At 41.1% G+C, this 72089-nt stretch overlaps 1 protein-coding gene and 1 pseudogene across 3 annotated transcripts; one reads left to right on the forward strand and one right to left on the reverse strand.

Annotated features, from left to right (window-relative positions):
* Positions 1 to 26365: 26365 nt before the first annotated feature.
* On the reverse strand, positions 26366 to 31544 carry LOC147454961 (uncharacterized; annotated as a pseudogene).
* Positions 31545 to 31842: 298 nt separating this feature from the next.
* Positions 31843 to 35958, forward strand: LOC147454962 (uncharacterized). Of its 3 annotated transcripts, none has more exons than XM_086516806.1 (2): positions 31843 to 32771; positions 34544 to 35958. In XM_086516806.1, exon 1 carries the CDS (start codon positions 32152 to 32154, stop codon positions 32737 to 32739), a length of 588 nt encoding a protein of 195 aa, XP_086372932.1. In that variant the 5' UTR covers positions 31843 to 32151; the 3' UTR covers positions 32740 to 32771; positions 34544 to 35958. The 3 variants fall into 3 exon arrangements, with proteins under 3 accessions (XP_086372932.1, XP_086372933.1, XP_086372934.1); XM_086516807.1 differs by having other exon boundaries at positions 34682 to 35958; XM_086516808.1 differs by having other exon boundaries at positions 34927 to 35958.
* The last annotated feature ends 36131 nt before the right edge of the window (positions 35959 to 72089 follow it).

Raw genomic sequence — 72089 nt, forward strand, 5'->3', positions numbered from 1 at the left:
AGCAGACCCACAATCACAGTACATCAATCTGCAATACATGCCAATGGTGTCAAGCCGTCGTATGGCCACACCTCCCCTGGAACCTGGCAAGCACAAGAAGTAGCAATGCAGACTGCAATATATATATCTGATGATATATATGTGTACCTGGTCTATAGATGATGCTCTGAAGACGAATAAGTGATGTATGTCGATGTCGATATTGATGTCGACCACCTCCTGCTTGCCAATCTACACAAGACGGATTTCTTTGCGGCTGAAATCTATCTTCTGCTGTAGTGCTCAGAACGAAATTCTGAGGGCATAAACGGCTTCGAAAGGGGGGTAAAACCCCAGGTCGCCTGATGGTAACGCTCCCGGAACGCCGAGTGTGAATTTTCGAACTCCGGATCCAGAATCTGCCGGAAAAGTGTGCGCGCGCGCGATTGCGCAAATCCGCACTGAACCAAGGCTCTGATACCAATTGAAGTCGCGGAGCGGAGCGTGGGTCGACTCTCTCTCACACACACACACACAGTGAGCTTACACAGTACAGTACGCAGAGAACTGTTAGAAGGGTTATCTCCCAATTCCTTTTGTATTCACAAAGTATAAGTTAGTATATACAAAGAGTTAGAGGTAAGTGAGTTAGGCGGGCGGCCGGCCATATCCGCATAAGAGGCCACTTGGGCTTTAATCCCAACATAGAGTATTCTAGCTAGGTCGACCCATCTCTCTCTCTCTCTCTCTCTCTCTCTCTCTCTCTCTCTCTCTCTCTCTCTCATTTTTGGAACCCACGAGCCCACACACACATACAAGAGACATCTCCTTATCCAAGCTTGAGAATTATAGATCCTACACCAACACCTCTTGGCTATGGAATGCAAATCCAAGCAAGAGTCAAGCTTCAAAGCATGCTCATCATCTTCTCAAATCTCCATTACTATGCTAAGCTATGCTCTAAGAGTGATGATATGTGAGGAGAATACTTCTTTCTCGTATGTTACATCTTATTCCTCTTCACTTTCCTCACTCCCTTCACCATTGAAGGTGTTTGAGGTCTTGGGATTGAGGTCGGGGACAAGTTTATGTTTATTGCAAGTAAGTTTAATTGTTGTTTTGGGCATAATATTGGTGCATGAAGCTTTCCATCTTCATGGCATCAACAAGGTCTTAAGGAACACAAAGAATGCATTGTACCAAGTCTCTCTTTATGGGAGGATATATAATACAGAAGCCTTTTGGAAGGGGGACCGGCTCCAAGTAAATCCGATCATCAACTGTTGTCAATTTCTCTAATTCTCTCTCTTTTACAAGTATTGCTCATGCCAAGCTAACTAGGTGTAATGTTTATATTGCTATCTTTAATCAAACACTCCCTCTCTATCTTCATTAGGAATTCTCCTAATGAAATGCTCACTATTGTCATTCTAGTTCCACTACAATCAATGTTATTAGCATGATTCTGTTAAATTTTTTTCAGTATATGAATACACAAGTTCCAGTTCTCTTGCTCAATTCATGTCTTTCTACTTCCATTTTAGTTTCTATCTTTGATTTCTGTGTTGTCTGAAGTTTAAACCTAGTTCTCTATATGATTAACTCCAAGTCTCCACCCTGGAATAGCTATCCAACTTGTTGGGATTAAATCCCAAGTGGCCTCTTATACGGATATGGCCGCCCGCCCGCCCGCCTAACTCGCTTATCACTAACTCTTTGTATATACTCACATAGACTTGTAAGAATAATAAGATTTGGGAGATAACCCTTCAACGAATTCTCTGCGTACTGTGTAAGCTCTCTGTCTGTGTATCTGTGTGTGTGTGTGTGTGTGTGTGTGTGTGTGTGTGTGTGTGTGTGTGTGTGTGTGTGTGTGTGTGTGTGTGTGTGTGTGTGTGTGTGTGTGTGTGTGTGTGTGTGTGTGTGTGTGTGTGTGTGTGTGTGTGAATCGATCTAAGCTCCACTCTGCGACTTCAATTGGTATCAGAGCAAGGTTCAGTGCGTTTTTGCGTAATCGCGTGCGCGCGCACATTTTAGGCAAATTCTGGATCTGGAGCTTGGAAATTCACACTCGAAGTTTCAAGAGTATTTCCATTAGGTGACCTGGGGTTTTACCCCCCTTTCGAAGCTATTTATGCCCTCATAATTTCGTTCTGATCACTACATCAAAAGATAGGTTTCAGCCGCAAAGAAACCCATCTTGTGTAGATTGGCAAGTAGCAGGTGGTCGGCATCAATATCGGGATCAACATACATCACTCATTAGTTTTCAAAGCATCATCTATAGACCAGGTACACATATATATCATCAGATATATATATTGCAGTCTGCATTGCTACTTCTTGTGCTTGCCAGGTTCCAGGGGAGGTGTGGCCTTACGACGGCTTGACACCACTGGCATGTATTGCAAATTGATGTACTGTGATTGTGGGTCTGCTAGTTGTGAGTCACGCTAGCAAACAGACCGCCGCAGCAGTCATAGGATAGTGATTGGTCTATTGTAGGATGTATGCTAGTTTTGGGCAGTTTGCTGAGCCATCTGAGAGGGTCGTTTGTGAGGTTTTTTGAAGCCAAGCACTGGAGGCTGGGTTACCCAATGTGAGATGGATTAGGTTGCTGGAGTTCCCCTCTACACGCATCCTCTTTGGCGACTTTTATCCCATAGGATGTATGACTTTGTGTAGACACTGGATTGCATCTTATGCGTTAGGCCGTTGAGGCATTGTTCAGGGTTCAGTCTTGAGACAGATACAGGTTCTGTGATCGCCCAGATAGGAGACAGTGTATGCTTACAGGATAGCATATTACAGAGATTTTTAGATTTGTCACTGGTCAGCTATTTATGGTTGTTTTTGAGCTATCTTTTGGTTTCCAGAGCTCAGTTTACAAGGGAGACTCTGTCAAAATTTTTCAAAATACTGACAGTTGTTGAGGAGAGGTGTTCAACTTGTTGTTTATAGCTTGTTTGTTGTGTATAGAGGCCAGTTTACAAGGGAAACTCTGCCAGATTTTTCCCAGGAGTAAAAAGTTTGACAGACATGGCATCTTCTCAAAGTCAGACTCTTTACAACATAAAGAAGCTGGATGGCACAAACTTTCCATTCTGGAAGAAGTAGATTTGGCAGGTTTTTAAGCACAAAGGGGAGAGATCAGAAGGTATGGCTGAAGATGAGTGGGAAGAGCTTGACGAGTTAGCTTGTTCCACAATCATGTTGACACTGGTAGAAAATGTTTACTTCAACGTAGCAGCAGAGACTACAGCGTATGGCATATGGCAAAATCTATGTGGTATGTACAAGAAACAAAGTGTTGCTTCTCAGATTTACTGGCTCAAAAAATTGGTGGATTTGAAGATGAAGGAAGGGATAGCCATGTCAAATTATCTCAATGAATTTCACACAATTTTCAACCAGTTAACAACACAAGAGATAGTCTTTCCAGCTTCAGTGAAGGCTATGTTTCTCTTAATCACTTTGCCAGACAGTTGGGATACTTTTCGCACGGCATTAAGTAATTCTATCGCACCAGAGGGTCTTACAAGTGCCAATGTAGAAGGCAGCTTGCTTTCAGAGGAAGTGAACAGGAGGAACATTGACAAAGGCAAAGGCAATAGTGCTTTGGTCATTCGAGGGAGACAACAGTCTAAAGAGAAGAAGGGTAAGAAGGCACAAAACCGAAGTAAGTCTTGTGACTCGAAGTCAAAGGATGACATACAATGCTACCATTGTGGCAAGAAGGGTCACATGAAGAGAGACTATACGAAGTGGAAACAAGAAAAAGGTAAAACAAAGAGTTCTGAGCAAGATGAAAAGAAGATTTTAGTGAAGATTGAAGAGGTGAATGTCACAGGATCTGGTTCAGACATTGATTCTGGTATAGCAGCTGGTGACATCTTCCTCACAAGAAATTTTGATTTTGTTTTCTTGACTGCAGAGGATGGACATGCTATGAGCGATTGGATTATCGACATGTTTCTCCACACAAAGAGTGGTTTACATCATATGTGGCTACTAAAGATTATGCCAGGCTTGGCAATGAGCAGGTTTGTGACATACTTGGAGTGGGAGATGTGCAGTTGAAGTTTCAAAATGGATCTTCTTTATGGCTCAAGAATGTCAGACATGTTCTAGCAATCCGAAAGAGCTTGATCAGTACAGGGAATTTGGATGATGCGGGTTATGTGAGAATTTTTGGGAACAGCACTTGGAAGATCTCCAAAAGTTCAATGACTATAGCACATGGCAGCAAGTGAGGAACTCTGTACACTTTACATGTTTCAGAGGTTAAAAACCATGTAATTAATGTGATTGAGAAGCCAAGTGTGTCACTGTGGCATTGTAGGCTGGGACATATATCAAAAAGAGGAATGGAAATACTTTCTCGTTATGGTTATTTGTCTGGCTTTTCATTTCAAGATTTCGAGTTTTGTGAGCATTGTGCTTATGGTAAGCAAACATAGGAACCACACAGATCAAAGAGGAATCATAGGGACGAATGGTTAGCTCTTGTGCACAGTGATCTATGTGGACCAATGCCTAGTTTGTCGCTAGGGGGGGCAACGTACTTTTGTACCTTTATAGACGACTATTCTTGCAGAGTATGGGTTTACTTCTTGAAGCACAAGGATGAGGTGCTCAAGGTCTTTAAGACATTCTTGCAACTTGTGGAGAATCAGAGTGGTCAGAAGCTGAGATGCTTAAGGACAGACAATGGTGGAGATTACGTTTCCAAGTCTTTCCAAGACTTTTGTGAAGCAAAAGGGATAAAGCGGTAACTTACTGCACCATACAATCCTTCAGAAAATGGAGTTGCAGAACATATGAATAGAACCAGACAAGAGAAGTTCAGAAGCATGTTGTCAAATGTTGAGTTGCCTGATGGATTTTGGGCGGAAGCAGTGGCTACAACAGTCCATTTGATCAATAGGCCTCCTAGTAGGGTTCTGGATAAGAGTGAAGTGGTCGAGATGCTATGGACAGGCAAGGCACCTTCGTATAAGGATCTTAGAGTCTTTGGTTGTGAAGCTTATAGCCATATTCCTAAGGAGTTCAAGAATAAGTTAGAACCAAAGAGCAAGAAGTGTATATTTCTTGGCTACGGAGAATCGGGCAAGATGGGTTACCAGCTTTGGGATCCTGAGTCTAGAAAAGTTATTCGTGGCAATGATGTGCATTTCAATGAAGCCAAGTTTCACGCTAAGCCAGAGAAGACAGAGGAGATCAAAAGAGTTGTCTTCAGGGAAGATGGACCTAGTGCTAGCACATCAAGATAGCATGGTCATGAACAGCCTATAGTGGCTAGAGAGGCAGAATGAGTTGTGGTGAGACGTTTTGAGCGTGTCTCCAAACCACCTGATCGTTATGTGACACCTCTGAATTATGTCATGCTCATGGATTGTGGAGAACCATCTTGTTACAAGGAGGCATTACAAGTGGTTGACTCGAAAAAATGGCAGTTGGCCATGCAATCAGAGATGACGGCTCTGCATAAGAATCAAATGTGGGATTTGGTTCAATTGCCAAAGGGAAAGAAAGCTCTACCTTGTAAGTTGGTTTACAGGTATAAGCTTACTCCTCATGATGGACAGCCAAAATACAAAGCATAGTTGGTTGCTAAGTGTTTTAAGCAAGAACACGGAATAGATTTTGATGAAGTCTTTTCACCAGTTGTCAAGATGACAACATTGAGAAGTGTTCTTGCTTTGGTTGCCAAACATGATCTGCATTTACATCAGATGGATGTGAAAACGACATTTCTTCATGGAGATTTTCATGAGGAGGTTTATATGCAGCAACGAGAAGGGTATGTTGAGAAAGGCAAAGAGAAATTGGTATGTCGTTTGAGAAAGAGTCTCTATGGCAAGTTTCACCAATTTATGCTTTCTCAAGGATAGAAGAGAAGTGAGACAGATCATTGCCTGTATACTCGACAAGCTAAGGATGGTAGCTTGATAATCCTCATCTTGTATGTGGATGACATGTTACTTGCTGGTAGACAACTGGCAGCAATTTCAGCTCTTAAGTAAAAAATGGCAAAGGTTTTTGACATGAAAGACATGGGTGAGGCAAGTCATATACTGGGTATGCGTATCCAGCAAGATAGGTCAAAGAAGATGCTTTACTTATCTCAGGAAGAGTATATTGACAAGGTGTTGCAACGTTTCCATATGGATAAGGGAAAGGCATTGATGACATCATTGCCATCATATGTGAAACTAAGCAACCAAGATTGCCCACAATCTGAGGTGGAAAAGGTTGAAATGGATACAGTGCCGTATGCGTCTGCATGTGGGAGTTTGATGTATGCAATGATTGCTACATGTCCGGATATTGCATTTGCAGTGGGAGTGGTTAGCAGATATATGTCAAATCTCGGCAAGAAACATTGGGAGGTAGTGAAAGGTATCATGAGATACTTAAAACATACAAAGAGTATGCGCATATGCTATGGTAGTCAGGATTTGAGTGTCAGAGGATACACTGAGTCAGATTATGCAGGAGACTTGGATAAGAGGAGATCTACATCAGGCTATGTCTTTACATTGGCTGGAAGTGCCATATCATGGCAATCTCAAATACAAGATTGTATTACGCAGTCTGCTATAGAAGCTGAGTATGTTGCAGCAAATGAGGCATGCAAAGAAGCTATTTGGCTTGGTATATTGGTAGCAGACTTGGGAATCAAAGTAGATATGCCAAAGTTATATTGTGATATTCAAAGTGCTATACGATTGTCAAAGAATCAAGTGTTCCATTCAAAGACTAAGCATATCGATGTGAAATATCACTTCATTAGGGAAGTACTTGAAGACAAGTAGATACAACTGATGAAGATCCACACCAAGGACAATCCTGTTGATCTACTCACAAAGGGACTTCTAGGAGAGGGCTTTGTGCATTGTCGTGAGTTATTGGGCATTGGATAGATGGCAGCCATGTAATTCTTTGTACATTTATTTTCATAGATTTACAGTTACTTAAAGTTCCACATTGGACTTTAAGTGGGAGGTCGTTGGGATTAAAGCCCAAGTGGCCTCTTATACGGATATGGCCGCCCGCCCGCCGCCTAACTTGCTTATCACTAACTCTTTGTATATACTCACATATACTTGTGTGAATAATAAGATTTGGGAGATAACTCTTCATCAAATTTTCTATGTACTATGTAAGCTCTCTGTCTGTGTATCTTTGTGTGTGTGTGTGTGAGAGAGAGAGAGAGTCGATCTAAGCTCCGCTCCGTGACTTCACAACTCATTCCATTTGGTGATCACGGTGGTGAGCTTAAGCTCTTGATAGAGAACCTATCTCCCATTTGGAATTTGGAGTTAGCTGACATTCACAATGTCGCTTGGATGATCAAGAAGAGGGAGGAGACCCGCCACACTGTTTGCACAGGAACATGACCATATCACCACCATGGTTGAAGAGTCAAAGTAAGGTTTTGATGGTGGACATGGTTTTGAGAATGAGGAAACGAATGTCAACCATGAACAAAGGGGTGTTGATGGGCTTGGGGGCTCTCATCACTCTACTTAATCAAGGAGAAGACATTCAAAGAGGGCTAAAGGACGCTCTCGCATAGAGGGTCTCATAAGGCAGATAAGAAGGGCAAAGGGAGAGATTTGACGGATGGTAGTGATGGTACATCAGAAGTCGAATATGAAGGATGCGAACACAGTGGCCGAGACAATTGCATTATTGGTGAGAGGTGGGGTAGATTGAGGGGAGAGAGAAAGGAGAAAGGACAAGGGGAAGAGAGAGGGGGTTGACCTTTTGAGTGGAGGAGAGGAAAAGGGACACACGGCGGGGCAACAGTGAAGAAAAAGGAGGCAAGGTGGGGATGGGCTGCCCCGCAGGCATGAGGTGGAATATTTTACCTTTCTCATATATTTACATAATTTTACTTTATTTTTTTCTTACTTTTTTCCAATGTCTTTTATCACTCCCTCCCTAAGAGGGGGTTTTCATGGGGTGGGGACGAGAGAAGAGGGGTATGGGAGCTTGGCTTGTGAAAAGCCCCCATCAATGTCTCTGCAGGGAGTATTAATACGCAGAGTCTCCTCCACTTCCTTTGGTTCGAGCCAGCTGTCATAATAATCAATATCTAATTCTCCTAAATTATTTTCTCATATTAAATTGATCATTTAATGTGGGGAAGTGCCAAGGGAGAAAAAGCTAGAATATTGGTTAAGCTAGCAGACCGGCCACAGTAGGGATCCAAAGGAGGGAAAATAGGGATCCAAAGGGGGGGCCATCTGCAAAAGATCCATGTGCAACAATGGGCTAAAAAGACCCTAAGGTTCAGCCCATTAAGAGTTCCAAAATGCTAAGGTTCCAAAATTCAAAGGTTGTGTCCAAAGGTCAACCCTAGGGAAAATTGGATGCTTTGTGTGTGCCCTAAAAGTCTTTGCACATCCCTACATGGGAGGGGGCGAGCCCCAAAGGTAGGGGATGAGAGAGAAAGCCACACACACACACACACACACACACACACAGGCTCCCTTTACACAAAGGGAATGAGGGACACATGTCAGCTCCCTAGGTCAGATGCCCACAAGGTGTGCCCAATTCCTATTGGAAGACCCTTGAAGTGGACCAATGAGAATTAAGCTAGAGTAAATGTAGTTTAATTAATTTAAAAACATTTAATAAAAGAAACCAATGAGAATTAAGTCTCCTAGAAGACTATTGGGCAGTCTCCCAAAGGGTCCAATGAGCATTCAGAAGCCCCATGGCTTGCCTGATTTCTATTGGCCAGGAGACAAAGGGGTCCAATGAGAGTTTAGTTTAATTATTTAATTACCTAAAGATCTCACAAAAGGGGAAAGGGGGACACATGTCAGAAGGCTATCACTTATGCTGCTTAATACCTATTGGCTTGACTTGGGGAGGTCCAATAAGGCAAAAGCCAGACCAAATTAGCAGCTAGGGCTCGCCCAAGAGAGAGAGGGGGCTGATTTTTGCTTGGCATTGACACACACACACTCACACTTGACCATGTGTGAAGGAAGAATACTCTATCTCCTCCCAAGCTTTAATGGAGAGCTCATCACCTACTCCAAGCTTGTGAGATAGAAGCCTACATCAACACTCTCTTGGCATGTGGATGCAAATCCAACCAAGAGCCAAGCTTCAATGCATGCTCATCTCCTCTACCAAGCTAATTACTAAGCTAAGCTATGTTAATATGAGTGATTATGTGAGGAGATGTACATCTTTCTCGTAAGATGCTCCTTCTTCCTCTCAATCTACTCTCATACCCTGCTAGCTCTCACCATCTTCAAAGGTGTGTGAGGTCTTGGGTCTGAGAACGGGGATAATTCAAGTTGTGTTTGATTAAGTGTTTTGCTTGGTGTATGAAGCTTCCATCTTCATTGCACTAGCTAGTCTTGAAGGAACACAAAGAATTGTATTGTACAATGTCTCTCTTGATGGGAGAAACCATAATACAAAGCCTTTTGGAGGGGGAACGGCTCCATGCAAATCCAGTCCTCAACTGTTGTCAATAGCTTAATTTCTCTCTCTTTTGAAAGTATTGTCGATGCTATCTAACTAGGTGTTATGCTTTTTGTTGCTCTCTCCACCCAAGCACTCTTGTAATTCTCATTAGGAATCTATTCTAATGAAATGCCCACTATGTTCATGCTAATTTCCGCTACACATAAGTTACTAGGCCATTAAATGTTACACAGCTCTCATTGTGTATTTGTGCGTTGATGCCTGTGTGTGCGCGATGGGCGATGGTGCAGGTGGTGGTGCATGCTGTGGTTCGCGTTGTGCTTATATGCCCCTCAGTAGCACTACCTGATTTTGGTGATTAAAGATAGCCCATGCTCCTGCCTCGGCTCAGAGATTCATTACTATGTTTAGCAGTAGTACCATCTATTTTGCTTTATTCCTAGCATGTGAGATTGCTTTAAAAGTTATTATGTGCCCTGAATCCACTAGACCCTATTCCCGTGAAGACGTCGAGTCCATCTATTTTTTGGCACCAAATAGAATGTTCTATTCCAAAAAAAAAAAATGAATACAACCATATGCAAAACAATCTCCACGAGTATGGCATAAGATTTTCTCCAAAAAATTCCCCGGGGTATTCACATTGTTCCTCCACTGCTGCCTTTGCCTAATAGTGTATGTCCGACTGATTTCTGCATGAGTAGAAAGTTACAAGCATATTAACCAAGTTCCTAGGTATCGTGTAATGTGTGTGTGTGTGTGTGTGTGTGTGTGTGTGTGTGTGAGAGAGAGAGAGAGAGAGAGAGAGAGAGAGAGAGAGAGAGAGAGAGAGAGAGAGAGTTTCTCTCTCATATCCTACAACTAGGGCTCGCCCCCTCCTATGTAGGGATGCATGAAGACTTTTGGGACACACACAAAAGCATCCAATTTCCCTAATGTTTGAACTTTGGACACAACCTTTGAATTTTGGAACCTTACCATTTGGGAAGTCTTAATGGGCTGAACCTTAGGGTCTTTTAATCCCATTGTTGCCTCATCCTTTGCAGATGACCTCCCCTTTGGATCCCTATTTTCCCTCCTTTGGATCCCTACTGTGGCCGGTCTTCCAACTTAACCAATATTCTAGCTTTTTCTCCCCTGGTGCTTTCCCATATTAAATGATCAGTTTAACATGATAAGATCCTTTAGGAGAATTAGATATTAGTTTTTTATGACATTACCTCTCTTGAAATCATAGTCGTCCTCGACTATGGGGTAGAGAAGATAAAGCATATTCATTAGTCCTTTTTCTAGCGGGTAGAGGATCCCTATGTTACCCTACGACATCGTTCCATAATGGATGACTAGTCCATTTGGCGCTTGAGAGCCTAAGCTGCCGCAAGCATGTCTGCACATTAGTCCTATCAATCTTCCATAGTAGAGTGACAAGCTCTACTTGGTGTTTGGAAGACATCGTCTCCGCAAACTTGATCCAAGCATGCCAATTACTTCATTTTTGTGCACAATAAAGAAAAAGAGAGTCTTATAAGACAAAAACTTTGTTCATTTTTAACATTTGTACATTTGCTTACTCTAGGGAAGCATTGTCAGCATTGACAAGGTTTAGGTTATCCTTTAATTGAATGCCTTGCATCCATCTAGCATCTTCAAAAAGATAATTCTTAAACTTAATAAGATATCGTCGAATAGTCTTACTGCCTTTTAGTAGCTTGTCTTCAGGTCGGAGAATGGACTCAGACTGCAACACCTCTTCTTGGTCCTCGATCTCTGGTGGGTCTTCAATAGTTGATTCTTGAGGTGGCTCTCCTTTGTAAGGCTTTAATAGGCTCACATGGAAAGCATTGTGTATGAGCCAATGGTTGGGAAACTTGAGTTGATAGGCCATCTCATTGATTGGCCTAAGAATCTGGAAGGGACCATAGTACCTTTTTGCTAACTTAGCATAGCACTTTTGGTGTCCCGTAGGATTCTTGCCCGTCGTGTGCCTTAATCGAGCCTTGGGAAATTTGAGTAAGACCAATCATTTTCTTTAAAGGCTTGGGCTCTTCTGTGTTTGTCAACAGTAAGACCCAATCATTTCTTTAAAGGCTTGGGCTCTTCTGTGTTTGTCAGCAGCAGCAGCCTTTTGCCTTTGCTGTGAGATAGAGATAGCATCCTTAATCTTTTGGAAAGATTCTTGTAGGTCTCGGCTATACTCATCTGCAGAGACGATCTTCTTGTGTACCTTAAGTAGCAGGGGACTTTTTGATCTTCCCTCAATTACCTCAAAAGGTGCTTTTCCTGTGGAAGTATGTACAATGTTATTGTAGGCATACTCCACTAAGGGTAACTACTTCTCTTATTGGGATCTTTGATCTACTTTCGTTACATAGGCTTTTAGTAGATCAAGAATTTTTAGGTTAGCTATTTCACTTTGGCCATCCGTTTGCGGGTGATAGGCCGAAGAGAAATTTAGCCTTCTTCCTAAATTCTCAAAGAGACCCTTCCAGAAATTACTGGTCATTCTAGGATCTCTATCCGACACTATAGACATTGGCAAGCCATGGTACTTGAAGATTTGTGAAATGAAGAGGGTTTCCATTTGATGGGCTTTGATAGTCTTTTTGACATGTATAAAATGAGCTTGTTTACCGAACCTGTCTACTATCGTCCATATTCCTGTATTCCCATGGATAGACTTAGGCAATCCATGGATATGCTCTCCCATGTGGTGTAGGATTGGCAAAGGTTGAAGCAATCCAGGTTGCTTCCCTTTATCAAACTTTCGTCTTTTGGCATACCACACATTTAGAAATATACTCTTGTATGTTTGCTTTCATGGTAGGCCAACACAAAAATATGTTTCAATCTCCTTTAGGGTAGACAATCCTTCTATGCCCCACATAAGGAGGAGCATGAGATTCATACATCACTTTCTCACGGAGTGAGTTAGTAACGCATAGTCTATTGCCATAGAGAAGATAACCATCTTGTAAAGTAAATGGTTCCTCTTTCTTCCCTAGTAATTTCCTTTCTTATGAAGGGCTAAATCATCTCTATCGGGATCAATAGCATATTATCTATCATAGAAGATAGAATTGTGAGTTACTATGGAAACCCCATTCTCTCTCGGGGGAGAGTTGAATTAGTACATTTATGCTTGCCAACAATGTGAGCAATAGAAAAATGAAATTGTGAAAGGAAATTTGCCCACCTTATTTGTTTGTCGGAGAGCTTGGTCTGCGTCATGCTGTACTTAAGACTTTGGTGAGCTGTTCGCGCAGAATGAAAGGAGTCCCCAATAAATAGTGCTTCCATGAGTCTAAGGCATGTAGAATTTCAAGGAGTTCCTTTTCATATATGCCTAGAGCTTACTCAACAGGGTCAAGCCTTCGACTTTCATAGCCTATGGTGTGCCCTTCTGGAGCAAAACAGCTCCAAGGAAATCACCACAAGCATCACATCGGACCTCAAATGGCTTTGAGAGATCCGATAGTGTAAGCACAGGTTGAGAGATAAGTTTTCTTTAAGCTTTTCAAAAGGATTGTTCTCCTTGGTAGACCATGTATACCTAACGTTTTTCTTTGTTAGGTTATGTAATGGTCTTGCTATTAGTGAGAGCTTTTCTATGAAGCGTCTATAGTATACACACATACCTATAAAGATTCTTAGTTCATGAAGATTCCTTGGTTTAGGCCATCCTTTTATTACCTCTAATTCTGATGGATCCATTTGAATTCAATCTTGAGAGATAATGTGACCTAAATACTGAATCTCTTGTTAGAAACATTCACTTTTCGATTAACATAAAGTTTATTCTCTCTTAGAACTTGAAATTTTACCTGGAGGTGTTGCTTGTGTTCGTCTAATGAATTAGACTAGATGTTGATATCATCAAAGAACACACCAGTAAAGGTTCACTGAGGCATGAATAGCCTCTCCATCAAGCGGTTGAATGTGGTTGATGCATTGGTCAAGCCAAAAGGCATGACAATGTATTCGTAAAGACCAAACGTAGTGCGAAATGTTGTTTTTTACAATGTCTTGATCAACTGTCCTTATTTGATGATAGCCACTTTTTAGGTCAATCCTACTGAAGTAGGTGGACCCTTGTAGCTTATCAAATAGGTCTTCTACCCGTGGAACGGGAAACCTATTCTTGATAGTGATCCTATTTAGTGCTCTATAGTTGACACACATGCGATATGTGCCATCTTTCTTTTGCACTAATAGCACAGGAGAACAAAATGGAGATGAGCTAGGCCTAACCATGCCCTTCTCAACTAACTCATGCACTTGCCGCATAATCTCCTCTTGTTGATCTTGAAAAACTCTATAAGGAGGTTTGTTAGGCGGTGAACTTCCTGGAAGAAGTTCAATTGCATGGTCATCATTGCCTCGTTTAGGAGGTATCTCACAAGGGATGTCGTCAATAAAGACATCTTGAAATCCCTTGAGAAAATTGGATAACTCTAATTCCTTTTGATTGTGTATTTTTTCTTTTGCTAAAACATTAGGTTCATTTTGAGAGTCTTTAACAAAAATCATGTACACGGAAATAGAGCTCTTTATTGACTTATTGAAAGCTTGTGTATGTACAATGGGTATGGTATTACCCATTTGCTTGGAATCTATGTACATATCTTTTTCCCTGAACTTAAAGGAGATTCTCCTTTCAGGAAATTTAACATTGGCAGCCATGCAATCAAACCATGGTGCCCCTAGGATTACATCCTCATGCTTGAGAGGAGAGATAAAGAAGTCCTCTTTGTCCACATAGCTTTAGACATGGAGCCTCAATTTCCCGATTAAGGGAGTGATTGAAGCTTCTTGCCCTTTGAAAGCACCGTCTACGGGTAGGACATCTCCCACCTCGTAAGCTTGCATGTCTAGCTTGGTGGCCAACTCTATGGATATGAAATTATGAGTAGAACCAGGGTCAAAGAGAATAAAAGCATCATGTTCTCTTACCTTTCCCCAAGCATGGCATAGAGGAGATCCTTTGTGGTGAGTTTCCTCCTCTTGGATTTTGACCAAGGTAGCTCTAGGAGGCTCATGACGGGTGCTCTTTTTGGGACAAGCACGATACGCATGCTTTTGCTCGTCACACTTGAAACAACGGTTATCCTTGCAATAACGCTCAATCTCTTCAAGAGAGAGTTTATTTTTGCCTTTATAAACTCCCTTCTCTTTAGCTTTGTTGGAATTGCCCTTAGGAGACTTTTGACATTGTCCTTCCTCTTAGGCTCATTGGAACCCTTTTTTCCGTGGGCTTAAAATTTCTTTTAGCCCTCGTTTGGGAATTGATTCGAGAAGCCACCATAGTATGGTGTATGACTGCCGATATGGTGCGTGGCCTTTGGGAGTTGACATACTCCGCCATTTCTTCAGTTAAGCCCGCACAAAATTGTTGCTTTTGCTCTTCAAAATCCAACTTCTTGAAGACACTCGCTTTGAGTTGTAAGTCCCAAAACTTGTCTTTATATTTGTGAATGGATTAGTAGGGAGAGAGTTTCAAGCTTCGCCATTTGGTGAGTACTTTGTCTTTGGCATCGGTGGCCAAAAACTGCTTCATAGCTCTTAAAGCTTTTTATGTTTGTGGAGCTTCACCGTTGGCCCGTAGACTAGACCACCATTGTCTGGCGGACTTTTGAAAGTGCATAGCTACATGGTGTAGCTTAGAGGACTCCGTGAAGCCCTCATCTCCAAACGCCGCATCGAACTGTTGGATAAAGGCCAAGACTTTGTCCGTAGCACCAAAGGTGGCATCGTAGGTAAGTAAAGAGATGCTCTACCCTCCCTCTTTGAACTTCTTGAGTTTGGATGACCTCTTCCACGCGGCATTGGATTTCCTATGGCCTCTTCTTTTTGATGGTTCAAAGGTGTGCCCATCACTTTCTTCAGAAGGTGAAGAAGATGGACAAGAGGGTGACCTCTTTCTCGCCTTTTTCTTGCCTTGATCTTCTTTGTCTTCACCATCACTTTCATAAGAGGAAGAGGATGAAGAAGATGGAGAAGAGGGTGTGGAGAAGTATGCAATGGTCTTCTCCGTTTTGAAGGTGATGGAGAGCGTTTAACCCGCCCTCTTCATGGAGCCATCTCCTCCGAGGTGGCAGGAGACTCACTTCTTTTTTTCCTTCGGTGGGGGCTCTTGAATTTGCCTTTGAGAAGGAGATGAGTCATCAAGGAGAAATTTTTGAGCCCTTCATATGGATCCTCTTCTTCTTCTCTAAATCGGGAGAGGCCTCTTTTGGAAGTCTTGCAAGGAGGCTTCCTAGGTGCTCTCTCGTCATGGTGGGGATCTTGGTGAATCCCATGAGCATGAAGCTGCCGTTGCACTTCACTTTGGAGGGATGGATTGCCCATGGCTTGTCGAATCCTAGAAACAAGATAGTTAACAAGCATTGGGGCATCATTAGTAGCCTGCTCATCAGCAAAATCAAAGTTATCAACATTAATTTCAATCTCTTTACTATTGTGACCCATTCTAACAACTTTTAGGTGTAAACTTTTTAGGTGTACTTTGGCACTTCAAACCCTACTTTCTACTCCTCTTTACCCCTTTAGAAAAAGAACTCAAGCTACTATACCCGTGGCTCGAATACCATTAATTGCAAGGAATAGAAGAGAGGTCGTTCAACACCAAAACAACACTGGCTCCTCTCAAGCTTCTAATAGCTCAATAGTGGCTAAGCCGTAGGCAAGCCCCGTAGGACTCCACTATTAAGACCATAGCTCTTGATGGTGATGCCCCGTTATCTGCACGAAGGCAGGCGCACTGCAAGGATGAAAAATCCCTATTCTACTTACTCACATGAAATTAATAATACCAACCATTTATAGCTAGCTTGAGGACCTCCCTTCTTGAGCAAGAAAAGAGAAACCTTGTGCTCTGATACCAATGTAACTTTTAATGCCCTAGTAACTTTGTAGCGGAAAATAGCATGAACATAGTGAGCATTTCATTAGAATAGATTCCTAATGAGATTAACAAGAATGCTTGGGTGGAGAGAGCAACAAAAAGTATAACACCTAGTTGGATAGCATGAACAATACTTAGAAAGAGAGAGAAATTAAGCAATTGACAAAAGTTGAGGACCGGATTTGCATGGAGCCAGTCCCCCTTCCAAAAGGCTTTGTATTATGGTTTCTCCCATCGAGAGAGACATTTTACAATACAATCCTTTGTGTTCCTTCAATACTAGCTAGTGCTATGAAGATGGAAACTTCAAGCACTAAGCACAACACTTATTAAACACAACATCAATTCCCTCACGGTCTCAGACCCAAGACCTCACACACCTTTGAAGATGGTGAGAGCTAGCAGGGTATGAGAGTAGATTAAGAGGAAGGAGGAGTATTCTTACGAGAAAGATACACATCTCCTCACATAATCACTCTTATTAGCATAGCTTAGCTTACTAATTAGCATGGTAGAGGAGATGAGCATGCATTGAAGCTTGGCTCTTGGTTGGATTTGCATCACAAATCCAAGAGTTGTTGGTGTAGTCCTCCCTTATCACAAGCTTGGAGTAGGTGGTAAGCTTTCCATTAAAGCTTGAGAAGGAGAGAGAGAGTCTTCTTGCTTTACACATAGATTGTGTAAGTGCGTAAGTCAATAATGCCTTTGAAAAATCAGCCCCCTCTCTCTGTTGGTCGACCCCTCTTGCTATTTGCTCATGCTCACATCCTATTGGACCTCCCCAGCCTCATCCAATGGAAATTAAGCAGCATAAGTGATAGCCTTCTGACATGTGTCCCACTTTCCCCTTTTGTGAGAGATTTAGGTAATTAATAACTGCAACTAAACTCTCATTGGACCCCTTTGCCTCCTGGCCCATAGGAATCAGGCAAGCCATTGGGCTGTTGAATGCTCATTGGACCCCTTGGGAGACTGTCCAATAGTCTTCTAGAGAGCTTAATTCTTATTGGTTCTTTTATTAAGTGTTTTTAATTTGATTAAACTAGATTTACTCTAGCCTAATTTTCATTGGTCCACCTCCAAGGTCATCCAATAGGATTTGAGTACACCTTGTGGGCATCTGGGCTAGGGAGCTGACATGTGTCCCTCATTCCCTTTGTGTAAAGGGAGCTTGTGTGTGTCTGTGTGTGTGAGTTTCTCTCTCATCTCCTATAGCTAGGGCTCACCCCTCCTATGTAGTGATGCATGAAGACTTTTGGGACACACACAAAGCATCCAATTTCCCTAATGTTTGACCTTTGGACACAACCTTTGAATTTTGGAACCTTAGCATTTCGAAAGTCTTAATGGGCTGAACCTTAGGGTCTTTTAAGCCCATTGTTGCACATTGCTCTTTTGCAGATGCCCCCCCCCCCCCCCCCCTCCCTTTGGATCCCTATTTTCCCTCCTTTGGATCCCTACTATGGATGGTCTGCCAGCTTAACCAATATTCTAGCTTTTTCTGTTGATTTCTGACTCTCCAGAGGGGATGCAACGTTATTTGGATGCTCTGCATACATTTGCTCATGACAGTGGATTGTCTGTCAACGTGGGGAAAACCAAGGTTATGGTGTTCAACACCACACCATAGTGAGTCAGGAGGTCAACATCCACATTTATGTATGTCCAAGAGACTATGGAGTACACAGATGCATATACTTATCTTCGGTGGACCGGTGTTTTCACTAAGGAGAGCATTAGAGACTAGACTGATGAGAGCATATGCAGTTTTGGGAGGACTGGAGAGGATGTGTTCGCAGGTTCAGTTTTAGGAACCGTGAACAAAGCTCTGGATTTTTAACACTCTAGTGACCCCAGCTATGCTCTATGGAGTTCAGGTATGGGGACCCTCAGTAGACCACCATGAGAGATCTGGCAACACATATGGATGGAGATGTATCGAGAGGCCTCTGGTCTCTATGATCACTCGGATGATTTGGGCTAAGGCCTCAATATCGCATGAGATTATCGGAGCCGAGCTAGCCCCCCCCCCCCCCCCCCCCCCCCCCCCCCCCCCCCCCCCCCCCCCCCCCCCCCTCGTGGTGGAGGCATTGACCAGATCAGTATCCTTTATACACGGTCTATGGGATCTCCCGAGGGACATATACACTCGGCTTGCCCTGGAGCCATCTCGACAACTAGATCTACAAGGCGATACAACACGTTGGTATGGACAAATGACAGCATGGTTTCAGTCGCATGGTTTTAACATGGATAGATTGCCTCCGTTTCAATACTCCTGGATGCATCCTCCCTGTCTCTCACACGGACATAGATCACTAGACTCATACGCCAGGACCTGATTCAGCTAGATACCAGGAGCACATGGATACAACCGACACAGGAGTTGGGCACGAAGATGGCCTTCTACAAAGAGAACCTTCTCCAACTCACGGAGGACGGCTTTGTGATTAGGCATGCATACATGGATACGCACTTATCTCATCGGATAAGATGCGCTATTGGGCAGATAGGCACATCCTCACATCAGCGCCAGATCGAGACTAGCCAATTTTGAGGGGTGCAAGCAGAGGCCAGGATATGTCACCTATGTAACTTAGAGCCAGAGCCAGAGCTGCACTACACATGTCATTGCTCGACGTAGTATGAGATACGCTACCGCTTCCACTGCCTGTTCAGAGAAGGTTTCAGACCGTTTTCTAGAGTCATGAGATACAAGGATCAAAGATGCCTCGGATTGTCCCTGCTAGAGCTGCGTAGACTTAGGGAGAGCTTGCTGAGGACATCAGGGGAAAGACAATCTCAGAGACGAATCACAGATTTCTTTACACCAACCAGGGGAGAGCCAGAGGAGCAGTCATTAGAGCAGATCTCAGAGCCCACCCTTACTAGAGGTACATTGCTTGACCGAGCCCACTGAGCTAGGCAAATCAAGACGTCCACGACCTCGGGGGATCTCCCATCACCGACGAAGGCTGGAAGATGCAGATCACTCTAGCTCAACATGCAAGACACCCAACCAAAGTACTGACCATGGAGGAGGTTGATGAGATCCGACAGCGACCGATGAGAGATTTCATTTGAACACCCCCCCCCCCCCCCCCCCCCCCAAACCTCTCCCCCGTATCTCGTCTCAATCCCGAATCTTCAGATTTATTTCCTTTCTTCTTAGTGTTTTAGTGTTAGTTCTTTGTAACTTTGTAATTTTCGTACTCAAACATGATATCAGATTCACCAATTGTACCTTTTTGGTCTCATAGGTCATTTTGGCTTTTCAAAGACGTTAATATAACATTTCATTTCATTTCTCGCTCTCGTGGAAAAACCTTCGGTGCACACCCAATAGGAGATTGATTGTAATTCCATCTCTCTCTCTCTCTCTCTCTCTCTCTCTCTCTCTCTCTCTCTCTCTCTCTCTCTCTCTCTCTCTCTCTCTCTCTCTCTCTCTCTCTCTCTCTCTCTCTCGTGCACGTGTCCAAGTCTACCGACCCACTTGTGACACACATCCTTCCACCATGCAGTCTCAATGGGCTAGGGAATGGTGACCATTCCATGTTTTCAGGACGACTGCATGGAGAACAGCGGGGAGCCGGGAGCCATGGTGGAAGTTCTAAAACCAAGGAATGGTAAGCATGGGACCATTCTCAGCCTTGAAGATCAGGGGGAATAGGGCCATGTTAATACAATCGAATACTACAATTGACAGATGTCACAGGCAAAAATTTCGTGTGCCGAGCTGGCAGGTGGTGGTTGAAATTATCTCGATTCGCTAGCCACCTAAATTTCTCTCGGTTTTTGATGTGGCTTTAATGTGTCGACTGTCAGCTGAAATTCCGTTGCAGAAGGGTGAGTAGATGGACAGCTTCGCGACCACACACACACACACACACACACACACACACCCGACCTTGAAGGTTCCATTCTTTCATCAAATGTGCGAAGAAACAAGCCGAGAAGTGAAGTTCAACTTCACAAGGGCCTGCCATGTGTCAGTGGTAAGATAATGTAAGTGATGGAATGATCAGACCAATAGCAATAGTTTGTCCCGCATGAGGATTCCTTTACGCTTGAGTTGACCCAAATGTGATCCAACGTTGAGTAATTTATTGTTGTTGGTTCTTTGATTATCTTTCTAAATCCATATAGTGTCATGTAATGTTGTAGAGAGATAAAGCAACCATTGCTACTGCTTGCGTCTGTTGAAATCTCCTGCGATAATGGTTTCCGTAGCCATGTCTAATGCACAAAGTTTTCTTCAGTGCTTCATAGAGGGACGACAGTTTTGACAAAGGATGTTTGTACAATGAAATATTTTTAATTTCTTGTTGCTCGCAATAGACATGTTTGACGAAACAATTTCAATCCCGTCTGATATTGATTTATATGTACCGATAAAGTGAGACTTACCTTTGTGTAGTATAAGAACACCTGTTGGTCCTTCAGAGGACATATAATCAAATCCGGGAAATTCGTTTCTTGATTTTTCTGTGTGCATTTCTTGGATGCACAGAATGTCCGATGACATAAGGCTAGTGTCTTTTATAATGTCAGAGCAATGTGTAGATAAGGACACTGTGTTTATGGATTGAATGACGATATTGTTCCCTGCAAAGTCTGTCAAGTTTTTGTTTGGAGTTTTACATGTTGCTTCTTGCTTTTGGCGTTCTATTTCTTGTAGCACTATCTTATCTGTTTTTATTTGCTTTGGATCAATTCTGGAGAGGAGAAACAGGTTTTGGGGATTTTTTATTCGTGACAACGCTGTGTATATCAATCCATGGCTTTTTATTCTTGAAGGGTCGAAGACCAATGTGTGAAGTGTCAATCCTTGAGATCTATGAATAGTTCGAGCCGATGCATGTTGGACAGGATATTGTGTTCTCGATACGACATTCAACAGATTTTTTCCGACTTGAAATTCTCTTGTGATTTTTCTTATGGGAGTCCATTTTCTCGATATAGATTCTGTAAAGAGATGCTAGTTCTCAAATCTTGTACGTTGACCTACTCTGACGTTGTAAAATTCAATCCAAATTATTTTTTCGTTTGTCGATGTCTGTGAATGACTCTTGTAAAGTCCATCAGCTCCATTTACAAGTCCATCTGTAATGTTCAAGTTTCCGCGCATAGTTCCATGACTAAGTTTGGCTTCAAATGCAAGGTTTTTTGCAAGCCTCCGCATTGTTCGAATCTTCTGGAATCTTTATATGTTTCTGATAGCTTTTGGATTTTCTATCGGTAGCTTCAAATATATCCGGTATTCCTGGTGTAATTTCGAATATGTGCTTGTTGTACGCGTCTTTTCTTTTATTGTCGTAAAATAAATAAGAATAGTTATTCAATGGAGGTGGTTTACGCAATAAGAATCGTTCAAGTGTTTGGTATCTTCCTCTGTGTGCTGACTTTGACATATTCGATTTAAAATTTCAATGAATCTTGCACTTTCTTGTCGCATTGGCTGTGTTAGTTCGTAACGTTTGATATGCGAGTGCCAAAACGAAACTAGCAATGTGTCGAATATGTTTTTGTGGTATGAGAAGATCCAGTTGTCACGAATAAGACTCGCTTGGCAAAAATCTCCACAGAGGATAACGTCCATGTCTGCAAATGGTTTATCATGTATTCTTTTTATAGCGTGAAGTCGTGCATCAGCTTGTTGGAAAAGACTTCGTCCAACAAGGGAGATCTCATCAATAACCACTAATTGTAAATTTGTATATTGTGAAGATAGTTCATCTAATTTTTTTGCGCTCAACGAGGTTTGGTCACTCGCTATCAGTGGGAGACGGAGAGCAGAATGTATCGTGGTTCCACCAATATTGAATGCTGCTTTTCCACTGTACGCCATCCATAAAATTTTAGTAGATTCAATGTTTGTAGGCAATTTAAAATTGTAGTGTCATAGCAAGCCTTGAACCAATAGCAAAAATGTTTTACCAGTTCCAACACCTCCAGTAAGAAACAAGTGTATTGGTTTGTCTGGATTTGTTCGTTTTTTCAGCATGATATCATCGAATAGAAGACGTTGTTGGGTATTCAGCATTCGTAAGACTTCATGAAATTGTTTATTTGAAATTGCAATCAGCTTGTTATTGCTAGTTTTCTATTGTTGGCAGTGTTCAAGTCTGGAAGATTCGAAGCGATGTTGTCTTGCATGTTTTCATGTGAAGAACCAAAGGAACGCGATGTCGATGTTGTTGCAGTTTGTGAGATACTATTAAGATTTCTTTTGTGTTGTTTAATATTGTTTTCTTCTTCTTTCAATGGTCTAAGTATATAGGTACACGGCATCGAGTATCGGGAAAAATCAAAGCGACATCTCTTTCCTTTTTTCAAGCAAGTTTTTCAATGTGAGTGTTGTTGAACATCTCTCAAATCTTCCCGAAGAAGGTTCTTGTCAGTACTAATGCATTTATCAATGAATGTCATCACGTTAATTTCTTCTGTATCAGTTAGCTGGGGTGCATTTTCAATCCATATTAGACCATAATCGTGTTGACTACCACGACTTTGGAATTCAGTCACGAAAAAGTAGTCTTCCACTTTTCCTCCTAGAATGTTGTTGTTTTTGTTGATTGGTTTTTCAAGCTTCGAAATCTATGTAAATAATATCTGGAACATGTTATTGGGTCCGATTGTATGAGTCGTCTAATGTAAGAATTTTCTGTTTCATTGTCATCTTTGGTTATAGAAGTGAGTTTTTCCAAACAGTTGATTAGTTCTTTCCAGAATCTCTCTGCAACCGAGAAAGTGACAAAGAAGTAAGAGGACCTAGCTGTCTTATCATTGCGAAGATATTTTTCTTAATTTTTTGTTTGTAATCTGGAGAAGTTCTCAAAGATTCATAGTCTCTGTAATCTATCATTCATCGAATAATTCTGTCGACGTTTGTATCATGCAACACATCTCGCGCGTAAAGAACGGTCCCTTCGAGATTGACCTTTCTTAGACGAACGTATATAGGTGAAATAATTTGCTGGGTCATTATTTACACTGCCTCAAAAGAATAAGTTTTCTATATTCAATGCAAATCGTCTTTCACCATGAAGCAATTCCCATTTTGCAATTTTATGGTAATTTTTAACTGCTAGATCGTGATACTTACGCGGTTTGCTAAAGAATATTCTTGGAAAACCTAGTTCTTCACAGAATGTGTCTTTTAATAAACCAAGTGGATGATTTCCTTCACAAGGTGCAACGTGTAGGATCTTATCGTTGTAGTCAATGATTTGTTGTGCTGACGTGAACTGATAAACGAGAATATCATGATAATTTTCATCGTCTTCATCGTTGTCATTGCACATTGCAAGATAAATAGAATGTGTCTTTTGCAAAAGGGTCATATATCGCAACCAATCCTCGTTTAAATTTATACTCTTTTGCGTAAAGATAAGAATGCAAAAGCTCTTTCAGCGCTTCAAGAGTGAGCAGTGGATGTACTAATCCGCTCAAATAACAATGGTTGTATTCTAGTTTTCTCTTTAAACCTATAAGAATTGAGTTTTCCTCATTGATGAATCGTGGCAAGCTTCTTTGTGTTTCGGTAACGTTCAACAGTACATTCACAATCCTTTCACATAAACCATATTGTTCGTCGTATGTCGACTCTCGTATTTTTTAGAACAATATTTGAGGTGCGATCAGTCTTTCTTCTATCTTATTTAGTTTTTGTACAATTTTAATTGTCATTTAATCCAATTTCTTGTAAAGATTTGTAAGTCACTGCTGGTTTTCTTCTCTTTCTTTTGCAAGGTTCACAAATTTGCATAACAGTGTCGCTAGCTTTCTTTTTTTTTTGTGGACGTTATTTGATAGCTGAAAAGTAGTCTATTACAATGCTCGCACAAGATTGAAGGAGTATCATGTATTTACTTTAAGTATATTTCTGTAGGTACATCATTGAAACGTAGTCTCTTTCTCGAGCATGATTCATTTTCCCGAGGAGGAATATTTTGGTGGGACTTTCTTAAGCGTTTTATTTCTTTTGTTATCGCTGTTTCTGTATGAACTATGTTGGTTTCTTGACACAAACTCTTTGGCAACACGTTTGTTGCTATCATTAGGATACAAAATCAACAGTCTGTGAAGTTTTGGAACCTCCGAAGGTGTCCATTTCAAATCTTTTCAACTCTGATGCAGATTTGTGCATAGAAAACACGTATGAAGTTCCGTCAATGTCTCTGATCAGTATTCGTTATTTCGTACCAACATTGTTGCATGCACTGACAATGAATTTCTTTTGCTTCTTGTGATGTTCTCTTTGTAAAGTCACCTCGATGCACAAGTGGTTCGCTTTACAAAAAAGCTCGATGAGCTGAATAGTTAACGCCAATGAATTGCGAGAGGTTTTTAGCAACCTGTAGACTCTATTGTTAGTTGTCTCGTTCACGTCAATGTTATTTCCCAAAAGATTTTTAATCACGTTTGTCGATGTGGTTTGTAGTCCCATTTGAAACAAGGTATAAGCAGCTAAGTTTGTTAGAAGATCCGTTGATGAAAGTGTTGTTTCTGTAATGTATTGAAAAACAATGAATATATCAACATCTAAACCGTATGTACGCAAGAAATATTCATCGACACCAAGATTTTTAAAATTGTCAACAATGGAAGCATCCATTCTTCGAATGAATTGAATGGACAGAGAGAGAGAGAGAGAGAGAGAGAGAGAGAAATTCAAAACACGGAAGCTCTCTATACAGCAATGTGATTGGCACAAGGAGGGCAACAGAGAGAAAAACCAAAGAAGTTCTTTTTTCCAAACTCTTGGAAAGGGGAGATAGATAGAGAGAGAGAGAGAGAGAGAGAGAGAGAGAGAGAAAGAGGCCACTAGAATAATAGAGGTTTGTGTACACTATTGCTGCGAGAGAAATAGATAGTGGTAGCAAGGGAGGGGACGAGAGAAAGAAACAAGAATACAAAGATATTCGAGACAGGGGAACTCAAAGAAGAAGAGTACAATGAGTGGAGAGGAGAGAGAGAGAGAGAGTGTTGTGTGTGCGTGCAATGAGGATGGACGGAACAGGGTGGGGAGGGGGCGGAAGAGAGATCAATCTAGCTAATAAAAAACAAGTTTCTTATCCGACTGTAGCGAGGAAAAAGGATAGCGAGAGAAAGATGCGGACAACCGGAAATACTGAAGCTCTATGTACAATACTGAAACTGACAAACACAAGCAAGGACGTCTTCACGGACAATATTCAAAGAGAGAGAGAGAGAGAGAGAGAGAGAGAGAGAGAGAGCTAAAATGTTGGAGATAACGAGACCCTTTATACAACCATATTTTGAGAGGGAGAGAGAGGGAGAGAGAGAGGAGAGAAGAAAAGACAACCAAATCACTAACGACACGAGGGAAAAGAGTGAACAGAGAGAGAGAGAGAGAGAGAGAGAGAGAGAGCGAGCAATGCAAGAAGGAAACCCTTAAAACCTTATAACGCAGTTGCAAGTGTTTTTGCATATGTTTTTAATCGCAAGGATTTTTTTACAAGGCTGTTTTGATGCATTGAAGACCAATTTACGCAAACCAGGAAAACCTGCTCATGACTCTTCAAGAGCTTTGCTAGTATTATTTATATACAATGGTAGACCCCTATTATGCTTCCAAGACCTTTACCCCGAGTAAGAAGCGGTCAGATTTTCTGCATGATTGATTTTGAATGTGCTAGTACATGTTATCGATGCCAAGATCTCTCTTGCAACTAGTGGATTTTTACTGAAACCGACAAACACAAGTAAGGGCGTCTTTATGGACAATATTCAAAGAGAGAGAGAGAGAGAGAGAGAGAGAGAGAGAGAGAGAGAGAGAGAGAGAGCAAAAATGTTGGGGATAACGAGACCCTTTATACAACCATATTTTAGAGAGAGAGAGAGAGAGAGAGAGAGAGAGGAGAGAAGAAAACACAATAGAATCACTAACGACACGAGGGAAACGAGTGAACAAAGAGAGAGAGAGAGAGAGAGAGAGAGAGAGAGAGAGAGAGAGAGAGCAATGTGAGAAGGAAACCCTTAAAACCTTATAACGCAATTGCAAGTGTTTTTACAGAGGTTTTTTATTACAAAGAATTTTTTACAAGGCTGTTTTGATGCATTGAAGACCACTTTACGCAAACCAAAAAACCAGCTCAAGACTCTTCAAGAGCTTTACCAGTATTATTTATATACAATGGTAGACCCCTATTATGCTTCCACGACCTTTACCTCGAGAAAAAAGCGGTCAGATTTTTTGCAAGACTGATTTTGAATGTTCCAGTGCATGTTGTCGATACCAAGATCTCTTGCAACTAGTGGATTTTTAGAATACAAGCTTTGAAAAATCTTGCCCAAAACCAAGACCTAGTCAACAATTAGACCAACTAGTTGTGCGGAAATGACAGGGCCTTTGCTTGGCTTGATCTTCACTTGAAGCTGGGAATCTCGTAGCTTGTAGTCCTCTTTTGGCAAGTGATACAGAATAAACCCTCTGTGGTTTTATGAACCTTATTCAAATTGCAAATGGCATACAATGTGTCCAAGAGAACACCATTTATGTTAGAGAAACGCAAGACGCGAACACCTACAGGTCAAAAGTGAGAATTAAGAAACACAAAGGAAGTCAACGACATAGTTTCCAAGCAACTAAGTTACCTAACATTACCTGCTTTCCATAATCGAGACTCTCAACCTGTGTCTTGTAAGTTTGTAAGAGATCAGATTGCAGACGCTTGCTGTGGACAGGCACCAAGATTGTAAGATTCAAGACAGACAGCGTATTCTCACGGCCTAAGAAAGCCCCGACATTCCTTGCAACGAAAGTTTTCGCTTCTCCATTGTCAACATCCCTTTTGATAGACCTAATACTCTTCTTTGCAATCATTAACAAAAGTCAGCTGAAAAAAAAGCACACGTCAAACGCCACGGCTTTTTTTTTGCCTTAAAAACTACAAAGGATCTCAGTATGTGAGACTTACAGTTACCCGATCTTTAGGAGCAGAACCGTTAGCTACCAATAGCTCTCCACGTGTAGAGTTGGCGTAGATTTCAAAATTCTCTCTAAATAACAACAAAAGCAAGTGTACCCAAGTAACTTTTCGCACCTCCTAGACCCGTACTTGCAACCTCATCCAAGAAAAATCTTATCTTTGTTTCCAGGTAAAAGCTCAAGTGAATCTAAAATGAACCAATGCAAGTGACGATCGAGGTAGTATCCAAGTAAAGAGAATGGCGATGTTCCACCATCTGCCTTGTTCTTTGTTTTGATTGCAGAACCCTCTATCCGCACAAAACTACCAACACTTAGAAAGGAAGCTAATGGACTTATCAGAGATGAACCGACGACGACAGTGACTGTGTTGGAGTTGTGCGAATCCACAAAATCAGCCTTGAAAAAATTCACAATTTTGGGATCGAAAAGCTTGTATGTACCATAATTGTTCAGCACACAACCCTCAATTGCCAATCTAGAAGTGATGTCGAAGAGATTTGTTATATACAAAAAAGGCACATCATGTTCTTCAATATGAGGTTCTTGCTGTAGAAAAGGGTTGGCTCTCACTTCATCGTCTTCAGTATCAATTAAAGCATCTACAAAACAATATATAAGAACATGAAAATCTATTCACATCGAAAGGTAGGTAGATAGTCAATGTTTTTGGTTCAATATATACCATGTCTCTCGATCTTAACAATAGCCATCTTTGCTTTTTGCGCTTTTGAGCATTCAACTTGTGCACCTAATGTAAAAGATGGGACATTACAAAATTGAGCATCCAACTTGTGCACCTAATGTAAAAGATGGGACATTACAAAATACAAAAGATAAACCAATCTTGCATGGGCTTTCTTCAAAAGAAGGTAGAATCAAACGTACTGCAAGGTTGCCCTTTGCCTTTCGAGGGAGATGGATGGATAACGAAGTTCGATTCACTGTACACTCTACGCTTGCGAGAAGTTGTCGTGCTTGCAGATGACTCACATCAATCTGTACAGATTCACGTTTGGAAATTTCACGTTTTGGATGCACAGTACGTGCAAGACTCGCATTTTTTCTTGGCTCTATGAAACAAACATGTCTAAGCAAAAACACCAAAATCACGAGGAACACCGTAACACCCATACTCCATATCATCAATCTCCATGCTTTGTACACCACCACGACTATAGGCCATATTTTAGCACACTTGTTTGGTTTGTCTACATGACACAAACAAATATAAAGACTTTGCAAGTACAAAATTTACAAGGAAAAGGGGATCAGAAAACGAGGGGGGGGGAGGGGGGGGAGAGGGGAGGGATTCAATGGAGTTTTGAAGCAATAAGAAACTTTATTGCATCACCGATCCAACATAGAGTAATGCCACACAAGACAAATAGCAGTGGGGAGAGCAAGGAAAGCAAATGTCATTTTTTTTTAGCAATGACGAGCTATATCGAACCACCAACCCACCATAAAGCATGAGACTACAAAGCAAACAAATGATGCACAATTTACATTCTTTTAAGCTAGAACGGAGTTAACATGGACACACACACACACACACACACACACACACAACACACACACACACACACACACAGAGAGAGAGAGAGAGAAAGACTAGTGTTAGATGCAAGGTTGCAATGCTAAGGGCACCGAGTCAGAGGAGAGAATATTTCACCACACACACACACACACACACACACACACACACAGAGAGGGGAAGAAAAAGGCGGGGGATGGGTGATCGACACTGAGAATGCCTCAGGAGGCTCGCGACACATGGCGAGCCAACATTTTAAATAACGCGAATTTTTTTTTTTAAGACAAAGAAAAAGAAAAGAAGAGGGATAAGCAGAAAGAAAAGGGGGGAAGGGACTGCTCGACGTGAGCTAAGCATGTTCACACATAATGTACATAACGAAACCTCACTCTCAGTCCCTTGAACGACAAAGACAAGGCATTGCACACACAAAAGAACACGCACAAGTGAAGGGACATAGGCCAACCAAACACACAACAAACATTGCCTTGCAAAAGAAAAGAGATGATCAGAAGGCTTTCAATCCACAATTGTTGCATATCTCACCCGATCTGCCTTTAGATCCCTTTCTCACTAAACTGTCAATGGCGACAAGCAACATATGCAAGTGATAACGCGAGACACAATAAAACCTAACGACACAACCATCAGCAACAAAAAACCACTCCAAACGACAACAAACAAAACAAGCATTCCCAAAAGTCGAGATGGACCATGTGCCCATGCACACGAGAATTCATTTACCGAAGTAGTGGACACAAGAAGCACTAGCCTGCAAAAGCAAGAAACTCATCACAGCAAAACCGAAGCCAAGATATCCGCAATGTTCTTATTAAAATCCACAACAAAAAGGCACGGTCGTACCGTCTACAGATCTTCAAGCATGCTTTAAAAAAAATTCCGGAACGCAACCAATAGCATGGAACCACAATGAGCCTTTCATAATATAATGTCTATGCACATAAATATACAAGCATTGTATGCATCTTTCTGTGTAAAATATTTTTCATGCATCAAGGACAAGAGAGTCCAAAGACTTTGAAGACATTGTATAACAAATAGACACAACAGTAGATTCTTTTTCTATAAACTGAACAATGAAATCCCAAAACGTGGAGATTGGAATGAAGCAATACACAGCCAATGGAAACAACATCTTCAATATGCAACCTTATTCACTGCCATTAAAGGCCACAGCCAAAATCTGCATCTTTGGGTGACTTGAATGGGGGGGCGTGCTACAGACAACAGAGTCGTGGGCTTGCATAGGGCTAAGCTGAACCAAAGGGATGTCTGAGCCAAGAAAAGGCATTGTCTGAGGGCGAGAGCAATCAGGGCTACAGGGGGAAATCTGCACAGGACAAAAAAAGCCGTGGCTTGCAAAGCTAGCAGAGTGCGGGTGACCAGCTCAGACACAGAAGAAGAGCAGGCGCGTTCAACATGGCAGAGCTTATATGAGCCAAGGGAGTAGGGGAAGCCAAAGTCTCTCAAGGCGAGCCTAGGCGGCATTGTAGAGGATCTCAAAGAGGGTGGCCGTCTACACACAGAGGTGACTCACAAAGCCCACAGAGAGGCGAGCTGGGAGATGCAAGATTAGAAAACCAGGCCGTCCAAAGCCGCCAGAAGAAAGTTGTATAACAAATGGACACAACAGTAGATTCTTGTCTATAAACTGAACAATGAGATCCCAAAACGTAGAGATTGGAATGAAGCAATACACAGCCAATGGAAACAGCATCTTCAAAACTTAACATATGGATTTTGAGCATGCATACTTGAAAGCTTTCTTATACACCCACATTAAGTGTTAAATTGCTTTTCTTAATACCTGAGAATTCAGAGGCTTTGTCTTTTGGGTCTCTTGTTTGGCCTGACAGATGTCATAAAGTACAAAGTTCAATCTTTTGCATGTGGTAAGCTAAACTCAAGCTTGCAAAAACCAGGCAAATGACAAAATACAATGTCCAAACCAAAATATTACACACAAGTTGATAATATAGATATACATTTACCGAGAATTTCGTATCATTAGAGCACCTTCTGAGCATTTATTTGCGGCCCTAATGTAAGATAGAATTTTGAGCTTTGGACAAGGCCTTCCTAATCTATATGATTTGCTCTTTTTTTCATTAAATCTCATATTGCTAGGAGTACACAACTTTCCCTTTTGCAAGAGCACACTTATAAACAAGCTCTAAATTTTCAATGTACATGCACAGGTAAAAAAGAACATGCAGTAAACAACACAACAGTCCATACAACAAGAACAAGACAAGCACCCCGACCTGCGAGGCTCCCAACATAGACCAGTCTGTAACAGAGAGAGGCATATTCCATCGATAGCCTATATACACACTAGATAAGAAGAGAACAGTCCGTGCATAGCATGAACACAACCCAAACCGCATGTCGAAGAAAGAGAGCAGTACCTAACACAGGGGGGGCTCCAAAACACGCAACAAACACTACATCAAACCCTGCCTAATTAAAGGCGCAACAGAGCATGGCCGGAAATGGGAACACCACGTGAAGCACATGTAATGATCACCCAGAAGCCGAGCAGGATGGACACGACATGGCGCACCTGAGAGGGTGAGGCTTCCAGAGAGGCTCCACATCATCGCGGCCGCAAACGGGCTCCAACACTGCACCGAGAGACTAGGTCCACAGAACTCTCGAAACACGCACGACAGGAGAGAAGAGGGAGGATGCATGAGCCGGCGCGACTAAAGCGTAGGAGGGAAAGGGGGCTGCAGAGAAAACCTTTTCACGTGGTAATAAACCTTCCCTCGGCCAATTAGGGGGGGACACCTAAGTGCCCCAAGTTTGGGGCAAACACTAAGGCTGCCACAATGACAGGCCAACAAGATACTTTCCGCTTAACAAGTGCCGCAGTTTTGTGCTCTAGTTTGTGGCTGGTTTTCGTCCACGGTCCACCACATGGAGGGGAATCTAATTTTAAGAGGAGATCTGGAAGGCCCAAGATATTTGGGGCGTATGGGAGTCGCTTGCGGCAGGAGTTCGGCCAGCTCGGATTCGGACCATGTGATCGGGCCCGGCGTCAAACCCTCTCTTGGACTCTCTCCTTCTAGGCCTACTCATCTTCCCCAAATCTCAATCGCCATAACCATAACCGTCTTTCATCTACATCTTGCAGAAGCGGAGAAACGTTGTCTTTTGCTGCACTCGACGGCAGACAGACATAGGTGGCACTGGTCTTGTTGCCTTCATTTTCTTCCCGAGCGAGGGTTTTGCAACGACTTGAATCTTGCCTGCACCGGTCTATAAATCCAGCCTTCCCTTCTGAGGTCGTAGCAGCAGATGGAAGTGCCGCTACCTACGCTGGCTTTCACGCCTTGCGAGCTTTGCAGGGCCCCAGCGCATGTGCTCTGCCCTTCCGATGATGCCTTTTTATGTCGGCCCTGTGATGGCCTCGTCCATGGCGCCAATTTTCTGGTAGCCCGCCACCATCGTTCTTTCCTTTGCTGCGGCTGTGGGTGCCCTACTGCAATGGGTGCCAGTGGGGCCTCCTTACCTGCAGCAAGCCCTCTGTTATGTGTCAATTGCCCGCCCATGATGGAGGTGGCTGAGCTCTGCTACAGCAGCATATCTGAGTCTTCTGAATGCAGCAGCGAATTAACCTCGGATTGTGAGTATGAGTGGGAATTCTCACCACATCCTTTCTCAACCTCGGCAGGTACAGGTTCTTTCTTGCACAAATGCAGCGGACCTCTCCAACTGCACGTACCCTCCGCCATGTCTGATGCCATCTCTGATGTTGATGAGGAGGAGCTGTCCTTTATGGAAGTAAGCTCCTCGTCTCCTTTCAGTGCTGTGGAGGAGGTTGAAGGAAATGATTCTTCTGCACACACTCAGGTCAATTGGAGAGTCTGTCAAAGGCAGAGATAGCCATGATCCTTTATGTTGTCAAAACTGTGGAAGTATGAGCAAGTCTTCTTTCTGGTCATGTCGTTCTACATGTTTCTCTTTGTACATAGACTTTGTTTTTGGTTGGCTGCAGTAATCCAGCACGCACACGCGCACGCGCATGCGCTTGACCACACACACATGCGTCTAGCCATATCCAGTGAGCGGACAGTTTCTAGTTTTCCATGTTGTTGTGTTTTGGCTCATGTCCAACGCCATGCTGGTTCGACTGTTGGTAGCTCCATTTTGTGTTTTGTAAGCTTGCTAGCGCCGGGTCTAGCTAGCTTCTTCGACTGGGGCATGTTGTAAGTGCTCTCACTAGCCAAGGTTTTTGGGTGGAGGAGGAATTGCAGGTCCACTTTTAGCCCTGGTCCATGCAGGCCATTTAGTCTTCCTAATTGGAGAAATGATTAATCTTGGCCGCAAAGTAGGCAAGGTGGCTCACTTGATTGTCTAAAGTCATGAGATGGTGTTGCTATCCTTGTTGTCATTGTCGGTAATGTGTCATAGCTTTAGGGAGTAACCCCCTCTACAGGGGCATGCCTTAATTCGAGGGAGAGATGGAAGTCTCATGCTAGCACGCCATTTCAGTTTATCCCGTTCTTGTGTCTGGCCATTTCCTTGTGTCTGATGTGTTCCCTTCAAAATTCACTAGAGCATCTTTTAGGTTGCTTGATGAAATTGTTGTGGTAATTCCCTTATCATTCCAAATAAAGGGAGCAGCAAATTGGAAGCTACGCTTTACTTGCTGCAGTTTGTCCTGGCTTAATCAGAAGGTATGGTGTGTGTGGGCGATGTGCAACTAACTGTTCACGCAACTAACTGTTAATAACCATTTTGTAGTTTGTACAATTTATTATCAATGGAGGTGTAGGAAAAAATGCCATTCCTTGTAGTCTGTGCAAACACATGGTGACCAGCGGAGGCCACAGTTGGACATCTTTCTCGTTGCGACCATATTGCGACCTGGCGGTGGCTGGGAGCCATGGTAGGATATAGCACAGGGTAAGGGGGAATGCCCTGAACAGGCATTCCCGATAGTTGAATGTAATACCATGGCTGGGAGCCAGAGTAGTACATATTACAGGGAATGGGTGAATGGGCATTTCAAGTAGTTGAATGTCAGGGGGAGGGCGGCTATGTAGGTGCAGGTTTCACAAGTCAAGGATATATAGTGCTACTACATGCTAGCACTGTAGGTGCATTGCTTGAGGCAGTTACTTGCATTGCTGTTAACAGGGCCACTACATGCATACCACGTGCTATCGAGGTCTCTGGATAATGGGTAGCACATTGTTTCCAGAGAAACGATGTGGTCTTCTTTCTTATGTTTTGCATGCTCATACAGCTCTATGGATGCTTGACGCTCATTCTGGCAGCATTCAATTACAGGCCAGAATGCTACGCTGTCAGATGGAGCTGATTGGCCGTCACCTGACTCTGATGGTACAATCATGTGTGTTGCATTGAGTCTATTACATGTGGATATGTTTGTGGCTCTGTAATTGGTGTGTGATTATGGTCTTGACTCGGTTCCTGGCCACATGTTGCAATGGGCATGTGTAGCTTAACTTTCAAATTTACTGTGTGGGCATGTCGTTAATGTGCATACTGTTTGATAATGTGTAGTGAAGTTAATGCAGCGCATGCTTGCTATTTGCAGCAGTGTTTGGGATTGAATTATACTTATATCACTGTTTTGGGTTGGCATGTGTCATAACCTCTATTGGGTTTGGTTGGAAGATGGGTAAGAGTTATTTCTTACTTCATGGAAATATGATTGCAGGTTTTAGCAACTTGTTGCGTCTTCTCTTATGAAAACTGTTGCCTGCTTCAGCCAACTCGGCCAATATTGGAGAGTTGTGCGCAAAAGGCAGTGCTTCTCATCATAAACAAATGCTAACGACCCCGTAACTCTTGCCAGGATTGTGTGAGAAATGTACCTTATTCGGCTGGAAGAGCGGGAGATGAGTGGTTAATTAGAAAAGAGGAAATGGCTATCACATTTGCTCGGTCTGCACATGAGGATGGAGTATGAATTTTATGCATGTATGATTTGAGCTGTATTTAACCTCGGAACATCTGGACTCGAAGGAGAATTAAATCAGGAAATAGCTAGGTTGTTATGTCGATTATGTTCGCTGATGGTCAGGTGGTTTCATGGTGTAGGAACTTATGTGACAGGGAACGGTGGTATTGATAGCCATGGCAGTACAGGTCTCTTCGTGTTGCTGAGGGCAAATCTATTTTGTGGTTTCAGAGATAGGATAGTTTTTGTATGCAGAGGAGGGTAGATTTTTTCTGTCCTCAGCTGTGGTGTATTTTGTAAGCTGGAAAAATGGGGGTTAGGGCCTAAGTTGAGGCTGGTTACCCTCTTTGGGCAAAATCAAGAGCAGGAGGTTGAGCTGCCGCTTCACATGTAAAAACATGAGTGCTACCAATTATCCACCGCCTTTTCGCTTAAAACAGGTGGCTTTCCCTTTATGGATACTAGGATGGATTTGCAGTTGTGTGTAGCATCCCTACCCGCCCCATCTTGGGGCGGGCAGAAGATGGGGTGGGCAGGGGGGGTTTATTGGTGCGTATCTGGCCTATATTGTCTGCCTGCTGCTGCAGTGTTTGTTGGGGCGGGCAGGGGGGGTTCTTGGTGCGTATCTGGCCTATATTGTGTGCCTGCTGCTGCAGTGTTTGTTGGATTGGGAAATGAAGCTTTACTCATGCCAAATCTGCTATCTTTGGGAGTGGTTCAAACCATTTGAGATCACACATCAAAGTGCTTGCTTTGGTGAAAGTGCTCTTGTATTGGGCTCAAAGGACAGCTGGAGGTTGAATTCGAGATGTGGAGATCATTCTTTGGCCAGTTGTTGGCCAAGAGAAAGCGCAAGGACTACCTAGTTCAGCAGATGTCAGCTCAATGAAAGCGATGGATGTTGACCCATGGGTCGACAACATGGCATAACTCAATTTCTGAGCCAAAGTCTTATTTCTTGAGAGTTATGAAGTGCTACGGATTATGGTTAAAAACATCATTTGTGATGAGTAATTAGTCTGATTGCAGAGCTGGTGTTCAATGGCACTTCCAAATTGTTATTACCCCTTGAACTCTATTTTAGGTTTAACCTATGTAGCCTAGTATATAAGGTACCTAGGTCATTTTGTAATATAAACTTTTATTGTAATCAAGCTTTAAGCTATTGTTGACTCTGTGTGTACGCGCACGTGTGTGTGCGCGCGCGAGAGAGAGAGAGAGAGAGAGAGAGAGAGAGAGAGAGAGAGCGAGAGCTTGATCTTGATCTTGGCGTTCCTAGTCGCTTTTATCACATTGGAGATTGGATTGCACCAATCATGATAAGCTTGGCAAGAGCTACATGACAACCCCAAGCATTCTATGCAAGATAGAGCATAGGTGGTGACATATCTACGAGCTATTTATGGTCAGAAGTATGTTTATTATCATCGTGGTGACAAAAGCTACGCATAGATACTCAATAGATTTCAATTTCAGGCACTTTCAAAATTCGTTTCTGTCTTCATATGTGTTTTTTGCAAATGGGTCTACCGAGGATTTGCAGTGTATAGAGGCTTTGGGAATCATATATTTTCCTTGTATGCATCAAGGAGTATCTTGAGTAGAAATATAAGTGAAATCTAAGTCAAAAGACATCATACGCGTATGATTTCTTAGAGGTCAGATTTAGATCAAATCAGACATTTGAATACATCCTAGTGTCCTAGAGCATAAAAGAAGTCCCTAGCCAAAATATTATTGAATTTGGAGCACTTTTGGGCTGAAAAAAGTCAAAAGACGGGATTGGGCAAGATTCATGCTTGTATTGACCATAACTTGTACAAAAAGTGTTCAAATTGAATTCTTAAAGTTGTTGAGAGTTGCTTGAGTGATGAAGAGGCACTGGACAAATGTCTAACTTTATTTTGCCACAAAAGACATCAATCGTATATGGTGTCTCAAGTGCTAGATTAGAGGTCAAAACGCAGATGTGAGCTTACAAAAGTGTTTGCCATCACAAAATAAGCTTAAAGATCAAGTTTCATTCAATTTGGATCACTTTTGGCTTAGGTAACCTCTTGGGAAAGTTGCAGACAATCTAACTATAAAAAGAATGATAAATCTGTCTAAAAGTGACAGAATCACAAATTGAGACTTGGAGTGGTTAGAGTACATCAAGGAGAGTATAGTCAAAGTTTGGAGCAATTATGAGTCAGTAGACATCATACGCGTATGAAGTCTAAAGACACAGATTGATTATATTGGCCATAACTTGAGCTACCAATATCGAATTCAGAAACTTTTTTTAATCAGAACAAAGTATCAAAATAGCTCTACAATATTTAGTGTCACCCTTGAATAACAACGAAAGACCCTTCAAGTCATTCATTATTCGTATGCGCTCCAAAAAACGTCTTTTAAGCTGACAATTTGAGAAAATTGTTAGAAAACAGTCACGATTTTGGACATAGTTTTGACTTTTTCTTGACCAAAGCATTTGAACACATTGGTATAAGTCTTCTTACATTAAGTTCAAGCTATTAAGCTCAGAGATCATGCCCTCTTTAGATTCAAACTCAGCTTACACAAGCTTCGAGTTCTCCCAAACTTTCAGACGATAAGGATCAATCTGTTGAAAGAGTTCAAATGATTGATCATGAGAGAAGGATTGTATAGATGCCGTACCCAGAAGAGCTGACGCATTTCAAGCTCTTATACGCCTGGAGCCGCCAAACTTGCAACATTGGAAGGTGAAGAAATGCCAAATTGGATTAGTGGGTGTTCGTTAAAAAAGTATCATTTACCACTAATATAGAATATGCTTCAACAAATCCATCATGAAAAACAACAGACAAAGAAGAAACAGAGGGTAAGAGAAGAAGCACAAGCAGAAGCAAAAGAACGCATTGCAAAAAGAAGGCTTCTACGACAACAACAACAAATTGCATCACCGTTGCGAATAAATGTTATTTGATTAACGAATTTTAATGAAGACACAGTGGATCCAATAATTGCACTCAAAGTGGGTAGCAACCAAGTTGACTCAACGGCATTGCTTGATTCAGGAGCTCAAGCAAATTTGATTTCTTGCAAATTATATAAACAGCTTAAGCTTGAAGAACAACTCTATCCTACTCAACAAGCGTTGGAAAGCAGTACATCACATTCATTAAGCATGTTGAGCTGGGCGATATTGCATGTATAAATACATCAATATATTTATCTCCACAAGTTTTATGTGGTTGAGGATGTGAGCACACTACATCCAATGTTGTTGGGACAACCATGGCAGAGAGAGTATAATGTGCAGATAGATTGGAGTTTGAATACGGTCAAAATTCAACAAGCACAAGAACACCAGGTGGTAGCCTTTGCTAAGACAACTCGGAAGAATCAGATAATGATGCCACAATCACTTGATAAAGAGCAAAAAAGATGGGTGCCACTTAACCAGCAAAAGATACCTATGAAGGATAACCAGGAAACCGTCCACCGTATTCAATAAAAAATGAGACACCACAGGCGACAATGAATAGATCAAGGTCAACAATATGCAAACAATAGGTATGGGTACGTAAGGATGGAAGCGAACAAGCCTACAAACCACAATGCAATAGCAGACAATCTCCGAAAAACAATGTTAAACAAACACCGAACAAGGTCATAAAACAGATATGGGTACCGAAAAACATGCTCAATGGCCAACTATATGAGACACGCATTTGGATCCCCAAAGCGGCGTTACAGGAACTCCCTTTAGTACAAGCAACACCAGCAGCTAGACAATCACTAAATCCGACATCGACAAACCGATCTATGTGGATGCCGATCAAAAGAACAACAATAACGACCAAAAAAGAGGCCATAAACCTATAAACGCCTCCAAATCAAAGCTACAAATGGCAATCAAAAGAGAAAAAAATTATTGCCACATTGGGCATGACACTCCCATCCACGGAGACCACAACGGCCATATCTACAGTAGTGGCAAACCAAGCCGCTTTCGCAAAGAAGTCAATCAAACAACGAGCGTCAGAATTACAACTTTTAATTGCAAAGAAAATCTGCCAACCAAACTAGGAACAAACAGGAAATCTCGACGTCGAATGCCAATAAGCAGCTTGCTTATTCCTTCCTCTCGCACCGCATTAATTTTACCATGCATTGACTGAGTATGCATCAGGTAGGGCCACGTTACAAGGCCGCGCATTAGCACGATTTTAACCCATGCATTGCACATACCCCGAGGCGATACCTTGTCGTTTGGGAGGACTCCGATTAGGAGGGGGGAGGCATTCTCAATGCGAACCCGATGACCATAAAAAGTAGCAAAAAGGGCATGTTTTGACTATTTTTAAGGGGTTTTCGTTTGATTGTGAAATTTTTTGGACTAACTTAAGTACATATACCCTTATACAACATTAATCTACAGATATATGAGGCCAAACGCCAAAATTAGGCCCATCGGTGTGTGTATACATGTAAAAATAACCAATTTTCGGGCAAAATATTGGTAAAAGTGGAGAAATTTGGCCATAAAAATTACATGTGAGTGTACATAGTGTGTCGCGGTGAAGTTTTTGATTTATTTTGATTTTTGGTGTTTTTTCGGGTTGACTTTGCTATTTTCCTTTTAATTTTACTAACTATTGGCAGAAAAACTTCAAAAATATAAAAAGCAGGTGAAATGCGAACGTAATGAAAAACAAAAAGGATGGGGACGATCAGTGACTATAAATAAAACAACCCAGCGTACAGTGTGGGTGCAATTATGAGAATGAAGCGGGAGACGTATTGTGGTTAGATTTTGACCGAATCGTCAAAATTCTCATAAAATTGGGCAAACGGAGTCCAAATGGGAAACTTTTCCGGTCTAAACCGCGTTTCATGAAAAGTTAAGAGCACATGTCAAATTTCATGAAAAAACCCCCATTATAAGATTTTTTCACTCCACTTAGAGCTCATTTCTACTATTTTACTTGTGAGAGAGAGCTCTAACCACCTAGAGCGCATAGGACTTCCAATAGCTGATACGCCGCGCACATGCACCCGACGGCCACCAGATATGAGAGGTAGGCTCAGCACTTTATGCTCTTCGTGTATATTTGATGTTTTGTCGCCAAGACTAGCATAGAACTCCAACGGGGTTTACAGGGTAGAGGCCTGTGAGCATAGGTAGCCACCTAACGGCTAACCCAATACCAACAAGACTTCATAGGGGATTTACCCTAGCTTAGGAGACTAATCTTGGATGCCCAAAGGAGGCAAGAAAGCAACGGAGAAAACCCTGGCACCTCAAGCCCTGCAAGAGGCCACAAAGAGGAAAATCCGGCAACAGTGGCCCAAATGATACCAAAACTCATGGGTAGGAGCTTCTCGACGAGCTCTACAAGTCGACGAGGATTCCCAAACTCTGAGCAAACCTAACCGAGCAAATCCCTCTATCACCACCAAGAGCATAATGTTCAACCATGTAATGAACCTTCCAACTTGTATGCATGTTATGTGTGTTGTAGATCCAAATGAACCCTTCCACAAATCTTTGATACTATATGGGTAGCTCAAGAACAACTATTTTCTCTACTTTGAAAGATGTATCAAATCAATTAATAAAAGAAGGTAGGTAAAGACCTTGGGCGGTGTAAAAAATCCCCTTTTTTACCATGTTTAAATTAATAAGATGACCCCTTATTTTAGAATTTATTTCCAAAATTGAATATAAAAACCCCTTGTTTTGATGTAACTCTGTTAAATTGCCTAATTTTTTTTTGTATTTTTAAACCCTCTTGTGGAACGCACATGCATGGTACATTAACATGATAAATAGTGCACCCCTGAAGGTAAAGACAAAGCATGCAACTAAGTATACAAAATGGGGACAAAACGTAGCTTGTGTATGAATATGACCTTACCCTCCTGTGAGACCTTAAAAAGTATCGTCTTAGTATAGCTCTTTGACATTACATAAACAATATGGAATATTACTTTAATTCAAAACACATTTTTGGTTCCTTAAAAATCCAAGAAAATCAACAATGAAAGAGAGGCCCCTTTCTCAACTACAAGCCAACATTATGGAGATTTAAAGGCTTGCCGTTAAAATTAGAAAAAAAGCCACTTTGTGTCTTTAAGAGACTTTTGTAGAAAAAAGTGAAAGAATCACGCTGACTTTCTAAAATAATTAGAACGTGATAAAATCATTAGGTTGAGTTTAAGTAGAATTAGTGTTCAAGAAAGGATTGCCTCAGCTTAGCCTTGAGCCGGTTGAAAATGGAGACTACCTGGTTGCAAACCATTGGTAAGGGAAGAAAAACTTTGAAATATGTGAGAAAATAGTTCAAAGATCTTACAAATTTTATATTTATGCTAGTATTTTCGGTTCTCTTCTTTGTGGGAAGGAAACTCAATCGACGACCGTTTCATAAAAGAGACTTTCCTTAATATTGACTTGAATTAAGTTATAGAATGTAAGAAAAGTCAAGCCATGTAAGGATTGAAATGAAATAAGAAAGTAAAAAAACTTATAAATATATATGTGTGTGTATCCATAAAATTTACTAGAATCATGCAAGTGAAGTTTCACTTTAACATTCTAAAACAATAGAATGCAAAAAAAGTAAAGACATGTCAGGATATGAAATGAAAGTGAAATAAACATTTAAAGTAAGTCTCCATCATGCACTGAAGACAATGAAAGACTCCCTAACCCAACACAACACTAAGGTTTTTTTTAGAAAGCAAAAAAATTTCAATACTTCTCACGATCTCTAGATGAAAAATAAAAAAATATGCCCCGCACATAGTTTGAGTAGTAGGTGTCTCAAATTTTGCAAGTTGGTGTCATTAAGAGGAATCAAGCAAGACACCTCAACTCTGAGAGTGAGGTAAGAGAAAAGGTAAGGAAAAGGTGAGTGATGGTGGCCAGCTGGCAGGAATTGAGCATCAGCGTGCCATGCGTCAAGAGCAGTACACACACACACACAGAGAGAGAGAGAGAGAGAGAGAGAGAGAGAGAGAGGAAGATAGTTTTCATTGTGCATGGGCGGCAAATCGAGAGAGGGATCTGCAGCAACAAAGGAGGTGGCGGGAGATAGTTTCTAAGGAGGGGCTGAAGTAAGGGAGATGTGTGTGTGTGCGTGCGCACGCTGAGCGTAAAGGCTGTCTCTCTCTCTCTCTCATACACACACACACACACACACACGCACACACACACACACAAACACACATAGCGAAGGCATTATGCAGGGAACCGTCTGGTGAATGATCTGTGCCCTACGACAGCTACAAACCATCGCGCAAATGGTTTTTGGCACACAAAGGTGGACGCATGGCGGAGGGGGGTATCTATGGGAGCTGTAGGGTGGGGGTTGTAGATGCAGCAAGAGCGCAGTGCAACGATGGCAAAGCACACGAGGGATAGGAGCTATTTAACGTCTTTTCTATTTGAGTAGAATCTCACGGAGATTCCAGTTAATGATAGCGTAGACCGAATAGGTCATGGGATAATAGTGTGAGTAATAGTTTGAGTTGATGAGAAGTAGTAGTATATTTCAAGGGTCAATAGTAGTATATTTCAAAGGTCAATGGTGTCTTTCCATGGCACAAAATGTTACACTAAGTTCTCTCACAGGTAAATCAATTTCTTTTGAGGAATAAGTAGTGCAAACGTTTGTAATAGATGGAATCACAATATATGCCAAGATGAGGATTGAGGAAAAAAAACAGAAAAGTGAAGGGGTTGTTTTCAAATCAAAATGTCTTTCTCTTTGCCCAGGTGTGGATTCACTCGTGGTGGAGACAAAGCAAGGAAGCTCGTTTGTCGTGCGCGAGGTTGGAACGGTGAGGCCATTTTTTTAATATGGAGCGTGTTGCACATTGAGCACGGAGCCCGTGACGATCAACTGGTTCAAGGCAACAATTTATCGCTCATTGTCAGGTCTTCAATTCAAACTATGGGACTTGCATGGAAAATTCCCTTCGACTTTATAAGAGATGGAAGCCCTTCAAGGGATCTATTGAGATTCCATATTAACAATTGAAAGTAGAGCGAATAGACATGGGTGCATGTAATTTTGATGCGGGATATAACGACTTCTAGATTTGAATGCCTTTTATATGCCTTGGGATAGGTGCAAGAAAGAAGTGATGAATATTGTTCATCACAAGAAAAATATTGTTATGATAGTGGACTATGGTGACCAATGGGCAAGTGGACCTATCCCAAGCTATCACATTGATATGGATGGCTAGAGGAAGGTCGTGTGTGAGTCTTCCTCAATTTGAATCAATGGCCGCTATTTATTCGCTTTAAATGGGGTGGAGGTAGGCAACAAAAAGTGAAGAACTACCACATGGAAGCAGAACTGCCACATGAAAGCAGCTAAGGATTTGCTCAGAAAACTATCACCCTCTTCACTTTCATTGCACCCCCCTCAAAAATTAAAAGTTGCCTCTCTCAAATCTAACAAGCTCTCACCACATAAGATTGGGATCTTACATGCAACAAGTAGAACATCAACACATTTGTCTCATAGCATGATTGAAGCAATCAAGTTGTTGCTACTTTCTGATCGTCTAGACATGGCAACGTATGAGAAATGAGTGTGTTTCAACTCCTTTGCATGGTCAAAACTTTGACCTTATGCACAAGTATGGTCAAGAATACCTACCCCTAGCCATCCACGCCGGTGTGGATGGCTAGGGGCAAGTGATTTCAATATCAAACACCTACCTTGGCCTCTATCTCTAGTCATCCCTGCTTGGTTGAAAGCAATCTTGTGCATTGAAAAGGGCACATGTACCTACCCCTAGCTATCCATGCCGACGTGGATGGCTAGAGGTAAGTGCCTCTGCCTCGATCTCTAGCATGGATGGCTCCCGCATGTGGTGTGGATGGCTTGCGGCAAATTTACGTTTGGATTCTTGAGGTATAATGTACTGGTTCTTGCTGTCATCCACGACATCTAGAGAGACGCCATCCAAGAAAGCTCAAGGAGAGCTTGCTGCATCATGCATGCAACTTCAATATCACAGCCCATTCAGAGAGCTGGAGTTGGCATACAACAAAAGGGGTTCAGGTTTTAGCACGATGGTAGGAGGATAACCCTGATCACTCATTCTTGTTAATGTAGCTGAGAAATCCTACCTAGTTTGCACGCACGAGAAGGAAGCGAGAGAGAGAGAGAGAGAGAGAGAGAGAGAGAGAGAGAGAGAGAGAGAGAGAGAGAGTATTTCCAAGCTCTCAAGTGCGACCGATAAGCATTATCTTTTCCTCATCAAGCTGTAATGCCCACATGAAACCATCACTCATATTTGCAACATCGTTACCACACATACAGTCAAGGAAGCACACATAGGCTTGCTCTCTCTCTGGTCTACGCCTTGCTGTTTTTCTTTCATTGTTTACTTAGCTGTACCACAATCTAGATGAGCAATTGCACCTTGCATGCGTTTCTTTGTCACTTGTCGTTTTGACCGTCGTATGGAATCACTGCAGGATCATGCATTTTCAAGTTGCGCATGGTTTGTCTATACTTAAACTGGTAAAGTTAACGTCCTTACTTCACAAGCCACACAAGATTCAAGACTTCAACTTCAAATGTTACTAGCTGACCAAAAAGACAAGCTATTAAAAAAAACAAGCGAGGCTTTTCAACTTTGGCTCAAGTTTTGAATCAGGGTAGTATCGATACTAGGGCGTGCATTTTTCTGTTATTAGTAAAGTTTTCAGGACGGCCATTCTTTTGTGATTTGTAAAGATTACCATGGCACTTGGGATTTTGATTTAAGTAAAGATAAGGTTGGTTTTTCGGTGGAATGCATATCAAGGAAAGTAATATTGTGAGAAGTAATGTTGTGAGGGTTGCACCATAGTTATCCAAGTATTAAAGGAATTGCTATTGACAAAAGGATTAGACGGGAATATACTTGCATGATCTTATTGTTGAGTAGGTATGCCATTGGTCAATCAACGTGGTAGCAACAACTCCTAAAATTTGTGCTCCAAAAGTTGAGTCTCATAAATATTACTCCATGGAATTTTGTTGAGACATTAACTTGAAGCTGTGATCTATGTCTGTCAACTTGCCTAAACAATTGGCTATTGATCTGGGGTAAAGGGGCTAGTTACCGGACATGCCCCTTTTCAAGGCCCGTTTTTACCCCAATAAAAAGGGTATTGTTGCCCCAATAGACGTACGAGCTGGTGTGAGAAGAGGTCAGCTCATTGGTTCACGGAGCCGTCCACGTCTGTTAGATTGCGAGATCAAGCCCTTGTGTGGAATTGTACTTCTATTGCCCCGAAGTGCGTCCGCTTTTAGGCTCTCTATTTTGTTGAACTAAATATCGAAATTATACTGCGCAACTGATGGGAAAGACGACGTGCTTCTTTTGCATGATGCTGACCTCCTAAGCTCCCATATGAGCTACTCCATGCCTTGAATGACAGAGAACAGCCTCTGCTTGAGCGAGTTCGATCTCAGTGTCCTTAATCTGGGACATTTATCCTATTTAAAGTTCTACACTTTTTCGCGTGTAATTCTCACAGATTTAAGTCTTGAGTGTATTTGCCAGATTAGGATTGTGAGTTTTTTATTTATCCATTGGCTTTGTTGAGAACTTAGCTGAAAGCTCTACTCTCAATCTTCATGCAAGGTTAACAATTTAGTATAAATATTTCTATGGAAAGTGATGTGGGGTGCTCTGCCGACGGGCGTAAAGATACAAGAAAGTGAAATCGTGTCCAATCGTTGCTCGGGGTGCAGAATAGCTAGTGAAGACCTAGCCCACCTTTTCATGGGATGCCAAGCAATCAGTGGCATGGCTGGGAAAATATGCAAGTGGATTCAAAGGACATGGCAAATGAAGTTCTTCAAGACTGATCTGTTCTTTGGTAGTAATAGGTTCGGAAGTCCTGCTCTTCTTGTCTGCACTCAAATAGTCAGGTACTATTTCTTTCACCATATTTGGCAAGCTTTTGTGAAATCATACAAGAGAGCAGAGTGACGATCCACATGATCGGAGGCAAACAAGCCTCAGAGAACTGGTCTAGAACAATACATGTCATGATGGCATCTTGTAATAAGTAAAGCCTTAGAGTAATTATGGTTTCTCTGTCAAGCAAAAAACTTGTAATCCTTCGACCCTCAAGGCTCGGTTTGAGCTCGAGGTTGGTGTATATTTCTGATGTTCTTAATACTATCACTCACAATTGTGAGTACTATCCACTCACAATTGTGAGTTTTGCAACAAAATAATAATAAATTTTTTTTAGTATAGATACGCTTTTTTTTTAACATTTAAGCTGAATAAATTTAAGCCTTTGATTTTTTTTATACTTCGTATTTTTAAGTCCTTTCTATATTGTTCACTTTCATGCTACAAGAACGCTCAAAAGTTTGATATTAGACACTTTTGTTATTGCTTGGTTATAGGGTTTTATGTAACTATAGGGTTTTGTTTGGGTTTGTCGTCAAATAGCCAACTATGACCTATGGGATACAAATTTTGGTATCTGAGAGGGGACTGTTAAAGAAGAGAGTTCACATAGTGCGTAGGATAAAGAAATGGCGAATAGATAGTCAAGGGTGGGAGTAATTTGCAGTATTGGGAAAAACTAGGATGAATTCATTCAAATCAGTGTTCTCAAGGCTAGAAGTTATTTGCAATACCATGGAAACTTCTTTAAGGTGGTACTCTTAAAATACCCGACACAATGAATATTTTGAAAACAAGGAGAGAAAACCTCTTTTTAAAGAGCAGAGTCGAAGGCCCAATTTCTTCATTGAGACTCTTTGTAGCATTTGATGATGATGTCAATGAAATGTCTTAGCATGCAAATATCCATTTTAACTTCATTACTAAAACATATGAGTCATGATTGTTTAGATATTTGCTTGGTTTTTATTTTGCTCGAAAAATCTCGCTCGGTTTATGGTAAGACTCCAAGGCTACATAGGCCACATAGCCATAAGGCGACCCAAAGCAAGCTTAAGCTTCAGAAACGACATCGGAAACACAAAGCGTCAGTTAGCTCTCACAGCCAAGTGAGATATCTGTTTGCCACCAAACTTCACGAGCGACTTACCAAAGCCTTCAACAACCAAGTGCTATGGTGGTAAACCACTACAAATCATCGGGGGCATGCAAACGCAATCATGGGTTCTTTTAGAGCGACAAATCGCCAAATGAAGCTCAGGTGAAGCCAAAGCCAACAAAAACCACATGGCAAGGTTCCCCAAGGGTTCATGAAGCTATGTTGGTCATCATGAAGAAATTGCATCGCGAAAAAGCGCTCCAAGAGTCAGAAATTGCTTCTGAGGCTCTGAAATCCAAGAAGGGAGTTTCTAACTAACCATTTGATTTTTTAATTGAAATAAGGCACAAAGGGGACTTAGGGAGTTCATATGTACATAGTAGTAGGACTTGCTCCTAAAAAATGCACAGGAGACATCTTACACGTAGGATGTCTTAAGGCCACTTTTGGGCACCCAACTCATCATTCGGCCATACACACAGCCTCTACATGTCATTTACATCTTATCCCTCAAGTTTCACTCCATTTGGACCAAGTTTGACCTCTTATGCATCAAAAAATGCAAAGTCAGAGCATGGCGGCAAGAATGGTCATAGACCTATCAGAAATGATCCAAATCAAGTGAAACTTGAACCACACATTCTTCATAACATGTCAAAGATAATTGTGAGGTCACATCTTCAAAATCATGAAAAAGACATACTAGGCGTAGTATGTCTCCAAGCTTGAAATGACCTCCAGGTGGATTTTTTGATCTTCATACATCTTTATCACATTCATACAAGCCCACCCACCAAGTTTCAAGCCAAACAGATCCGTTTTTGGCCTCATAGCTCCATAAATGGACTTTTCAGCCTCTGAAACACCAGAAATGGTCTTCCTACCCTCAAAACTTATCCAAATTCAAATCTAAGACCATGGTGATGGTCCACAGGCTATGCCCTATCATACTGACAAGTTTCATGCAATTCTGAGCAAAAACACATACTATGCGTAGATGTCTTTAGGCTTATTTTGCAGCACAAATCCTACTATTTTTCACTTGGAGGGCATCCTTAGTCCCTCTTGAGCTCATGTTTCAATTTTCAAGTCAATTAGATAGTTAAAACTCAGTTTATCAGCTAATCTATATATATAAAAAAAAAACTTTGGACTACTGAGCGCAACAGGATCCATGGCAGTCGCTAAGTCGCCAGCAAAGAAGAAAAGAATGACCAACAAGGATTACCTGGATGAGGTGGATCCATTTATAATACCAACAGGAACCATAAAGCCCACTACCACTTGGGTACAAAGCAACTTACTTGAAGCAAACGACCTTAGAATATACCAAGGCATGTTCAAAGACCCAGAGGGCAATGCCATAGAGCTGCCAATGATACCATAGGAACTCAATGAGTTCATGAGAAGGCCAGAGATAGTGTCTATCCTGGAAAAGTTAGACTTACACAATTATTTTGAGGCTTTGCCAGCAGAAATTGACATTCAGAGAGTCTATGAATTTGTCACAACAATAAAGGAGAATGGCATAGCCAAGGTGGCAGATCTGCAAGGAAAGAACATAATGATTGTGATCACATCAGAGGTGGGTGCAAGTGCCTTGAACCTCTCTAATGCAAGAGACAATGTCAACAAGAGGCGAGACGAGGTGATGGTATACAAGGGAACCAAGAAGAACTACACCTTCGAGGATATTGCGGATTCAATGGTGGCAACCATGTGCCAACTATACAACCAATATTTCCATATCTGCACCAAAGAGGCCTCAAAAGTACACTGTGCCACCTGCAGGAATTGGGACAACATTCACATGGGCAATGAAGACAAGCCGCCCAAGAGAGATAGATTATGCGTCATACCTGCAGTACCACATTGTGAGGATGGGAACCAAGAATCCCACATATATTGCAGCAGGGGAGATGCTCACCAAGGTAATATATAAAGCTCTAAATGTTAAAGGCCCGTGGCCTCTTCCTCCATCACAGAATGAGTGGTTGAAGCTGACAGAAGACAAGGAAGAGGAGAAACCTAGACCTCCCATGGTGGCCGCCAGACTAAAAAGGAGGTTAGAGACAGTAGAGGAAGAGCCACCTCAGCCAAAGAAAGGAAAGAAAGCTACCATTTAGATGCCAGCAAAAGATACTAAATCCTAGAAGGCCGCTCGGCTAGAGAGGCTGATGGAGAGTTTCAGAGCCGAAAAAATGCTTAAAGGAGATCCAAGCGAATTATGGAAGCCCTCACTTGAGGCCATGTCTGGATCTTCTCGAAGGACTAATAGGGATCGCTTCGAATATTATATAAAGAATCTCAAGATCCTAGATGCGATGGCCAAGAATATTCCAATTATACCTTTTATTGAAGAGGAAGTTGATGATGTGAGGCAACAACTGTTAGAAGAGAGGAAAACAAAGGTTGATCGAGACTTCAAAAAGAAGCAATCAACCCCACCATCAAGCCGCGAGTCCAGTCCTCCACCATCACCACCTCCTCCTAGTCCTCCTCAACCTCTACAGACTGAGGAGTTGATTAAATCTGAGAAGCCGCAAGACTCCAAGAAAGAAGAGGACAAAGAGAAAGAGCAGAAGGAAGAGTTTGAACCAAAGCCTGAGAAGCAAGGTCCGGAAGCAAAAAACTATCGAATATTCCTGGATCTACTAGCTGCTGGATACACCCGAGAAGAGGCAGCTCACACATCTTTTCAGCTGTCAACCCCTAAACCAGAAGAATACACGCTGAGCCCTCGTTTGGTGGAGCTGAAGGAGATTGCAACAGATACAATGGATTTGCAACCACAAGCCGAAGATTGGGAAGAAGTGATGCAGAGACTGCAAGGATTAAGAGACAGATCAGTGGCCAAAGAGATTGAGTATGAAGGGCAGAAGTTGAGTGAAGTAAAGGTGAAAGCCGAAGTGGAAACACTTCAAAAGCAAAGTAAAGAGAAAATGCACAGCCAAGCACAGCAGCAAGCTGAACTAGAAGCAGCATTTCAAGAGTTTTAAAAAACCACTCAGAAGCTAATGAACTCTGAAGAAGAGTACCAAAAAATCAACAATGCTCTGACTGAAGCCAAAAAGGAAAGGGATGGGCTCACCCTACAGCTGGCGGAAGAGTGAAAAGAGGTTGAGAGCTTGAGGGAGGCCAAAGACAAAGCTGAAACATCACATGAGGCTAGCCAAGATGAGGTGATTGAAGTAAAGGATCAAATCAAAGTGAAATATCAAACGATTCAGAGGTTGAGAGCGCCTCCGAGCAGAGCAAGAGCTGCAGCTACAACTAGTACTAGCCAAGATAAAGACGTGTTTGAAGAACAAATGATAGAACTTCAAAAAGAGCTGATACTTGAAAAGAGGCAGAGAGTAATGCTAGCAGAGGGATTAATGGTGGTACAAGGCAGGTTAGAAGATGATAACAAATCATTGAAAGCGGAATTGGATAGGCTTCAGATTAGACTAGAAGATGACACAAAGATGCTGCAGACAGAGAATGATGAGGTAAGGCAGAAGCTAGAGAAAGCTGATAGAGTCAATGTAGAACTTAATGACCTATTAGTAGTTGTGATAGAATAATCTTAGTTAGCAAAAGACGACTTACAGAAGTAGTTGGACGAACTTAAGAGCCAACCAAGTGAAGAACCTCAACAAAGTCATGGGCCGGCTGCTATGGAAGGAATTGATATAGAGAATGTGTCAGATCTGGTGGACACAACAATACAAGAGGACATTCTTGTGGGACCCTTACAAGAGCCCCGGGATTTGACACAAGAAGAAGAAGACAATCTACAGAAAGCAATAGAAGTAGCCATAAAAGACACCGCCAAAGAAGCAATGTTGTGGGAGCAGAGGGTATTGAAGTCCATGACCATTCAAAGATTAGATGCAAATGTTGTTTGACATGAATGGCCACAACCCTCTCTCCCCTATCTTCTTCTAAAATACGAGGTTGCTACACTCAACAAGAGGATTAAAGAGGAGCCTATAGTGCCATTGTACCATGAAGACATCACCAAACTAGAAGATGTTAAGCTCATTGTGGACTCTCAACCAAAATGGAGGAAGGCATGGCTCACTAAATACCCATAGTGTTAAGTACATTTGGTAGAGGTGCCTAAAATGATCAAAGACAACCTTTGCTTTTGCCGTCTACCAAGGATGCGGACATGGAAGGAACATGAACTGCTGAAGAGAAGCCACCCCACGTGGCTCAACTACCCAAAGCTGCCAGGCTTGAACGCAGGTGAGAGAATGAGTGAGCAATACATGGTGAAAATCCTAACGGGTGCCATTAAATTGTTCATTGGCTCGCCTAACCTCTCTTGCATTATGCTTAGAAAGATATGTAAAACACTTTTGGCAGTCTTTGAGGTCTTCAAACCTGGACAAGCAACAAACAACATATTCTTCTTCTAGGACACTTATAGATGTGCTTATGACCTGTTTCCTCAACCTTCACATGAGGTGATACATGCCCTCTACCAAAGAATAATGTTCTTGCCCTCATACCATCTACAAGCCTTTGAAGAAGCCTTCTACACCAACTTCTTCACCATCGACACATATATATTCGGCCCAACATTAGTGGCCCAGCATGCACATTATGAGTCTATTTTGAAGATGCGCGACATCCTCCACTGAAGCAGCGGCTCTACTGTCATGTCGTGGATGACATGAGCTAGGAGGGGGGAGTGTTAGCTGAAGATGGGCGGCCACACTCAACTGAAGACTGGCGAAATGATAAAAGAAGGAAATCCTATGTAGTCATTCCTTGATTAAGAAAACCCGCAATTTCACTCGTAAACACTTGGGGCTTGCAGAAGTTTCCAATTTTGTATATTATTTTTGGCATTAGACTAAGTAGCTTGTAGAAGTTTCCAATTTTGTATATTATTTTTGGCATTAGACTAAGTAGGATTTCACTTTGGAACATGAGGTTTTGTATTTGGAAGGTATATATACCAAATCTAACCTTAATAAAAAAAAGGACCCCCCCCTTGGTTCATGCTATGAAGTGTGTGTGAGAAGCGTATTCTATGTACGAGAGAGAGTGAGAGCTTATCTTGACGCTACGCGCACACTTGTGGTCGGAATCGAGTACGGAGAAGTGCAGCGTGTTGCCCCCGTCGGAGCTAGCTACGCGCCAATGTGCGTGTATGGTCCGGCTTCGCGAGATTGGCCCGCGAGCTATTTCTAGGGATTTGATAAGCAAACAGTGTCTGTTTTCGCATTTCAACATATCTACGCATTCGTATTGAGTAGAGCTACACATTAGGCACCTTAGTTTTCAGAAACGTCGACCTGAACCTGTCAAACATCGTACGTGATTCTGCACTGGGTATTTATGGGTAGGGTTTCGGGTCACGCACCTTAGAGAGAGTGGCCTATTGGTGCTAATAGGATATTCTTCAAGTTTCGTAGCGTTTCAAGAACGTCTAATGGGTATTTGGCTCATGGAAGCGTTGTAGGAAAACTCCTCCTGTGCACAATAGTAGGCTGTAAGTTAGATATTGGGTAGAGACCTCTGTAGGAAGTAGTCAATAGTCGGTCGAGTGTAGGTTGACACCCTATGCTTGCTTCCACGTGTCTGCGGATCGAGCTTCGTTCTTAGCTGACAATTCTTGTTAGGTGAGTTTTCGTTGTGCTGACGTCCATCGCGGCGTATCCGCCAACACCATGTGCTATAGAAGAGAGTGTTAATCAGAGGGAAAGATTGGCAACAATCTTTGAAGAGGACTTTGAGGTATATTTTGACACTAGTTCCAAAATGGCCTCCCAATCAACTAACTTTGTAGCTAAATGCCTATAGATATTTGAGTGGCCTTTAGTTCTTGTTATCACTATTACTACTTTCAGACATTTTATCAAATTTTTTTATGTTTTACTTTCAAAAAAGCATTTAAAAGAAGCAACATAAATAGAACTCCCTTTTACCTACTATTCTAAGAGTTTAAGTGAAAGGCAACCATTTCTATTTTAGGGTCGATGTATGCAAGTGATTAAGAGAAAAAGAGAATCGTGTCTTCGCCCACGCTTTGTACTTTCTGAGCAAGAATTGTCTTCTTGACTTTCCAAAAGGAGGATGAGTGCTCCCGATCAAGAAGACCATTCCTACTAAGAAAGTGCGGTGCACGCAAAGATGTGATTCACTTGCTCTCTTCATCACTTGCATGTATGCACCCCAAAATAGAAGTGGCTGCTTTTCACTTAAACTCTCCAAATAGTAGGATTGTTATCACTATTATTACTTTTGGACATTTTACCAATTTTTCATATGTTTTATTCTCCAAAAACCATTCAACTGCTCTATTTACATTTCTTCTTTTGAATGGTTTTTTGAGAATAAAACATAAGCAAAATTGATCAAATGTCCAAAAGTACTGATAATGATAATAGTCCTACTATTCTTAGAGTTTAAATGAAAAGCAGCCACTTCTATTTTGGGGTTCATGCATGCAAGTGATGAAGAGAGAAAGAGAACCGTGTCTTCATGTGCACAATAGTTTCTGAACGTGAATTTTCTTCTTGATCCTCCATGAGGAAGATGAGTGCTTCCTATGAAAGTGTGGTGCACGTGAAGTCTTTGTCACTTGCATGCATGTACACCAAAATAGAAGTAGTTTTTTTTAACTTAAACTGTTAGCATAGTAGGTAAAAGGGGGTTCTATTCGCATTTCTTTTTTTAATGGTTTTTTGAGAATAGAACATAAACAAAATTGACAGAATAGAACAAAATTGAGTTTTTGTACTTAAACTCTCAGAATAGTAGGTAAAAGGGAATTCTATTCAAATTGCTTTTTTTAAAATGGTGTTTTGAGAATAGAACATAAGAAAAATTGTTAGAATGTCAGAAAGTAGTAGTGATAATAGTTCTATATGCACAAGGAGCATGCAACTCACAATAATATAGACCTGATGGATGAATATGTAGTCAAAATTGATGAGCATGACATCAAGTTTTAGATGAATCTTGTGACTCAACAACAAGGGGACTATTGCATGGACCCCAAGGGTACCAGATTTCTTAAGATTACGAACCACAAGAATGTCAATATTTGGAGACAATTGGTAGTATTAATAATACCAAAAATGACATCAACCAATGAAGTTGATGAGAATCCCTTGGTGTAATTGGTTATGTGCTATCACATTCAAGAATAGCCAAGAGACATAGCACATATGATGAGAACTTAAGAATTTATCAATGGGAGAATGGAGTACAATTAAATTTTTGATGGCATGGAATCCTAAGCTTGGAACTCTTCATCAAGATAGTAAAATCATCTATGTTTTCAAGATGGAGGTAGGGATAATGCTACCAAAATACTCTTTCATCTATAAATATAACAATGGGTTCAATGTAATGAGGGAACCTGAAATTGAGGAAACAAAATATCAAGGTCTTCCAATTAAGCAATGGCTAACTAGCAAAAAGAAAGTAGACCTTCTAGTTTCACATGTCTCATTGTCAGCTCACCGGTTGCCAAGAACCACATATATAAATGTCATACCATGGGATGGAGTCAAATCGACTAGTGCATGGAGGCAACAAGAGGTTTTTAAGATCTTGGAAAAAACACTCAATCCCTATCTACTCAAATCTACACTCAATTATAGTAAATGCTAGCTATGACACCTGCAAGAAAATCTCTTTGATTCATTAAGCAAACAAAATCCAATCAAGACAAAACTTGTAGCACGGCTAGGAAAGGAATGAAGACATATACCTATGGACTCAAAATCCCCCTTTCAACCACTTGCCAAAATAAAAATTGTTATCTACAAGGCAGACTGATGTATTCTTTATAGCTTGGAACTCTCATTGATGAGCCAATAACACATTACAATTATTACAATGGCTTGAAATAAATCGGGAAATTACAATACATGATTATTTTGGGAAAATGTAAAAAATGTGTAGCTCTGATCTTCATTGCTTCTTTGTATTCATGTGTACTCTTGTTCTTCTAAACAACACTACAATGCTATCCATCCCATGTGTTTGTCTTTCTATGTTGATCTTCTATCTTCAATCCACAATGGATCACTGACTCTTACTAGACTACTCGAAAACAAACACTTGCCTAAATTTTTGTAGTGCTTCAATGAGTACCTGGGTTGATATACCTTTGGTTTTATTGGTGTCTCCCTAGAGGTTTTTCTTGGGTCAGCAAATGGCTGGGTTGTATTAAAGCTCGACTTTCTTGAAGGAGCTAATCCATGAGGGTTCTTTGATGTCAAGGCATATGTTGTCACAACTTTCATGCTAGTTGTTTTAGGTCCATTTTAGCTTTTCCTTTCTTTGGAAGAGGTGTCGGTGATTCTTGTGACATTTGCACTCTGAATCCAACATTAGTGGTACTTGTAACATTCTCTTTCTACCACTTGGGAAAGAGAGGAATATCATTATTCTCATTGGTGGCTCTATTGAAGATCTCTATCCTTCTTGTGTCATGGTATCATCCTGATCTAGCTTAGTCTCTATGGAAGGTGACTTGAGACTTTGTTTTCCACGAGGAATTACAATGATTGAGGAATATCATTATTCTCATTGGTGGCTCTATTGAAGATCTCTATCCTTCTTGTGTCATGGTATCATCCTGATCTAGCTTAGTCTCTATGGAAGGTGACTTGAGACTTTGTTTTCCACTAGGAATTACAATGGTTGATTGAGTTGGCAATGATTGACAGACCTTTAGAGTTCCCATTGCTTCTTGGATTTCTACAATCTTGGTTGTCTTTTCTTCTTGTCTTGATGGCATTTCCTACTTAGTAGTTCTTGTGGTTGTTGTTTGTTGTGTTTGAACTACAATTATTATTTCTTGATCTACTTTAAGCTCTTTTGAGGTTTTGCTGGGTGGAGATGAATCATCTTCAATAAGATTTTCTTTGGCATCGGTCTCCATTTGAGTTGTACTTGAGGACTTTTTGTTGTCTTTTGTGGCTGATCATTCTTGGTCTTCATTCTTTGTTGAATTTGAAGAGTGCATCTTGTTTGAACTTTGTATCTCTAAAACCTTTTGGGCCAGTGGAATTCCCAATATAATGTCCTCTAGTACACTTTACGGTTGTAATATGAAATTCAGCTATGAGAGTCTGTGAACCTACTTGAATGGTGGCAGAAATGATTCTCATTTGTTTTCAAATATGCTAATGACTTCAAGAGAATATTCCAACAGTGAATGGCCACATTTTTGCAAGTGCAAAAAAGACATGAGGCTATTATCTTGCTCAAAATCTAGCTTTACTTTGCTTGACAACTTTTCTTCATGTTCACTAGTAATGTTGCACGTGATCTTCTTGGGACTTCTTTCTGTACTGACTGATCTTACTGTGGTGATGTCCTTGGGTTGAAATTTTTATGCAACTTCCTTGATTTGATCACCTACTTTAGTGGATGTTGGCTCATTTAGTTGTGTTCCTACACCTTCTGCTTGCAACTATTGAGCATTGTCTGCTTGTATCAGAGTAACCTTTGATCTTAGAAGATCCACTGTTCTTTTTGGCACAATCTATCTCTTTGGAGAAGATTTTTGTGGTGACCTTTGTGTAGCTTTCCTAACTCTAGCTTCTATCAATTTGAGCTATCTAACACTTGTTCTGGTAGCTTGAGGTTCTACATCATCTTGGAAAAATCTTTGACTTTGAGATTACCATCCGTATGGGTTTGTACAAGGTCATGAACTTGTTGGTATTCATTATCATCTACATCTTGATATGCATATGTGAGATTGGTCACATGCAATTGCTTGAATAGTATTGGGTTGGTCGGCTTTTGACTTTGACTTGTGGAAGTCAACCAAACTTTTTTGTCCTTGATGATCTTCAATAGAAGCATTTGTCAGTAGATTCTGATAATATCTGGGTCAAGAGGTAACTTCCCACAACCATATGTTCTTTTAATGGATTTTGTTTTGAAGAGGTATGGCTAGAAGTTTTGGGGCTTCTAATTGACATTGCATTTTTTGGTTAAGTGTCGAGCTTGATGGATTTTTAGCTCCCATCTTTCTAGGGTGATCACTAAAGCTTTCTCCATGATGAGGTCTCAAAACTATTTGGCTTTGGTTCGATCTCATTTTTGGGACTATGAAGGAACATTGTGTGTTGATTTTATCGATGTTTGGCATTTGCAAAACTTCTGCATAGTGTCCTATGTACCTCTGTGAAACATGACATATGTCTCTCCAAGTCAAGCAATAAATTGCATTATCTTGACCTTCATATTGCCTATCGTGTGGGTCTCCTATGACATGAGCTATTGTGGATTCACGACCCAAGGCATATATCTACATGCATTTTGGTCATAATATATGTTCATCTAGTCACAACATTGAAGCTCCACTTTTGATGGGTGAGAGTTTGTCTCCGGATATTTTTTGGGTTCACTCGGGTAATGGCATTCAACTCTAGAGAGGACTATAATAGATTCTTTCTTCAGAGATAAACCATTCTTCTTGATCTATTACTGGGCATAATTCTATGAGCTGGTATGTATGCCTCTCAAACACTAGTCGACTCTTTTTGTACAGTTTCCCTTCTCGGTCTACATAATGTGCATATGAATTATGTGTGCCATACAATGCTAACAACATTTTCTTTGATGTGTCCTTTATGCTCATAAATGATTGCACACTACTGGTTGTTGATGCATAATCAATTGAAAACCTTACACTCTTTTCTTTCTTTGGTGATAGGTGGAGACTTTGACTAAATTCACACAGGAATTTGTTCTTCAAAGGATCAACTTTAAGCTTTTCACGTGCCCATGCATCTTCATGCAAATTTTGAAATTGTAGTGCTTTTATAGATGTTTCTAATGGTAATGCAGGAGCATCTGATTGCATAAAAAATGATGAGTCAGATGCTCCAATTTTCTCTATGCTTTGCCTTATAGTTACCGTGTCCTTCCTGTTTGGGTTTTTGGGACAATCCTCTTAGAAATTTCCACCTTTTCTTCCACAAATCTGAGCAATACACCATTGTGAGGGTATTTCAATTGGTTCGTCTATCTCAAGCACTTACTGAAAAGTCTTTGCTTTTGTGTTGGCCAAGTTGTCAGTATCCTCTTTTAGAACACTTAGCATCCGACTATAATTTGCTCCATCTTAACCTTTATAATGCCTTTGCCCTAGTTCTCCAATTAGACTCACTTCAATTGGTTGATCTATTGGATCTTCCATTTGTGGCTCTCAAATGTAGGATCGACCACTGTAGTCCATGTACAAGTATCCTGATTGCATATGCACCAACTGGATGGTTTGGTGGATTGTGCAAATGTCTGGATAAACACAATTTCTTGGATTTCTATCTGCACCTCATCTTTGAGCTTGCAATTCCTGGCTCCATTGAAATCTGTAAACATCTGGGAGTTCTCTAAATCTGGGATTGTGCAAATGTCTGGATAAACACAATTTCTTGGATTTCTATCTGCACCTCATCTTTGAGCTTGCAATTCTTGGCTCCATTGAAATCTGTAAACATCTGGGAGTTCTCTAAATCTGGCTTCACTCTGATCGATAGAATCTTGGCTCTTGTGTTGCTTTTGCTAAACTCAACCAATGAGGGCACAAAAATGTTTCAAATCATACCGTGATTGCGGATCCACAATAGCTCATCAAGATTGATATTTATCAAATTTTTACAAAATTAATAAAAAATAGCAATTTTTTTAAAAAAACTCAAAAACATACCCAAAAATTTTCTAAAAATTCCACACACATAAGTGTATGATGGAGCCAAATCAAATTTCAATTAGCACATTGATTCAGTTATTAATTTCACCAATTAAAATCACAAATAGGAAATTAAAATGAATTAGGAAAAAAGTTAGCGTGATTAGAGTGTGTAAATCCTTGTTTTGAGCTAAGAAATGCATCGATTACCATTACACACATCAAAATATCCAATTAAGCATGTACAACGATCAACTTTTATGCGTGCACACACACTGATAGTTGGTAGTTTTTTACCAATTTTTAGATGCGCACAGATAAGTGTTAATCAGGTCAAAATTGCAAATTAAGCACTCAAATGTCTAATTGGCAATGACCATACCACAAATCAACCATCACATTTGCCAAATCCCTAATTACACATGAATTTTTATAGCACACATAAAGACAAACTAGTGCACACACACCTAAAATTAGGATACATGCACTCTATTAGAGTGCACAGTCACTTAAACTTAGTGCACACAATCACAATTGAACCATTCAAGCATGCAATTAGCAAGTTAATGCAAATTACCATGTGAAATGAACAATTTATGTACATTTAATTCTAGAAAAAAATCGGCATTACAATGGTATGAAAATGCACAAATCAAAAGCCCAAAATCATAAACTTGACAATTAATTTTCATACAAAACATGTCTTGAATTCAATGGCACCATCCAATTACCAATTGCTTAATGTGTAGGTCGATTTTCTAGAAGCTCCAAAGCCCTGATCTGCATTCCCAAATCAACAAATGGTTATGTGATTAACACAAATCCAAGCCCCTAATTAAGAAAATACCAAAGCATAAGCATTGAATGTTAGTCCAATTAGTAGAAAATTAGTGAGTCAGTTAGCCAAAATTAGTGAAATTAGCAAGGGCTTAGTAAAAAAGTGTTGACTGGAGAAACACCCATTTTTTGTAATATTAAATTTTGATGGACAAGCAGAACCTTTTGTATTAGATGAGAAATTATTTTTGATGAGTATGTACCTCTCAAGAGTGGGGTATAAAAGCCAAAGTTTTGTAACCCTAAAGGAGACTACAACTAATCAATCTTTTGCATCTACTGCGTGCCATGACTATGTGTGTGTGTGTGTGTGTGTGTGAGAGAGAGAGAGAGAGAGAGAGAGAGAGGGAGAGAGAGAGAGAGAGGGAGAGAGAGAGAGAGAGAGAATGAGGTCTTCAACCATTACGTAGGGAGACACCACCAACGAGTTAGCAATGGCAAGAGCTACGCACCAACACTAAGCTTGCAAGTTTTTGGTTCTGTTGTGAGGTGAGCTCCTACGAGCTTTGGAGTGAGTTATCTTGCAAATCGCGTGTCTGTTTTGAGATTTCTTCATACCGGTAGAATCATGGAAAGGGGAAAGCTAGACATTAGGATCATGCATATTGAGAGTTGGTGACCTGTAATAGACTGCTTATCTTCATACGTGTTTGTTGCACCAAGTGGTTATGGATAGGATATAGGGTTAGAGTCCATAGCATAGTGACCTCTTGGTAGTAGAGGATTCCCTATGAGTTTTGAGGCAATTCAAGGACATTTTATCTTAATTATGATAGCAGGAGTGTTGAAGGTTTTCTCGAGTAGTGATTATCATTAGAAGGTCGAGTAGGTGTTTGAAAACTATCTACTTGCTTCCACACTCCTGCGGGTTGAGCTATGTCCTTGGCCAACATTTGGTATGTTGGTGTAGTTCTCACTATGTTAGCATATGCTTGCAACATATCTCCCAATGTTGGCACCATTCCTGGGGACGAGAGCCCTAGGTAGGTGAGTGTAGACTAGTCCTACGAGATAGAAGTCCCTTTGGTTTTGAGTATCATTTTATCTTCTTTTAGGTAGGATTGGGGGTTGGACTCTTGAGATCTTAGAGAGGAAGAAGGGAGCATGTGACTTGCCTGGATTTTCTGCCATAGATAATTAGTTGTATTTTAGTGTTAATGGTGTGAGAGTGATTTGTGAGGTGATATATATGTTAGCTAGTCCTTGTGAGGCAGTGAAGTGTTTTTCTAATCATAAATGCAACACTCCATACGATGTGTAGAAGTAGTTTTAGGAAGGACATGTTGATTATGATCTAGAGCTATTCATCACAAAGTTAATTGCTTGTATGCTTGTATGCATTTAAGATCCCAAAGAAGTTTGATTTTTAGGGTAAAAATGCAACAAACAAGATTTTAAAGATATTTGTGCATGACGGAATGATGTTGAGTATATAAGAAAGCATATGCAAGAGATCTGCTGAAGAAATTTACAAATTTGCAATATAGAGATCATACACAAATGATGACTTGAGGGCTAGTAAAAGGCCAAGTTTGACAAAGTTGATTGCACTAGAGTGTTCAAAAGGGGTGTTTTATCCTAAGTACACCTTGAGACTAGAGTTTTGACCAACATTAAGTACTTGAAAAACAAAAGGTGAGAAATATTAGAGTGAAATTTACAAAATTGCTTTGTTTGAGCTTCAGGGGACATGCAAACTCTTGATAAGGCATAAAATCAAGTAATGAAACTCTAGACACTAGTTGGGACCAGTTCAAAGTGAAAGACACAAAAGAAATCATACACGTATATGTCTCCTAGACAAATATGGAGGTGCAATTGATCAACTAACCACATAGGATTTACAATTTCAGAGAAGGAAAAGGTAAAAAGTGGTGATTATGTGCAAGTTTGACATCTAAAATTTGTTGTGAGGACATGTGCATGCTATACACATCTAGAGGCACTTGGGGTAGAAACAAAACTTCATTCTGACCTACTAGACATCATATGTGTATGAAGACTTAGAGGCCAAAATAGGGGTCAAGAGACACATTTGAGTACATGCTTGTGTTCTAGAGCATCTAAGAAGCAAATAGGGAAAACTTCATTGAATTAGGAGCATTTTTGGGCTTGTAAAGGCCAAGTGAAAAATCAAGGCAAAGTGAATGCTTGAATTGATTATACCTAGCACAAAAAGTGTTGAAATTATGTTTTGAAAGATGCTGTGAGTTGCTTGTGTGGTGGAGGACCTCTGGAGTAGGTTTCACCTCATCCTTGCACAGAAGACATCATACCCGTATGATGTCTGAAGGCCATTTTTAGAGATCATGACTGACATCAAAGCTTACAAGAGTGTTTAGTACCCCAAAAAGATCCTAGAGGCCAAGTTTCATCCAATTTAAATCATCTTTGACTTAGAAAACCTCCTAGAGAAGCTGGCAGCAACTAAGACAAAATTAGGGGTTATAGACCTTCAAAGGGGGGACCTGAATCACAAAGCAAAATGTGGGGTAAATAGAGAATATCAAGGAGATTCTAAAACTAAATTTTGGGTCAATTCTGAGCATAGATACATCATACGCGTATGAAGTGTCCGGGCAGAGATATGATCTAGATATAGGTTTTAACCAGCCAAGAGTATTTCTTGTGACCCTAGGATCTTATCTATCTTTTAAATCGATGCATAGAGATCACATAGGGAATCAAGTCCATATATATAGTTGTCTGGTTGGGATTAACTCTCTAGTTATACCAATCCATAATCTAGAGTACTAGAGTGGGCGTCACTATTTTGAGGAAGAATTACAGAGTTGAAAGTTTTGTCTAGATAGCTAGAACCAAGGATCCTGCAAGTTGGTGATCATTTTGGAGTGAAAAATACTTTAGAAGTTGGGAAAGCGGTTTGAAAGAAAATCAGAGCAGAGAGAAGCTGCAAACAAACTTCTAAGGTAAGAGGTTTGGGTTGATAGTTGTTTGTGTGAAAGATCTAATGTAATGAAATTCACTGGTAGGTGTCTTCAAAAAGACCGGAGAGTGGGAGGAGATCAGGTTAGCTAAGTGCCAATAAAAGAGAGTGTAAACCAAGGAATGATAGATCTATTAGCAGCAATCACAAAAGAGGGCAGTGATACTGATACCTCTTTTGACAAATCATATCATTGGATGGCTAACCAGCAACTTGGAGGTTTCCAAAAGCAAGGGACTATGGGAGATATCACCTTCCAGATACCCTTAAGCATACCAATATACACAACAATTTTCATAAAGGGACAAACATCCATGGAGCCTTAGTGTATGCGGATGTTCGATGACATCAATGCATCTGTATTGAAGAATGACCAGCTAGAGGATTGGCAGTAATCCTAGTAAACGATGATGGAGATAGATTTTGCGATGAGGAGGGAAACCACTACCTCATTGTCAAAGACCTAGAAAATTACAATCAATACAAATAAAACTTAGCAAAAGGGAAGATGGTTATGGAGATCCAATCATTGACTCCTAAACTCAATCTTCTTGGAGCCTTCTACATTCATGACAAGAGAGTAGTGAGAGTGGCTACAATTCACAAAAATATTGGGATTTACAAGAACGGGGAGGGGAGAGTCATCTCTTACTACCATTGCATGGAACCCCATGTGAATGAATTAAGCAAAGATAAAGTCATGTACTTGTTTTCATAAGATTCTGCAATAGGAAATCATATTATTTTTGTAAATAATATGATTTCCCGTTGCAGAATCAAATACAAGCCAATTCACCCAGAAGATGTAGGGAGAGTGATAATGCTAGAACTATTGGCACACGCTTTTGAAGAGAAGAAAAAGCCCATAAAAACCCCTAGAAAATCTACAAATCCCTTCTCAAACGATTATGACACCACATCACAATGAAATAGAAAACCATTTCCTAATTCTCAGAACTCACAAACCTCATCACTATCATTTCAAGTATGGCTCGAGCAGTTTGCAACACCAAACTATAATGTAAAAGGGGGTGGATATCAGACCATGTCAGGGCTAGAAGCACCACCGAAAACCACCACTCCATCAACAATACTAGGATGAGAGTAGAACAAGAACGTCAAATACTACCAAGACTGAAGCACCACATCAAGAACGAGAACGAGAAGAAAGGGTTTAAGGAGAGGAATGACCACTTGCTAGACCAATCAAGAATTATGGATTAGGAACACCGCACCCCTAGGTGAGAAACGCATACCATATCCTAGGCTAGAAAGAGTCATAGAAAGGAATGGGGGATCCTATGCTTAGATTAATGGATCACCTGAGGATCATGCTATCTCAAGTCCAAAAATGGGCTAACAAGAAATATTCCAAAAACAAGGATTTGAGGTATCACGTGGAAGCATTTGTGGAAATCATTAGAGTTGAGGAAGTCCTACACTTTCCCATGCAGTTTACAGGATTTGGATTAACTCTAGAGGAGGATGTTGCCCGCCTGGTTTGATTTCATTGAACGGAGAGATTTTGAGTAAATGGATAAGGTATTTGATGAGTTTATAGAGGAATTCTCTCAAAGAGGGGTAGCTCACAATCGGTCGTTAGCATAGGGGGTTAGAGAGTGAAATGGGACCGTAACTTGATAAACACTAACCCAATAGCTACAAGACTTGATAGGGGGTTGACCCTATGCTATAAGACATACCTTCAACATCAAGACATGTGATCAAACATCAAGAGAAGTCACGACCGGACCATCACCAAACTAAAAGATGCTTTTAGAGCGACAAATCGTCATAAAGGACATCCGTAAGGCCGAAGGCTGCACCGATGACATGGAAAGATGCCCCACAACATCTACAAGCTTATGTGATGAAGCTCAAGTGAGATTATCGCAAAAGTCGTCTCCAAGAGTAAAAATCGACTTGAGAGTCCAAAGTACCAAACATGAAGTTTCTAAGCTAAACTCATGATTTTCAAAGTTGATTTGGGGCTAAACAGGCTTAGGGAACTAGCACAAATCTTTCCCATGCATAAAAACCACAATTTTGCTTCCCAGACATCATATGCGTATGATGTTTGATGGGCCTTTTTACACATGCAAAGGATATTTTTTCCACACCAACCTCTTTATCGTGCTCATTATAGCTCACATACCAAGTGTCATGCAGATTGAACCACATAAAGGTACAATTTGGTAAAAAACTGCTAAGTTGAAGTTCTCAAGCAAAATATGGTCTTATTCATAGAAAGAGTGCTCCAAACCCAAGGAAACTTGACACAAGGCATCTACATGGCGTAAACATCCTACCCCAATGCTCATATATCAATTTTCTAGGAATAGACATCATACACATATGATGTCTAAACCTGTTAAATGAAGTTCTATTAGCATTTTGATTATACAAACTTCAACATCATATCATATATAGTGTCTACACCAACTTTGAGCATGAATGGACATGTTTTGATCATTATGCACCGCATTTCATAGATTCAAATGCCAAAAACACCTTTTATGCCTTGGGCACATGAGTACTCATCTAATTTCAATTCTGAACACATCACTCTGAACACATCAGAGTGATGTACATGTCATAAGCAAGCTATACATCAAAGTCTGACTCAAAAAAACCAATCTAAACATCATACATGTATGCTGTCTAGACTTCTTGTTTTGACATACTGTACTATTTTTGACACCTCCAATACTTTTATCACATCTTCATTAGCTTGCCAACAAATTTTCATTGTGTTTGGATATCATTTGACACGTTTTACCCATATGTTAAAAATATAAGTGTACAAATCCCATTCATGGCCTTTGGTATCCATTTCCAACCCAAATTCAATTCTAATTATATAGGCACCATATACACGCTATGGACATTCTACCTATGAATATCAAGTTATTTGGACACAAAATGTTGAAATATGCAAGTTCACATCATCTCTACTACATGTGTGAACAAGGCCTAAGGATAAAGGCATCATGGTAGTGAGTCAACATGGACTCAATTATGATGTTATGGCATGAGGATGCATGCCCAAGGTCATGGATTTTACCCTATCTACAGATGGGAAGAGTCTACAGTAATAACTACCAAGCAGTCGGGTGGGAAAAGTACCAAAAGTACCTAGAATTTAGGAGCAATTTTAGGAGGCCTATAAGAAGATTTGTAGGAGCGATATCAACCACCTACAACAATGATCTTGTGGAGCAATACAAAGAGAATTTTCTCTACTAAGTATGGACTACAATATAGTCGGAGGGATTACCCTTATTCTACTCCTACTGTTTTTGATGATGGTGCCAATTGGCTGCCTGCAGAGCTGCGGAGATGTAGACTGCACAAATGAGCTAACATACCAACTTGGGAGTGACCTACCAAGAGATACAGCCGTGATCTCTTGATGAAGTGTAAATAAGGAATGTTCCCCCAATCATGGAGGATCTACCTACCAAAATAATGCCAAAATTCACTTGGAGGATTCATCTATAGCAGCTATAAATAGTGCAATAGAGGATGTTGTATAGGTCGCTGTGTACACAATTGTACCTAGGAGTACCCTACTGCCTAGAGCCTAGTATTGGTGCCTAGTTCCAAGATGATATTGGGCTAGACCATGGATGACACTACATCTTAGGTAGTGAGATTAGCAAGGTGGTGAAGTGATGCTATTGGGAAGCAGACTTACATCTTAGCATTGGGAAGAAGAAGTGAGAACATAGTGAGAGACACTGCGAGACATTATATCATCTTGTGTAGAGTATTTTTAGTTGGGAACAAAACCTCATTGTACTTGGGATTTCAGCCTCCATCTTGGGTTTGGGGATCAGCCATTTAGTCTCTCAGAAGTACCTATATTGTGTATCATAGGTACTTTCATGGTACCTGTCAAGGTCCTTTAGAGTACATTCTACAGACAGTAAAAGTACGTGTTCATGTACTTTAAGTACTTAGATTGTATCTCATTGTATTCCTCTAAATAATAAAGCTCTCCATTACATTATATCATTGGCTCCCTCATATTTGTCTTTGTGTCCATGTCCTCTCTCTCTCTCTCTCTCTCTCTCTCTCTCTCTCTCTCTCTCTCTCTATCTCTCTCTCTCTCTCTCTCTCTCTCTCTCTCTCTCTCTCTCTCTCTCTCTCACACACACACACACACACACACACACACACACATCTTGGCACAAAGATCCATATCTCTTCCACCCTCGTATTTTCACATATCAATCATCTAGAAAGGGTGAATCTACATGGATTGTTTACATTTGTGCCGGAAAGAGTTGATTTTAAAAGAGTCTATGAGTTGGCTACTACAATCAAGAAAGATGGCAAGGCAGTCCTCACTACACTTGAGGGGGAAAGTGAAGAAGTGGCAATCACACCTCAGCCCATAGCAGATGCCGTGGAGTTACACAATGATGGCAGCTCAATCAGGGAAAGAAGAGAGACTATCAAAGTATACTGTCAAAAGAAAACCAATCCCATCTTTGAAGAAATGGTGGATCCAAGAGCAATCAAGATTTGAAAATTGTACAACCAATTCTTCCATATTTGCAAGAAGAGGCCACAAAAGTACACTACACAACCTCATGCCATTGCCACCACCTTCACCTACGCACTGAGAAGCAGTGTGCCAAAGGATGTGAAATACGCTCAGTATTTACATGAATAGGTAGTGGGTTTGGGAACTGATAAACCCAAGTATATTGGAGGAGCTAAACTCTTAACAAAAAATATCATATGAAGTGATTGGAGCCAGAGATAGTGGCCAGAGCCACCAGCTTGGAATGATTGGCTAAGGCTCAAAGAGGATGCAGAAGATGAACCACCAATGGCGCCACCTGTATCGACAAGGCTCAAAAGAAAGTTGGAGATAGTGCAAGAAGAAAAGACAAAAGAGCCACCAAAAAAGAAAGGAAAGATTGTGATGACCAGGTAAGAGAAACCAAAAGAGACCACAAGTCAAAAGGCGGCCCGCATCAAGGAACTAATTGAGCAGCTCAAGGCTGAGAGAGCACTAAAGAGTGATTTTGAGGATTAATGGGTCCCAAATCCAAAGAAAATGGACGGCTACTCCTCATGACCATTAGAAGGTCAATCTGATAATATATCTGAGACTATAAAGAGTCCAAGAGGGTAATAGAACACAAAAATCTAGAGCCCTTCACCGCTAAAGAAGTTCAAAATATGAAGAGGAAACTACAAGAGCAGCCTGAAGAACTTGAAGAGCAAGAAAGAGAGTCCAAGGTCGAGGGAGGTAGCACAACACCACCATCATCTCCCACGGGGTCCACCCAACAACCTCCAATCCCATATCCCTCTACATCTCAACAAAAGAATTCACCAAAGAAGGCATCAAAGACTGAGGCAACATAAGAAAACAAAGAAAAGAACAAAAGGTGCACTTATGAAGACCTCCTTAATATTGGATATACATTTGAAGAGGCTTCTGAAGTTGTATATGGCACCCTAATCCTGCCATGGGATGCAAAGAAAGAAGGAAAAGTGGAGGAGAAGCCACAAGACCAAGCCATGGAAGACAAACCAAAAGACAAGGCCACTTCTGAGCTACTAGTAAAAAGACAACAACAAGGCGAAGACACTTCAAGAAGGGAATAGGAGATACACTTATCACAGCCAAGAGTACCAAGATTAGTGCCAATTCCACCAATGCCAAGATGGAGACCTCTAGAGAACCTGTGGTGCCTTCCTCTAGTGGGAGTTCTACTAAGCATGGGCCACCAAGTTCCCTTGGCTGGATCAGTACCCAGGCTAGGTGCAAAAAGTGTGATAGTAATAAATGAAGAGGATGTGAGAGTGTCTCATCAAATACTAGATAGAATTAGAACGCGGATGTCTCTCCAATGGTTGAGGAAAACAACATGCTCAAGATGAGAGAGGAAAACTTAATAGGAGAGCATGACAACCTCACTAGAGAGCTGCAAAAAGCTATTCAAAGAGAAGAGAGTGAAAAAAGAGAGCAAGAATCACAAGGCAAAATCCTAAAAATCTGAAGCGAAAAGGGATACACTCACCCTCCAAATGGGTGAGGATTCTAAAGAAATTGCCAATCTTCAAGACGATAAGGTGTTGGACGGATACGTCGTGACGGACGTCAGCATAGAGAACTCACCTAACATATAATATCAACTGAGGACGGAGCTCGACCCGTAGGCGCGTGGAAGCAAGCATAGGGTGTCAATCTACACTCGATCGACTCCTGACTAATTCCTACAGAGGTCTCTACCCAATGTCTAAGCTACAACCTTCAAGAGTGCTTAAGAAGAGATTTCCTACAACGCTTACAAGAGCCAAACACCCATCAAACAGTCTCGAAACGCCACAGAACTTGAAGGAGACCCTACTAACACCAATAGGTCGCTCTCCCTAAGGTCCATGAACCAAAATCTCAACCCAAAACACCCGGTGCAAAATCGCGTAGGATATTTGGCCGAAATTTGCAGGTCGTCGTTTCCGAAAACTAAAGTGCCTAATGTGTATCTCTACTCAATGCGAACGCGTGGATATGCTGAAATGTAGAAACAGACAACGTATGCTCACCGAATCACCAGATGAATCTCGTAGATGGAGCTCGCAAAACCGGACCGTATGCGCGCAATGTAGGTATTGGCGCGTAGCTCTCATCGAGGGCAACACGCTACACTTCTCTGCACTCGATTCCAACCACTGGTACACGTGTAGCATCAAGAAGAAGCTCTCACTCTCTCTCGTACACAGTACGCTCACTCACAGACAATAGATCAGATTATTAGAAGTCTCTTTACAAAGCTTTAGGTTTTGGCTTATATACTAAGCCTTAGAAAACCTAATGTCCGGCCAAAATGACCTTATTTGTCCCTAGGCTTCTATAGAGCTTAATTACAACATCGTGAGCTGGCTTTGATCATCCAACAAGCATTTGTGGCCAAAATACAATTGCCGACTTAAAATATGAAGTTCCCGTAAACATTACAAAAGTGGCCGTAATGGCTCAAAATAATAATAACGGGATATTTGATGATGTCCGTGAGCTTGTATCTTCACATTACAACATCCATCTTCCTCTTCATCACTTCATCAGCATCTTTATTTGGAATCTTTAGAGAATCTTTGAGGAATCTTCATGGAATCTTTGTGGAAGCGTTGTTGAAAGGTTAACCTGTCAACACTCTCCCCCTCCAAAGTCTTGTCATCCCCGACAAGACCCTATGTCTGCAGTGGCCTTGACAAGTGATTCATGTTTTGGTGTTGGTTGAAGCTTTTGTTGTTGTAGTTGCTTCTATTAGATGCTTTGTATGTTGTAGAGTTACCTTTTTGTTGTACATGTAGTGTAGTTGAATCCATAGCTCTCCCCCTCCGATTGGTTGTTGTAGCGTGAACAGGTTGAGTGAGGTTTGTTGTTGCAGCAAGTCATTATCTTGGCATCTCTGTATTGTTTGTTCTTTGGGTGTCATCCTGCATGTGTACCTGTAATATTGAAGCCTTTTTGAATTTTTTCTGGGCCGTTCCCCTTTGATCTTCTAGTTGATGAGCATGTAGTTGTTTGGGGATGTCGTTGGTCTGCTTTTCTATGTTTTTATAAGAAAAATAAAATAGTAAAAATAAAATGTGGCGTATATTACAAAATGAAGGTCTTGGATACCTGGATAGGACTAAAGGGAAAAACCTAGTGGGAAAAAAATGCCTTTAGTCACAATTAAATGTAAGGCTATATGTACTTATGTTTTGATGTAACCGAGTTTTGTTGAGTTAAAGTACTTATGGTCGTATGGCTACTATTATTGATTGGATATACATTGGATAGTGTTAGTAGCTTGAAGTGAGAGTCGTTGTTGTTGAGCAAATGCTTATGAAACCTGTTACCGCTTCGTCATCGTCATTTTGTTGTGTAAGTGCATGGGTGGAACACAAATCGTGTCAAATGCAAATGTCCAATGATGGGACATTGTATATGCTTGCACAGATAGATGCATGGGAAACAATATGTTGTGCGAGAAGAGTTTGAATGGGTGATTCCAGGAGTGAACGTAGCTAGAGAAACAAAAATATATTTGACTTCAAGAGCTACCGTTATTCACAAGAAGGGTTTTGGTCGACGAGGTTTTTTCCACTCTCCTCACTGTGTTCATGTGCGTGAGTGTTTTCTAGACTACTCTGCCACTCTACCATTTAAAATAGTAGACTTTGACTCTTATGCTCACCTCTTCCAGCATGAGTGACATGACTTTATGTATGCTTAACTCTCGAGCTTGAGCTTATATCTATTAGCTAGACTCATAGACCACAGAGAAAATATTAGACTTGAAGCTTGGGTCTGACACTTTGCTCATTTAGTGGCTCAACTGCCCGACTCTAGACTCTTATGCCATGTATTTTTAATGGCGACTTGGACTTACCTGATCACGTCCTGAAATCCAATTCCATATGCTATTGAGGTTTAGGCCATTCTCTTTGGTTTGGTTTTGTGATGCCATTTTGTCAAATACATTGACAAATACCTGCTCTTCATGCTTTGGTAGCACACTGATGTTGCATGGTGAGCTAGGTTTTGAGGTTGAAGCAATGGTTGATGAAGTCTTCTTCCAGACTGTGTTCTTTAAAACTATGACTTCTTCTTGTATCCTTGCTTTACCTTTGTTGATAAGAAGCTGTAGACTAGTTGTGGGCCTCTGTTGTTGAGTTCCGGCTATAGGTTTTGGAATCCAAGTTGTCCTTGGTCCTCGTGTGACCTGCTTTTCCACTTGCCTTGTTGCTTGTTTGACTTGATGGTCCTTTGGCTTCAGTGTCCAAATATTGTTGTTACCTTTATAAAAGCCTTGCTCCTGTAGTAAATGACGAGGGATCCACCTTGGAGTTGTAGCACTCATGGTTGCGTAGTTGGGTTGTTGTTGTTGGGCATGTTGTGCTACATGAGTTTTCTTCATGATCTCAGGGGAAGCTTTAATCTTTGGCAACCAAATTTGAGTGTTACCTGTATAGTATCCTTGTGCTTCCAGTAGCTTGATTGGGATCATTCGTTGCACTGCTTGCTGTGTGACCTTAGCTTGACTTTGTGGGGTATTTTTACCGCAGAGCTCTGACCTTGGTACCCACAATTGCTTCAATGTTTGTTGCTTGGAAGGTCTTTGCTTCTTCTTCCTGTACCTGTTTTTACTCCTATATGAAGAGTTAGACCTGCGCTTGATGCCCTGTTGATCTTGTTGTGAAGAGATACCACATGCTGGGTATATCCAAGCTGTTACCTTTGGTTTTTTGACCCATACTTTGATGTTCTTGTCATAGTAGCCTTGAGCAGTGATTGAACTGTTTGATGCTATCCAACCTGTGACTTTTGCTTGTCGTGGTTCTTTTGATGTTGGTACCCAAATTGGATCTTTGTCCTTGATGTACTCCTTGGATACTAACACTTGGTTGACCTGTTTCTTTCTTTTGTGGAGGCTTTGTTGCGATGGAAACTTTGGTTGATAGACTTTGCGCATTGGTTTCCATTGTGTTGTCGAGGGTTTGGCTTTTGATGTAGAGGCTTCTTCGTGTACGTGAATTGGCTGGGCTAAAGACTTTGACTGAAGTGAAGGATTTGGGTTGCAGAACACTGTTTCACTTGCTTTAGCTTTTCCTTTGTTGATAGTGGCCGAAGATCTTTGAGTTGTCGTAGGCTTAACCACTATTGAAGATTCAGGTGCTTCTTCAAACATTTTTGCCCATTGCTTGGACAAAATCAAGTGTGTACTCATTTTTTGAGAGTCCACCACTAGGAATTTGTCTTTGATTACCTTTGACCGTAGTGTAAGGGTAGCTTTTGCAATCCCTAAGCTTGTGACGGCTATTCCATGTG

The sequence above is a fragment of the Adiantum capillus-veneris genome, chromosome 7 (genome assembly GCF_014529385.1).
Source record: "Adiantum capillus-veneris isolate H3 chromosome 7, ASM1452938v2, whole genome shotgun sequence".
Classification (NCBI taxonomy): Eukaryota; Viridiplantae; Streptophyta; class Polypodiopsida; order Polypodiales; family Pteridaceae; genus Adiantum; species Adiantum capillus-veneris.

Excerpts from the sequence above, each read along its gene's own strand:
- LOC147454962 (XM_086516806.1), top strand. The coding sequence starts at position 32,152 with ATGGAAGTGCCGCTACCTACGCTGGCTTTCACGCCTTGCGAGCTTTGC.